Source organism: Castanea sativa, chromosome 6 (genome assembly GCF_040712315.1).
Source record: "Castanea sativa cultivar Marrone di Chiusa Pesio chromosome 6, ASM4071231v1".
NCBI classification, from domain to species: domain Eukaryota; kingdom Viridiplantae; phylum Streptophyta; class Magnoliopsida; order Fagales; family Fagaceae; genus Castanea; species Castanea sativa.
This window is the reverse complement of record NC_134018.1, coordinates 34,210,401-34,282,489: the sequence shown is the minus strand read 5'-3', so window position 1 is coordinate 34,282,489 and position 72,089 is coordinate 34,210,401. Positions and strand designations below refer to the sequence as shown.

At 39.3% G+C, this 72,089-nt stretch overlaps 2 protein-coding genes, 1 long non-coding RNA gene and 1 pseudogene across 9 annotated transcripts in view; 2 read left to right on the top strand and 2 right to left on the bottom strand.

The window, feature by feature from the left end:
• LOC142641313 (uncharacterized) overlaps positions 1-1,336 on the bottom strand; it is a 2,894-nt gene extending 1,558 nt beyond the window's left edge. For both annotated transcript variants that reach the window (XM_075815719.1, XM_075815718.1), the window contains exons 1-2: positions 980-1,336; positions 290-498 (exon numbers count right to left, since the gene is read on the bottom strand). In XM_075815719.1, coding sequence (XP_075671834.1) covers positions 290-498; positions 980-1,271 — 501 coding nt within the window. In that variant the 5' untranslated portion in view covers positions 1,272-1,336. The remainder of the gene's footprint in view (positions 1-289; positions 499-979) is intronic.
• Positions 1,337-16,672: 15,336 nt separating this feature from the next.
• LOC142637935 (G-type lectin S-receptor-like serine/threonine-protein kinase At4g03230) lies at positions 16,673-37,103 on the bottom strand (annotated as a pseudogene).
• Positions 37,104-43,946: 6,843 nt separating this feature from the next.
• Positions 43,947-46,379, top strand: LOC142639003 (uncharacterized). Its single transcript, XR_012845100.1, has 2 exons — positions 43,947-44,060; positions 46,211-46,379. It is a non-coding gene; the product is annotated as an uncharacterized LOC142639003 (long non-coding RNA).
• A 19,134-nt stretch (positions 46,380-65,513) lies between these two features.
• Positions 65,514-68,750, top strand: LOC142641091 (universal stress protein PHOS32-like). Of its 6 annotated transcripts, none has more exons than XM_075815470.1 (3): positions 65,514-66,331; positions 67,739-67,785; positions 68,314-68,750. In XM_075815470.1, the coding sequence occupies exons 1-2, from the start codon at positions 65,680-65,682 to the stop codon at positions 67,744-67,746; spliced, it is 660 nt and encodes a 219-aa protein (XP_075671585.1). In that variant the 5' UTR covers positions 65,514-65,679; the 3' UTR covers positions 67,747-67,785; positions 68,314-68,750. The 6 variants fall into 6 exon arrangements, with proteins under 6 accessions (XP_075671585.1, XP_075671586.1, XP_075671587.1 ...); XM_075815471.1 differs by having other exon boundaries at positions 65,528-66,331; positions 68,276-68,750; XM_075815472.1 differs by having other exon boundaries at positions 65,575-66,331; positions 68,318-68,750.
• The last annotated feature ends 3,339 nt before the right edge of the window (positions 68,751-72,089 follow it).

Below are 72,089 nucleotides of genomic sequence, written 5' to 3'. Positions count from 1 at the left end.
GAACAAATTTCTTCTAGTACTATGATATCTTTCAGAGAAAAGTAGAATGATATTTTATGGAATAGATCTCAATTATGTAAAAATCCTAAACTAGAGAGTACCAGTAATTTATTCTGCACAAGCAATTCACAGCCGCTTGTAACCAAGATATGTTAAAACCAAAGTAATATTCAGAAGGTTTAACGAAGTAGCACTAGTTCTTCAGTTATTTGCCCCTATGAAATGCATAAAACTATATCATACGATCTAAGCAAAACTAAAGAACTCCCAGAGAAATGCGCAAGTGCACCTGTTGAGCAATAATTGCTCGAGATGGAAAAGCGTATGATGGATTGCAGTATGTGTTATCCAAGTAAAGGATGTCGACTACATCATCCTTAAGAGCATTGAGGAGCATGGTCCTTCCTATCTCTGCCCTCTTACTAGTTGTTTCCCAACGGAAATCGCCAGTGTAAAGCAAGCAGCCAAACTCCCCACGAAACAAGAACATAACTGCACCTGTTTGAATAAAGAACTATCAAGCAATTTCTATGGATGATGCAATTTAAATGAATAAGACCTCGCAATGGACAATTGAGGTTCAAAATTAGAACAAGGTCCATGTTTCAAATATATTCTCAGTGGATAAGGTTTTCACTATACAAATCAAAAGATTCAAGCACATCTTCCATTAAAAAAAAACAGTCTATAATAATATCTTCACGAGCACTGTTTAGTATTTACAAACCACAACCAGATTCCACGAACAAATTTAATTAGAATAGGAATGTAATGACATTGATGTAATTAAAACTGTGCTTGCAGGAAAATGAACAGCTTCAACTGGATGCAAGTTACAGTGTCTAATGAATGTATACTTACGGGCACAAATAATATGGAAATGCTGTTTAGCTAAAAATTAAGCTAGAGAAGAATGTTGGATTGAGAAGATGAAGCAAACAAGTGGGGAGCAATGTAAATATAGTATGATATTTATTACCGGGACAATGGTGAGCGTCGATGGGCATGACTTGGAGACTGGAAGAAGAAGCGGAGGAGGGGGAGACGAGAGAGATGGAGTGCCAAGTGCCGACGGCCAGTAGGCGGAGGAGGGAGAGGTTGAAGCCAGGGAATTTGAAGGGGAAGAGCTTGGCGGTGAGTCGGGAGCAGAAGATTGGACCCTTAGCCCAGCTGGAGGATAACCCTTGGGTGTGGTCCGAATGCAGGTGCGTCAAGAAGTACGCCTGGCTGTGCTCCGTCCACCGGTCCACCGATATCAGACCCTTCTCCATTTCCACAGAATCTCTGCGAGAGAGAGAGAGAGAGAGAGAGGTTTCTGTTGTTTTGGTTTTGGGCGGCGAAATTGGCTGTTTTTTGAAATTTAAGCGTTTTTGGATTTTATAAATAGTGGGCGGGATGGGGAATGCGGAATTGAGGAATTGGGATTGGAAGTCTACGTCGTCGTTTACAAGTGAAAGTGTTTTTTTTTTTTTTTTTTTTACCAGGTGAAAAAGCTGCAAGTTTTATTTTATTTTATTTTACTTTTTTTTTTTTATAGAGTTTCCACTTGTAACGTTAGTTGTTTAAGATTTTATAAATAGTAGACGGGATGAGAAATAGGGAATTGAGTAATTGGGATTGGAAGTCTATGACATCGTTTACAAGTGAAAGTGTTTTTTTTTTTTTTTTTTCTTTTTACCAAATGGAAAGGGTGGAAGTTTTATTTTATTTTATTTTATTTTATATTTTTATAGAGTTTCAACCTATATCCGTTTTTAATGATAGTTCTTTATCATCATATCAAGACACCAATCAATTTTTAATATAGGCAGAGATTGAACCACAGATCTCTTATACAACCTTCAGAAACTTTACCAGTTGAGCTAATTAGAACTCACGCTAGAAGTTCTATTTAACTGTTAGCTTAAGTGTGTGTTTGACAAAAATAATTTTTGCCAACTTATTTTATTATTTAACTTATTTTTGCTACTATTTATAGGCCCACTGCACTTTTTAATACTATTCATGGGTTGTACTATACTATTTTAGCTAACTTTTACCTATATCTATAATACTTTTAGCAAAAAAAATTTAATTTCAGCAAAATAAGCGAATCTCAAACAGACCTTAAATATACTTTTATACAGTATTATAGTTCAACTGCTGCTACCTCCTAATACTTTTTAAATGAGATATCAAAAGTTCAAAATCCACCTCTCTCTTTTTTATTTTAGTCTTCAACAAAAAAAAAAAAAAAAAAATCTAGGAGTTTAGTTGTTACTATATTCAAACATGTTATTATTATTATGAACTTATTATATGAAATTTCTACCTTGTGTAACAAAATGCTTATGAGCCGATTCTAAAAAAAGTAATAATAAAAAAATATTATGAGCTATGTCTCACACATTAGGTTTTTATCTTTTTAACAAAACAAAAATAAAACAAAAAAAACGAAATAAAATAAGCATCCATGTCAGCTAAACAATTAATCAAAAATTAAATATTTTAAATAAAATTACTCTCTTGTCTTTTGTTTGGTTTTCCTTCACTTCTCAACAACCAAATAATAGGAAAGGAATTTAATATTATATCATTATACATTCACTCAAATAAATAGAATAAAAAATTAAAAAATCATGACTCAAAATTTTTCCACACTTTGAATGTCAAAATCTTAAAACGATAAAAATAAATATGCCAAATAGTTTTCTTTCATCCTAATTCTTCCCTTTCCTCCACCTTTTTGCAAACCAAACAATAAGAAACAAATTCAGAGTCTTAGACTATAACTAGAGTACAAAATAAAAAATAAAAGACCAAATTATTCCAAGGACATATTTGCTTCGGTGCAGATCATTTTTCATAAAATATTTTCTTCATTTTTCAACATTTTCCCGAATTGGGTAATTTTCTTATTTTCACAATATTCCATTCTATTTAATATGGTTTTTAGAATTCAAAGAATCGATAAAGAGAGAGGTTCAAGGTTTTTAAGGTCAAACAGAGTTTCAACCAAGATCGAACTGCGATTATGTCATAATTACTTTAATAATTAATTAAAACCCAAATATAGATATGAAATTTATAAAATTAGCAAAATTGACTAATGTATCTATATGTGTGAGGAAAATTTAATGACTTTCAAGCATATTTTTACAAATTAAATAAGAAATTTAATAAAATAAAATAATAAAGCATGAAAACATTAAAAGTGTAAGTGCACAATTGCACCTGGACCTAAAGACAACTGTGGACTCAGGCCCAATGAGCCTTAAACAATGAAATTTGTAGAGTGTGGGTGTGAAATCTAGTTTAGAGACACTGGAAACTTAATAAACTGGCTAAGATGTAAAAATACTTGCAAATAATAAATGATTATTGCAAAGGAGCTTCCTCGGACTTAAGCCGAGGAGAATTTCTGTATTATTTCTCTTTCTTTCTTGAAGGTTACAATTCTTAGTTTCTTTTTTTTGGTCCTTTATCGATCTCCCCCTCTTCTTTGGCCTCTACTACCCTTAAATACTTCTTCCCTTGGTGCTTTTATCCACGTGTTGCCCAAATTTTCTTCCCATAGATACTTCTTCTCTTAGTGCTTTAAATAGTAACCAGAAGTTTCAGTTCTACTGTTCAGGGGTCACTTCCCCATTAATGCGGCCAGGGAGGTAGGTGCAGGGTCTTTAATGTGGAGGTGGCAGCCTTTGCCTAAGATATTTCTCTAACTCTGGTGCATCTAGAAGGTTCAAGGATCCCCCAATTAACCAACAGTCTTCCTGGAACTCTGCCTTGATCTTTCTAGCAGATCTCCAAGTCCTCCCGGGTCCATCCGAGGAGAGATTTATCCTCGGACGCATCCTCGGACCTTCGGCGTATGGGCCAATTTGTAATCCTAACGGCCTTTTAATCAAGAACGAATTGGTCCTTCTTGTCAGAGCCCAAAGGCCCAAATGCCTGCTCGGGTCCTTTTACTCCCCACAATAGCCCTTCAAAACTCTATTTTTCAGCATCCGATGAGAAAAATAGGGTTTTGATCCAACGAGAATTTCCCCCGCACGGTTTGTAAGTCACCACGCGTGCGAAGATCGTTTCGTGTTCCAGAAGATGCCATTTGGCGCTTTGAATTTCAAAAACGCGCGCATTTATGACCGTAAGTTACACCTTGTTCCCCATGTTCAACGGTGAGATGAGCATTCAGTGGCCCTTGTCAACCCCCCTGAAAATTTGGGCGGGACGGATGCAATTTCGAGGCCGCTTCCCGCACGTCATAATGCTTTGGAAACATGCACCTTCATTTATTTCTTCAGAGCCTAATCATATTAAAACATCAGTCGTTGCCTTTTCTCTACAGAAACCCGTGGAAACTCGCACAACTTCAAACTCGTAAGTTCCTATTTTTTCTTTACTCCTTTCTCCTCGGATTCTATCCTCGGCTCCCATCTTAACCACTTTCCTTCTTAAAACTCGCTCTTTCGTTTCTTTTTGATGGGTAGATTTAAGTGTTTAGTTGACACCGCCGCTGGGATGGAAGGTTTTAGGGCCAAATACCACATTCCCAGCGACGTAGGTTTAAGATACTGTCCGACGAAGCCGTGGGTGGGTCTAGGAAAATGGGAGAGGTTATCATCCCTATGATTGCCTTCATAGAAGGTGGGATGACCCTCCCTATGAGAAGCGTAACCAGGGAATACCTTCGCAACCACCGGTTGTGCCCTGACCAGTGCGCTCCCAATGTCTTTAGAGTTTTAGGAAGCGTCGACGCTCTAAATGAGCAGATGAGCTTAAACCTTACTTGGCATGACGTCGTCTTTATGTACGAATGCCATAAGCTTACAAGCGTAGGCTATTATATCAAATCCCGATCTAGTGTAGTTAGATTAATCTCCTGTCTGCCCAAGTCCAATAAAGGCATGAAGGACGACTACCTCATCGCCTCAGGCAACTGGCACGACGGCCCCCACTGCCCAGTCGAATGGGGAGATCCAGGTGTGACTCCTTAGGATCTAACTTCCCACCCCATAACTCCATCTAAACATCTTGAAATGTTCATTTACCTTTACAAACTGTTTAATTTTGATTTCTCACATGCCTTACAAATCTGACCATGTTTGTCTGTTTTTAGTGTCTTTTCTTGCAGATAAACAACACGTACGCCTGCGCCTGAGCCACTGCAACGTTGCTGACTTAAATCGAGTGCTACGCTCAGAAGTTTTTGTGAGTGAAGACTTGCAACTTAGAGCGGCTCACTTGATACTAGGGTACGACCCTATATCCTCGAACTTCCAGGAGATCGAGAACGCGATTGTCGCGGGTGACCGGAGGCGTAGGAGAATTAACGTAGCCTGACCACACTTTCTAGCCGACCATGACATTCCTGACGACCCCCACACCATCCTGTACACACTACCCATTGCGGCGATCCCTCTCGCAATGCACTCTCAGGCAACCGTTGTCCCAGAGGAGCAAGTGTCCTCGTCGAACGCATTGGACGAGGAGATAAACCAGTTTCAGCTTGAGGTCGTCCAAAGACCTCAAGGAAGCCAGTTTGTCGTCCTTTCTGACAAGGAAGAAGAGGCCATCGAGACCTCTGGGATTGCCGGCCTAGTGATTGCACGTCCAGACGACAGCTCCATTGAAGAAGATATGGACATGCTTAAGGGCCTTCTCACCGTGAGAGGCGAGAGAGTCTCCAAGAAAGGAGCGAGGGGTTCTCAAGCTCCCCCGTCCTTGCCACCACCCCCTCCTCCAACCGACCCCAAGTCTCCCGCTGAAGAGCCTAAGAAGAAAAGGAAGATGGAGGCCGAGGGGGCTGGTGGCGACAAACAGAAAAAGCTGAAACAGCAGCCACAGCAGGCTCAACAGCAGAAGCTGGACAAGGGCAAAGGGCGCGCCCGTTCAGTTGAAAGTGGGGAAATCCGAGACATGGCCGAGGTGCGCCGAGCACCAGCTATGTGGTCTCCTGAACTAAGACTGGATGGAGCACCAATTCCCCCCCATTCCAACATCAGGGCATTCCAACAAGGCCATGCCCTCCACCTGGCCGATGCGTTGGAGCATCCTCTTCTGTTGCCCAAGGACATGGAAGTCTTCGAAAAGATGAACCAGCCTCAGCTGTTCCTTTCTTTGAAAAGGGACTTAGCTCTAGTAAGTTTCACTTCGTGCTTATAATATAGGGTTATTTGTAAATATTTTACAATGTTTAACCCCCTGACGATTTATTACAGGCCATCCAAGAAGTTTTCGCTGCTGAGAAGTTCGTGGAGGATTCTTGGAAGCGAGCTGGAATGGAACAGGAGATACGGCAAGAGACAGAAAAGTCCCTTTGCCAGGCCCTAGCAGAAAATGGGAAACTCACCTCTCAGCTAGCCGATCTAAAAAGAGAAAAGGACGGTGCCGAAGCCAGCCTAAGAACGATGAGGAACCAAGTGGAGGGGCAACGTAAGCTTCTTCACCAAAAGGATGATGAGCTTTCCCAAGCCCAAAGGGAACGCTCTGACTTGGAGAAGGAGCTTGCGCGGATGAAGGAGGAGGCTCGCACCTTCGGACATTCACTAGAGGCTGTAAAGCAGGCCAGTATCAAAAGGGTGTGGCTGCAACACAGGACCAGCTGACAGAAGCTTTCACGGCCTTATGCCAAGAATACTGTCAGTAGGTCTAGGGGGAGGCTTTGAACGCAGCAGGGGTTCCTCTAGCTTCCGAGCTGAGGAAGCCCGAGAACGTTTGGCTTCCCCTTGACATACAGGAGATAGAAAAGACTCTTGTTGTTGCCTCTCCTACCCTTCCTCCCGTGATGCCAGAACTCATCCCTGATCCTACAGAACCTGAAGGTTCTAATAAAGAGAAGGATGGGTATGGAGGTGCCGAGAAGGACCAAAGCCAGAGTGTGGAGCCCATCATTCCTCCAACACCTACAACAGACAAAGGGAAACAAGTCTTGTCTGCCTTTGAGTTGGAGTTGAAAAGCACCGAGGCTGGCAGTACTTCCCATCAAGACCCCTTCTGAAAGCTTAGGGCCAGACTTAGGGCTTCTCTCCTTCTGTACTTCAAATTTTCCATGTAATGATGTACACCGAGATAATTAATGAAAAATAGCTTTATTTGATTTTCATCTGAGTTGTGTTTATTTTCCCTTGTCATTTTTATGCTTGCCATGAAAGTTCTCATTAGCATATAGCAAAAGTAAGAACGAAGTAAATAAGTCCACTTTCAACATTTAAACAATTACAACTTTAAACAGCCATGCACATACTTGCCTTGCAAAGTAAAACATTCAAGAACCTGACAAAAACTAACTTAGTTTAGATGGTATACAGTGCCTTACTTTGGAAACCCAAATGATAATTAAACTTTGTAACCTGAGACACTAATTTTAGTAAAGTGTAAGGTCCGAGGACCATACCTTACAAAATTTTTGCTTAAGACTTAAAGATGTACAACTTAATATTCAGTTTAACAGATGGTAAGATATCAATTTCCTCAAAATGTGTGGTCCGAGGACCATACTTAACCAAGTTTATGTCTGATATATAAGAACAGTGACTAAAAATGTTAATTTCCCCAAATAAGGTTCTGTTTTACCAAATGATAAGACATCAATTTCCACAAGATTTATGGTCCGAGGACCATACAAAACCAAGTTTCTGTTTGATACTTAAGAATAATATTTTTAAGCCCCTATGTATTCATAACTTTGAACTGCTAATCAACAAAAGCACCTTTTATTAATAATAATACCCTCAAAGGTTATTTACATTCCATGGGCGTTGTACAATTTTTTCATCTAGGTCAGCTAGCCGATACGACCCTATGCCTGCTACAGAAACAATACGGTATGGCCCTTCCCAGTTTGGTCCTAGCTTGCCCCAAGCTGGGTTCTTAGCAGTGCCCACGACCTTTTGTTAGTACAAGATCCCCAAGCGCAAGTGGCCTTAGCTTCACATGGGCATCATACCCCCGTTTAAGTTTTTGTTGATAATAAGCCATTTGGACCATAGCTGCCTCTCGCCGTTCCTCAACTAAATCTAGGCCTTTCTCCAGGAGGCCATTGTTGTTTTCTAGGCTAAAAGAACTCGTCCTTAGGGTGGGGAAACCAGATTTAAGAGGTATCACTGCCTCGGCTCCATAAGTCATAGAGAATGGAGTTTCTCCAGTGGACTTACGCGGCGTAGTTCGATACGTCCATAAAACATGTGGTAATTCTTCTACCCATCTGCCTTTCGCATCGTCCAACCTTTTCTTGAGCCCACTGACTATGACCTTGTTAATGGCCTCGGCTTACCCATTTCCCTGAGGATAAGCTGGAGTGGAGTATCTATTTATGATGCCCATATCACGACAATACTTCCTAAAAGCCTTGCTGTCGAATTGAACGCCATTATCCGAAATAAGTGTGTGTGGTACACCAAATCTGGTAACGATGTTTTTCCAGATAAATTTCTTGGAATCGACGTCCCTAATATTTGCTAAGGGTTCAGCCTCGACCATTTAGTGAAGTAGTCAGTCCCCACGAGCAACCATCTTTTGTTTCCTGCAGCCCTCGGAAATGGCCCCACTATGTCCAATCCCCATTGCGCAAAAGGCCAATGACTGGAGAGAGGATTGAGGACTCCTCCAAGTTGATGAATATTAGGGGCAAACCTCTGGCACTAGTCGCATATTCTCGCATAGTCCTGAGCTTCCCTCTGCATATTGGGCCACCAATATCCCTGAGTCAGGGCTTTGTGGGCTAAGGACCTCCCCCCAGTGTGGCTCCCACAAATCCCTTCATGTAGTTCTTCTAGAAGCGTCTCTGTTGATTCAAGGTGCACATATAACAAGTATGGTCCTGAGAATGATCGTTTATATAGTTTCTGATCCTCGGACAGCCAGAAACACGACGCCTTTCGACGAATCTTATCTGCTTCAGACTTGTCCTGAGGAAGGATGTCGTTTTTCAGAAAAGATATCACCGGGTCAATCCAACTAGGTCCAGGCCTTATCAGATGGATACGGGCTGCATTGACAGTGGTAAGAGTTGGCTCTAGCAAATCCTCTACAAGGATAATCCTGGGCCAACACTAAGCCAAAGATGTTGCTAATGTGGCCAAAGAATCTACATGAGTGTTTCCACTTCTAGAAACATGAGATAAGACGAAAGAATCAAATTTAGCTTGCTGACGTTTGACCTGGGCCAAGTACTCTTGCATTCTTGGATCCCTAGCCTCCATGGTTCTCGTGACCAGGCCGACCACTAACTGAGAATCCGAGAACATATGAACTTCCTTTACACCCATCCTATGTACCATGCTCATGCCCACCAAGATTGCTTCGTACTCGGCCTCATTATTAGTAGCCGAGAACGTCAGTCTCAGAGATTTTTCGAAGACAATTCCCTCAGGGGATATCAGGACGAGTCCGACGCCAGACCCTCTCTAATTAGCCGCCCCATCAACAGACACTTTCCAAGTCGGGGGTGCTGCGCCTATAATCACACCAACTGATTTTTCATCCATGTGTGATTCCTTCAAAGTTTTTTCTAACAATGGTTTGGCAAACTCTGCCACCAAATCCGTAAGGACCTGGCCTTTCACCGAGGTGCGCAGCATATATTTGATATCAAAGGCTCCCAAAATGGTTCCCCATTTAGCCACCCTTCCGGAGTAATCGGCACTGCGTAACACTGACTTGAAGGGCAGTTGGGTCAGAACCACCACGGTGTGGGACTGGAAATAGTGAGGAAGCTTCCGCGTGGCATGAACTACGGCTGGCAATGCTTTCTCCAGAAATAGATAATGCACCTCAGACTCATTCAGGGACTTACTGACGTAGTAAACTGGTCTCTGCACCCCACCTTCATCCCTTATGAGGACCAAGCTGACTGCGTGGATGGCAACTGCCAGATACGCGAACAGGACCTCGTCCACTTCGGGCCGAGACAAAATGGGTGGCCGAGAAAGATATTGCTTAAGCTGTTGGAAGGCTACAACGCAGTCCTCGGTCCATTGAAATCCTTTCCATTTATTCAACAATTAGAAGAAAGGACGGTACCGGTCAACTGACCGAGAGATGAATCTGCTGAGAGTAGCGATCATTTCGGTCAACCTCTGGACCTCTTTTGGATTCTGAGGCGGCTGTAAGTCCTGAATAGCTCTGACCTATGCCGGGTTTACCTCTATCCCTCTATGAGTAATCATATAACCTAGGAACTTTCCAGAACCCACACCAAAAGAACACTTTGAGGCGTTAAGGCGCAGCTTGTACTTCCTAAGCACTTGAAAGGTGTCGTCTAGATCTTTAACATGCGAAGGTATTGTTTTACTCTTCACCACCATATCATCCACGTATACCTCAATGGTCTTCCCAAGTTGCAGTTCGAACATTCTAGTCATCATTCTTTAATAGGTAGCTCCAGCATTCTTCAAACCAAACGGCATGACCTTATAGTGGTAGTTCCCAATTGGAGTGATAAAAGCAGTTTTCTCTTGATCCTCGAGCGCCAATGGAATTTGGTGGTAATCCTGGAAGGCGTCCAAAAAACTCATCCGTAGATGTCCGACTATGGCGTCCACAAGCTGATCGATACGTGGCATCGGGAACGAATCCTTTGGGTAGGCCTTGTTTAAATCCGTGAAGTCCACACATACTCTCCACGTCCCATTCTTCTTTTTGACCACGACCATATGCGCCAACCATTCGGGGTAGAAGACTTCTTTAATAGCCCCAGCCCTCTTGAGCTTGAGCACTTCCTCTTTGACGGCCTCGGAGTGTTCCTTGGAGGAACGCCGAGGTGGTTGCCTTCTCGAAACAATGGCGAGGTTAACATTCAAATGATGACAAATGAAGCTTAGGTCTACGCGCGGAGCCTCATAAGGATCCCACACAAAAACATCAATGTTGTCTTTTAGAAATTCCAACAAATCCATCTTCTCCTGGTGTGGCAAACGTATGCCAACTTGAAAGAATCTTTCAGGGTCATTCGCTATCAAAAACTTCTCCAAATCCTCACAGAGGGCTTCCTCTCCTGTCACTGCACCGGGTGCCTCCGGAGCTGCTAATTGCTATAAGTCTTTGATGATTAGAGCCGAGGACTCGGCTTCTTTCTGATGCAGCACTGCAACCGATATGCATTGTCTGGCCACCGATTGGCTGCCGAGGATCTCTTCAACATATTCCCCCGATGGGAATTTAACCTTAACATGCAAGGTAGAGGAGACAGCACCCAAAGCGTGCAGCCATGGCCTGGCAAGGATGGCTGTATACGGGGAATACGCGTCAACCACAATGAAATCCACCTCAACCGTTTCTGAGCCAGATTGAACGGGCAAACGAATCTGTCCCTTCGGTACAACGGCTTTACCTTCAAAGCTTATAAGTGGCGAGTCATAAGGAGTAAGATCCTCCAGCTTCAACCTTAGCCCTTTGAATAAATCAGGGTACATGATATCTACACCGCTGCCCTGATCAATTATCACCCTTTTTACGTCATAATTCCCTATCCTAAGAGTGACCACGAGAGCATCATCATGGGGTTGGATGGTCCCAACCTTATCCTCCTCTGAAAATTCCAAGACGGGCAAATTCACCTTCAACCTCTTCGGCTTGCAGCCTGCCTCTTCGACTTGAGGATGTGAAACTGCCATCACCCTGGTGGGACATGAGCCGGTCCTGCCAAGTGCAGCAAAGATAATGTTAATTGTTCCCAATGCCGGCCGAGATGGATTATTCTTCTGATTATTTGAGCTGGACTGACTGCCCAGCCTGTTAGGTTGATAAAGGTGCTGCTTCAGTTTTCCTTCACTGACAAGCTACTCCAAGTGGTTCTAGAGGGTCCGATAGTTCTCGGTGGTATGATCCACGTCCTGATGGTACTGACAAAAGAGATTCTGATTCCTCTTCGCAGGGTCCCCCGCCATCTTACTAGGCCACCTGAAGTAGGGCTCTTTACGGACCTTCTCCAGTAGCTGGTGTACTAGTTCTCAGAACACAGTATTTACGGTCTGAGGTGCTGCCGAGCCAGACTGCCCAGTGTAATCTCTCCTCGGCTTGTTGTTATGATATCTGTCCGACCTAAAATCACTTCTCTCCTGCGGGATAACCTTCGCCTTACCCTTTCCTTGCTGTTGGTCTTCCTCTACCCTTTTGTATTCATCAATACGATCCATGAGACGACGTACGCTGCAGACAGGCTTTTTGGTCAGGGACTTCCTCAAGTCGTGATTAGTAAGAAGGCCTACTTTAAAGGTATTAATTGCCACCTCATCAAAGTCCCTATCTATCTCGTTAAACATCTCCCAATACCGATCGGAGTATGCCTTCAACGTTTCACCCTTCATCATGGCCATAGATAACAGTGAGTCCAATGGTCGAGGAACTCTGCTACATGTGATAAACCGCGATGCAAATGTTCTAGTAAGCTCCCTAAACGAACCTACAGACCCCGATTTAAGGCCATTGAACCACCTCATAGTGACGGGTCCCAAGCTAGAGGGGAAGAATTTACACATCAGGGTCTCATTATGAGAATGCACCGCCATCCTCTGGTTAAAGTGACTCACATGCTCCACCGAATCAGTCCGGCCATTGTAGATGGTGAAGGTAGGCTGGATAAACCTCCTAGGGAGCTTCTCCTTCTCAATCCTCCGTGAGAATGGTGATTTAGAGAGCTGGTGCAACGCCCGACTCATAGCATCGTTCCCCAAGCCCCTAGAAGGGAGCTTCTTGTGCCTACGAGCTGGTGGGTCGTCCTCCTCACAAGAGGACATTGCGCTGGGAGGCGACCATGACCTCGAGCTGTAGCTACTTCCTCGGGCCTCCCCTGAAGAAGGATTAGATGAGGATGGTGAACACTTGCGTCTGACGCGGTGCAGTTTCCTTTTAAGATGATTAATCTCCTTCTGCATGGCCTTAGCACCATCCTCGTGGGTGGTACTGCCTCCGCCATGAGTATGGCTCGCTCTAGGGTATTCCATATGAACGCTTCCCTCTCGATCCCTCCGACGCTCAAGACGCTCGAAAAGATCCTCAGGTTGTGATCCTTGAGACTCTGCATGGTGTGAGCCTAAGCCTACCATAGTATTCCAGCTCCTTCAAGACTAGAAATCCCCACAGACGGCGCCAATTGTAACCGCACAATTGCACCTGGACCCAAAGACAACTATGGGCTCAGGCCCAATAAGCCTTAAACAATGAACTTTGTAGAGTGTGGGTGTGAAATCTAGTTTAGAGACACTGAAAACTTAATAAACCGACTAAAATGTAAAAATACTTGCGAATAGTAAATGATTATTGCAAAGGAGCTTCCTCGGACTTAAGCCGAGGACAATTTCTATATTATTTCTCATTCTTTCTTGAAGGTTACAATTCTTAGTTTCTTTTTTTGGTCCTTTATCGATCTTCCCCTCTTCTTTGGCCTCTACTCTCCTTAAATACTTCTTCCCTTGGTGCTTTATCCACGTGTTGCCCAAATCTTCTCCCCCTAGATACTTCTTCTCTTAGTGCTTTAAATAGTAACCAGAAGTTTCAGTTCTACTGTTCAGGGGTCACTTCCCCATTAATGCGGCCAGGGAGGTAGGTGCAGGGTCTTTAATGTGGAGGTGGCAGCCTTTGCCTAAGATATTTCTCTAACACTGGTGCATCTTGAGGGTTCAGGGATCCCCCAATTAACCAACAGTCTTCCTAGAACTCTGCCTTGATCTTTCTAGCGAATCTCCAAGTCCTCTTAGGTCCATCCGAGGAGAGATTTATCCTCGGACGCATCCTCGCACCCTCGGCGTATGGGCCGATTTGTAATTTTAACGGCCTTTTAATCAAGAACGAATTGGTCCTTCTTGTCAGAGCCCAAAGGCCCAAATGCCTGCTCGGGTCCTTTTACTCCCCACAAAAAGCTATGATTAATTTTTGAAGTAAAGTTGAATATCTTTGAAGGATTTTAATTATAATTTTTTTTTATACGTTCCCTTTAAGAGGTGGATAATTTAATTCAGTAAAATAGAATTATGTTAAATTGTTTTCAATATATGTGTATATATATATATATATATATATATATATATATATATATATATATATATATATTGCGTTAAGTTTACTTCAATTTTTTTTTTTTTTTTTTATAATTGTTGAGCATCAACTTGCAAGCTTAGCTTAGTGGTTAGACTTTAGCTCTAACTCTGATATGCTGTGCCTAAGTTATAAACCTGGTAAGCGCACTTTTCTGAATTTTTTTTTTCTTTATTAACAAGCAGGCTTGAACCGTGATTGAACCACCACTAGTTCTACCTGAACCATGCAGTCCAAATTCGATTTAAAGGGTTCACTAGATTTCAAAGAAATTCGATTGTGTATGTTTAAAAAATAGAATTTCAGTCCGATTTTCGATTAACCTGGTTAGACCATCTAGTTCGGTTCGGATCTAACAACCTTGCTATTTAAGCCCCATTTTTGTGCACAAACAGTCAAATTGGAGGGAATTTCAAGATCTTGAATTCAAGAAGATTTTTTTATTTATTCAAGACGAAAATTAATATGATAAAACGATCAAATTTTTTAGTTAAAGCTTGGCTAAATTTGGACAACCCAATGAAAACTAATTGAAAAAAGAAAAAAAAAAAAAAAGGGTTTGACATAATTAAATCAATGAATCCCTTGATTCAAAACTAGTTTTCCACCAAAATTTAGGGATTTGGCAAAATACTATATCAATAGTAATAAGCATCAACATTCCTTTATGGGTCTTATTAATAAATGCCCTAAGGGTACATGTTAAAAATTAATAAATGTTCAATTATGAATTACAATTAATGGTCATGCATACACAAATTCATTGTTGTTATGTGTGTGTGTGTGTGTGTGTTTTTTTTTTATATAAAGATATATATATATATATATATATATATATTATTTTTTAAGTGAATTAAAAAATTATTTATTAAAGCATTAATGCACCTTAACCATTTCCCTTAAGCACACTTTTCTGATTTTTTTTCTTAATTAACATGCAGGCTTGGACCGTGATTGAACCACCACTAATTCTACCTAAACCATGCAGTCCAACCGTGGTTTAAGGGGTTCACAAGATTTGAAAGAAATTTGGTTATGTATGCTTAAAAAACCGGATTTCAATCCAGTTTCCAGTTAACTTGGTCAAAGCATCTAGTCTGGTCCAAGTCTAACAATTTTGCTATTTAAGCCCCATTTTTTGTACAAACAATAAAATTAGAGGGAATTTCAAGATCTTGAATTCAATACGATTTTTTTTTTATTCAAGACGATAATATGATAATACAATCAAAATTTTTAATTAAAGCTTAGCTAAATTTGGACAACCTAATGCAAACTAATTGAAATCAACAAAAAAAATATATGGTTTGACATATTTAAATCAATGAATCCCTTGGTTCAAAACTAGTTTTACACCAAAATTTAGGGATTTAGAAAAATACAATAACAATAGTAATAAGCATCAATATTCCTTTATGGGTCTTGTTAATAAATGCCCAAATGGTACGTGTTAAAAATTAATAAATGTTCAATTATGAATTACAATATACATTTTTCAAAGAATAAAATAAACTTGTAAATCATGCACTGTCATGCATAAACAAATTCATTGGTGTTATGTGTGTTTTTTTTGGATACAAAAAAAAATTTTATATATATATATATATATATATATATATATATATATTACTTTTTAAATTGTATTAAAAAATTATTTAATAAATCATTAATGCACCTAAACTATTGCCCTTAAGTGCACTTTTCTGATTTTTTTTTTTTCTTAATTAACAAGTAAGCTTGGACCGTAATTGAACCGCCACCAGTTCTACCTGAACCATGCGGTCTAACCGCGGTTAAGGGGTTCATGGGATTTCAAAGAATCCGATTCAATATGTTTAAGAAACTGGATTTCAATTTGGTTTTTGGTTAGCCCAGTCGGACTATATGGTCTGGTTAGAGTCTAACAACCTTGCTATTTGAGCCCGATTTTTGTGCACAAACAATCAAATTGGAGGGAATTTCAAGATCTTATATAAATATAGATTTTATTTTTTTTAAGTGTATGAAAAAACTATTTAATAAAGAAATAATGCATCTTAACCATTGCCCTTAGGACATTCATTAACAAAAGTCTTTGTGTATTAAGGGAAAGGTAACTGCCAATCTTGTCGAATTTGAGAAGATTCATGTGGTGCAAGTGCAACTAGTAGTGAGTAATGATCTAGCATATCCTTTGCGCGATGGTCACTTTAAAAGTATAAGTGTTTGTAAGATATTGGGGGTAAGGACCAGAGTTCAAATTTCTAAAAATGAGCATCATACACATATACTTATATTAGACTAAAGTAGAATTCTATCTCAGATATATATAAAAATAAAAAAAATTAAAAAAAAGAAGGCAATGAGTAATAATAATTGCACAATATAATGGATGGCAGCCCCAGAAAGACCATGACCTTTAAATTGTTGTTACTTGTCAGTTTTTAAAAGTAATTTTCGGTTAAGAAAATGACTTTATAAATAGTTATTAATAAAGTTTAAAGTTAGCCACTCATAGTAGGACATAGAATTTTTTTTCAGTGGAGGAGCAAGGATGGGTAATCGTTGGGCAGGATGCGGTAATGATATTTATTAATAATGTGAATACAAGAATCTGTAATTCAGACATCTTCTAAATCATACTGGAAGTTCTTTAAAATAGCAATAGTCCAAACACAATATAAGAAACCTGAAATTTTATCCATTCCAATTCAAAACGCCAGTACAACAAATACTGGAAGGGATTTAAAATAACTTGAAAGAAGTATCCAGCAAAGGAAGATAATTAGGGAAAAAATATTTATATTATCTAATTGTGAATGCACGATTAACTTTGCAGGATTAATCATAAAAAAACAACAAGACTCATGATAACCTTAATCATGGATCATCGTGCTTCTAGACTATTTGTTACTTCATTAATTGATTCTGGTTTATTAGAAGAAGTTGAGCTGGATTGATCTCTCCCAATGAAAAATGCTGGTCGTTTTGGGGTTGGAAGGTTCACAGTTTCACCATCAAGCATCTTAATAACAATTGACAGGGTTGGGCGATCACTTGCGTTAGCTTGTACACATAAGAGACCAATCTTGAGACACTTCACAAACTGATCTGCAATGCAAGTATCCTGTAGGGTCTCGTCCATTAAATCCATCAGCATGTTGTCAGTCCACAATCCCCATGCCTGTGATAATAGACAAACATTGGTATGAAGTAAAAAATTACCAAAGCATAGATAATTAGAAAATTCAACCTACCTACATACATAACCTAGAATGAAGCAAAAAAGTGACACAAACATAGATAGTTATGAAAATTCAAAATACTTACATAACCTAGAAGGCTCATTGCTTGTTCTGACTTATAAAAACCTGTATTTCTCTTTCCACTTATAATCTCAAGTAGAACTACACCGAAACTAAAAACATCGGATTTGATTGAGAAGATTCCATCTATCACATATTCCGGAGACATATAGCCACTACATTGCAACGATTGTATAAATTATAATATTAGCAAGGAAATTAGGTGCATATTGTCTAAACAAGTTAAGCAAATCAAAGATTTTCCATAATATGTAAATAATTGGCTATAATAATCATACTATCTACATGAAACCTACTAAGTTCCAGCTACTTTGCTTGTGATTGCCTCAGTTTGTCTATCACCAACAATTCTCGCCAATCCAAAGTAAGATATTTTGGGGTTCATTTTATGATCTAGAAGAATATTGTTGGTTTTCAAATCTCTATGAACAATCCTTAATCTACAGTCTTGGTGAAGATAAAGAATCCCTCGAGCAATTCCCAGAATGATGTTGAAACGCATCTCCCAGTCCAAACTCATGCTTTGCTTTTGATCTTGCAATTTCCATTTTTTCATTTGAAAGAATAATTTTAGCAACTAAAATAAGAAACAATGTTAACGTAACATGGATGGTAAAATGGTAGGAGTTAGGTTTAGAAGCCAACCAAATATAAAGAAGTCTAAACTTTTGTTAGGCATGTACTCATAAAGTAAAATCTTTTCACTCCCTTCTAGGCAATATCCATGGAGCCTGACAAGGTTTCGATGCTGAAGTTTTGCAATCAATAGCACCTCATTCTTAAATTCTTTTAAACCTTGACCTGAGACTCTTGAAAGCCTCTTTACCACAATTTCTTGACCACTTGGAAGCTTACCCTATGACCAAAATTCCCAATGCACAATTAATATTACCATTTACCAAAACAGGCAGACATGAACATTAATGACCAATAAATATTGCTAGAATTACCTTGTAAACAGGCCCATAGCCTCCTTGTCCAAGCTTGTTTTCATCTGAGAAGTTACCTGTAGCGACTCGTATGCTTTCCAAATCATAAAAAGGTAAATCTAAGCCTTTCTCATCTTCTTCTTTCAACTCACCCAAGTCTATCAATTCTTGGACATGGCTTTCACTGTGTAACATGCGGTGTGCTTGATTTCTTTTATTAATTTGTCTATTTTCTAAATTCAGAAGACATTGACGTATCTTAGTTTGCATGTTAATTACATGGAGGAACGTATTACTGGCTTTATTCTGATTCAAATTAACAAAAAACTCAGCATGGTGCATCATATGCATTTTGCAAAGTGCTTACCCTTTCTCTTGCTCATCTTTCTTTGCCATATGCACATAGAAATACTGGCGCAAAGAACAATCACACTAGTTATTCCACTAATAAGAAGCAATGTCATCCTTTTTTTGGATGGAGGAGAAACTACAAGAAAAAAATAAAGACTAGTCATATTTCAATATATAGAATGTGAACAGAAATCTCTCACTTCATGTTTTGTGAAAGTGAACAAGCTGAAATGATTGAATTAAATGATAATCAGTCGAAATTTAAAAATATTATGTTTTCATCAATTTCTACAATTTTGATGGCTTTCGAGTGGAATTGTAGTGCGCATTTGTATTAGAACTCATTTCCCTCTCCCTTGTATGTGTGTGCTTGTTTCTCAACAAAAAAAAAAAAAAAGATAATTGTTTCACATTGCTTAAGAGAGTGTGTTGTGTGTAGTGTAACTTGCTCCACCCTCCCTTAAAAGTTATCATGACTTTTGAGTGGAGTTGTGATGTGTTTTTGTGTTAGAACCTCTTTCGCTTTCCCTTGTGTGTGTTTGTTTCTAAAAAAAATTTATGTTTATTGTTGTGCTGAATACACACTATAACAATATATGACATGATAATCACATTTACATTTTCTAAAGACAATTTTGTAAATTTTTTGAAAGACCACTCAAATTTCAAAAGTAAGATTAAAAGTGATTAAAACTTAAATAGCCAGTCCTAACATTGTGGTAAATTATCAAATCAACCAATATCATAATTTCCTAAAGAAAAAAAAAAAATTCAGCGAAGCAACATTAGTCTGATTCATTGCTTCTAAATTTCTAATTAAGCAATTTTAATAGGAAATAAGCGCATGAAATAGAATCCTAACCTTTTATACAAGAGTCCAAATTTGATAAGCATGTGATGCAAATAAGAGTTTTACACCCTCCAATACTAACATACCACATCAGCATTTCACAAATGCGTGAATAAGATATACCACACACTTGCTCACCATACCTAATTCTAAAAACGTTGAAATACAGTCATCAAAGCTTCTCTCCGCCTTGTCATTGGTTGCCAGATACGGGCTGGTCGGAGATAGAGACCAGGGTTACGATGTCAATGCTGGCAATGAAGAGGCCAACGAAGTTGACATTAGGGTCGCCACAAAGAAACGTACAATGGATTTCCTTAGTCCGATAAATAGATCATCACGCGTGAATGGTGTTTTTGGCTTTGTTGCTCTTTAGCGCCACAAGCTTCCATTCAAGCAAGCAGCCAAGCACTATGTTGGATTCATTGCTTTGATTATAGACATATGTTGTGAAAATTGGGTGAAATAATCTGACTTTAACACAAGGTTTAAATAAGAGAGAAGAAAATATGACACAAGGAATTTACGCGGTTCGGCAATATGCCTACGTCCACGGGAGGCGACAGAATAAATTTCACTATAACTGTGGAGATTACAATAACAACTTGAAGACACTTTCTCACAACCCAAACATCAAATACACCCTTGGTTCTCTCACAAATAAATAGAGAACACACTATTGTATTTAGACAAATTGCAAGACACTAACTTCCTATGCAATCCGGAGCTTACATGCTCTCTGAACTCATTTGCTCCACCTCTATTTATAGCTACACTTCAGTCAAAATATCACCATCATGAAACTTATCAAGTCAACAAAAATGGCTAGCATTTATTGCCAATGGAGTCACACATTTCAGCTAGCACAAATTGGTTTGCTCAGGTGTAGTTCCTTGATAATTCATGAATGCCGATGAGTCATACATTTCGGCCATAAAGGTGAAGCATGGCATGTCAAGTGTTCCAACAGAAGAGAACAATGCAAGAGTCATTGCAACATTAAATGCAACTTCTTGCATTTCTTCACGTATGAAATACTTCCTGATGGTTTGTTGGCTAATGCATTTAACGATTTGTTGGCTAATGTCAATCCACCAAATTTGACAATTCAAGCCATTCTAACAAATCTCCACCTTGGCTTGAATTGTATCAAGCTTCACAAAATAAACTCTTCAATCGCCTCCACCTTAGCCCCTACGGGCTATCACAAGCCACAAACACTAATCAAGTCCAAGCAATGCTTGAACTTGCTTGTAGGTACCGGCTTCGTCAACATATCAGCTACATTCTCTAAAGTGTCAATCTTCTCATGAATAATTTCACCTGTAGCAGTCAACTCCCTTATCTTGTAGAATCTCACATCAATATGCTTAGTCCTAGCATGATAAACCTGATGCTTTGCCAAGTAAATGGCACTTTGACTGTCACAATGCAACTGAACTCTTCCTTGGTTCAAACCAAGCTCTTTGACTAGCCCTTTTAACCACAGTGCTTCCTTTGTAGCTTCAACTACCGCCATGTACTCAGCTTCTGTAGTAGACATGGCTACTAAGGATTGTAGTGTGGATCTCCAACAAATAGTCCCTCCTGACAGTTTGAACACATAACCTGTTGTAGACCTTCTGTCATCTATATTGCCTGCATAGTCTGAATCCACATATCCTACCACTGAATTATCCCCATGTTGCCTCGCAAACAGAATCCCATATCCTGCATTTTTATTCAGGTATCTGAATATCCACTTCACTGCATTCCAGTGCTCTCTACCTGGATTTGCCATGTATTTACTGACAGTACTCACTGCATGAGCCAAATCCGGCCTAGTGCAAACCATCGCGTACATTAAACACCCAACTGCACTTGCATATGGAACCTTTGACATGTCTTCAATTTCTTTTTCATTCTTCGAGCATTGACTGCTAGATAATTTGAAGTGATTCGCCAATGGGGTGCTTACAGGATTAGCATCTTGCATGTTGAATTTTTCAAGAACTTTTCTGAAATAGTTCTTCTGAGATATCCACAGCTTTCTTGACTCCCTATCCCTGTGAATCTCCATACCCAAAATTTTCTTAGCAATACCCAAGTCTTTCATGTCAAACTCTTTGTGCAACAAAGCTTTTAACTTGTCAACCTCATACATGCTCTTTGCAACAATTAACATGTCGTCAACATTCAGTAACAAGAAAATATAAGATAAATCATCAAGCATCTTAACATATACGCAGCAATCATACTCACAACAGGTACAATGAATCTGAATCATATAGGAATCAAACCTCTTGTACCATTGTCTGGGAGATTGTTTAAGCCCATAGAGTGACTTTGTCAATCTAGAGACAAGATTCTCTGTACCAGGTTTCTTGAACCCCTCTGGTTGTTTCATGAAGATTTCTTCCTCCAAATTCCCATGAAGGAATGCCGTCTTGCTTTGAACCGTTCTCCTTCCTTTTCTGATACTGCTTCCTTCTTTCTGAACACCCACTTGCAACCTATCAGTTTCTTTCCCGTTGGAAATTCTGACAACTCCCAAGTCTTGTTTTTATTCAAGGACTCCATCTCCTCCACCATAGCTTCCATCCACTTGTCCCTTTCAGAGCTATCAATTGCTTCCTGAAAAGTGGAAGGATCCCCGCTACTAATTACTAAGCAATAAGAAGCAAGATCTTCAAAACCGTACCCGACTAGTGGCCTTATGTTGCATTTAGGCCGTTCTGATATCATGTTGTGATCTTCTTGATCACTATTGTGAGGTTCATTCTCTAGCTGAGACTCCACTTCATCTAGCTCCACCTACACCACTGATCTATTGTTGTTATTACTGCTTCCCTTTTCTTGAGACTCTTCTTCCTTTCTAAAGTCTTTTATCATGGACTTCTCGTCAAACACCACATCCCTGCTAATCACCACATTTTGTGCCACTGGATCCCAAAGCTTGTACCCTTTTACACCTTTCTCGAACCCGAGAAAAATACACTTCTTGGATTTTTGAATCAAGCTTTGACCTTTCTTCGATAGGAATATGAACATAGGTTGGACATCCGAATATCCTCATCAACGAGTAATCAACTTCTTTTCCTGTCCATACCTCCTCAGCAACTTTCCCATCAAGTGCAGCTCTAGGCGATCAGTTAAGAATGTAACAAGCCATGCTCACTGCTTCAGCCCAAAAGACTTTAGGAAGCCCAGCATTTAGTCTTATGCATCTAGCTATCTCACCGATTGGCCGGTTAAGTCTCTCAGCCATTCCATTCTGTTGAGGTGTTCTTCGTACTGTAAAGTGTCTCTTGATACCATGCTCTTCACAAAACTTCAAGAACTCCCCATCCTTGTACTCAATGCCATTATCAGATCTTAGGCACTTGATCTTCCTTCCAATCTGATTTTCCACTTCGGCTTTCCACTTCTTGATTTTGCAAATGCCTCAGACTTGTTCTTCAAGAAGAAAAACCAAACCTTTCTGAAATAATCATCGATGAAACTCATAAAATACCGAGCTCCACCTTTAGAGACCACTTGCACTAGCCCCCAAATATCAGAGTGTACATAATCCAATATACCCTCTATTTTGTGCGTGGCTGCTTTGAATCGCATCCTACACTGCTTTCCCATGACACAGTATTTACAGAAATCTAAATTACATGACTTAACTCCAGCCAACAGATTTCTCTTCTGCAATTCCCTCATACCATGCTCACTCGTATGCCCTAGTCGCATATGCCACAAGGGTGTATCATCCTGCTCAGATTCAGTCACTACAGCAGCTCCGCCTACAATGGTATTGCCAAATAGCTTGTAGATATTACCTTCTACTTTTTTCCCCTTCATCACAATCATAGCGCCCTTTGATACCTTCATTAACCCATTCTCAAACTTATAGCAATAGCCACTATAGTCTAGGGTTCCCAATGAAATTAAATTCTTTTTCACCTCTGGAACATGTCGTACCTCTCCTAATGTCCTCACCACATTATCGAACATCTTTATCTTAATTGTTCCTATTCCAACAACTTTGCAAGTAGCATCGTTGCCCATTAGAACAGAACCACAATTAACCGATTTGTAAGGGTCGAACAAATCTCTATAAGGAGTCACGTGGAAAGAACATGTTGAATCCAGAATCCAAGAATCGATTAGCTTGTTGGCACTGGATGAAACAGAAAGCATATCTCCATCTGAATTTGAATCTGCTACCACAACATTTGCAGATCTTGATGACCCTTCCTTGTCTTTGTCCTTGTCTCTTTTCCACTCTGGGAAATCTCGCTTAAAATTCCCCTTCTTTTGGCATTTATAGCACTTCACTGTCTTGCTTTTGGATTTGGATCTGCTATAGCCCCTAGCAGAATTGTGATCTCTGTCTTTCTTCCTTCCACGTTCTTGATTTCCTTTTACCATAAGCCCTTCACCAGAACTTTCACCCGAATTTTGCTTCCGTTGGTAGTGATCCAACAGGGCTCCTGAGATCTCTTCAAATTCCAAAGTCTCTTTCCTCCAAAGCAGGGTTGTAACTAAGTGTTCATAGAATGTCGAGAGAGAGGACAAAAACATCATCGCCTTGTTTTCATCATCGAATTTTATATCGATCCGCAACAAGTCATTGATAATTTTTTTAAACGTGTGGACGTGTTGAGCCAAATCCGTACCCTCTACCATCTTAAGCTCATACAGTTTTCGCTTAAGATTAAGTTTATTTGTGAGGGACTTGGACATATACCGACTCTCCAACTTCAACCATATAGCCGCAGTAGACACCTCATCCATGACATCGTACATAAGCTCGTCTGCCAGACATAGTCGAATTGTACTGACCACCTTCATATCGAGTTCTTCCCATTCGTCATCTGTCATCATCTCTGGTTTCTTTGATTTCCCATACAAAGCCTTCACCAAACCTTGTTGTACCAACAAATCTTTCACCATTCTTTGCCATAAACCGAAGTTACCAGTTCCGTTGAACTTAACTACGTCTATCTTGGCAATAGAAGCGTTGATGTCCATTGAATAAATCAACCTGGAGCTCTGATACCGGTTGTTGTGAAATTTGGGTGAAATAATCTGACTTTAACACAAAGTTTAAATAAGAGAGAAGAAAATATGACACAAAGAATTTACGCGGTTCAACAATATGCCTACGTCCACGGGAGGCGACAAAATAAATTTCACTATAACTGTAGAGATTACAATAACAGCTTGAAGACACTTTCTCACAACCCAAACCCCAAATACACTCTTGGTTCTCTCACAAATAAATAGAGAACACACTATTGTATTTAGACAAATGGCAAGACACTAACTTCCTATGCAATCCGGAGCTTACATGCTCTCTGAACTCATTTGCTCCACCTCTATTTATAGCTACACTTCAGCCAAAATATCACCATCATGAAACTTATCAAGTCAACAAAAATGGCTAGCATTTATTGCCAATGGAGTCACATTTCGGCTAACACAAATTGGTTTGCTCAGGTGTAGTTCCTTGATAATTCATGAATACTAATGAGTCATACATTTCGGCCATTGATGATGCCGAAAAAATCACCAGTAAGTTACAAGCACTCTCCAACTCGAGTCAACACCTGCAAAGAGAAAACAAAGAGACCTAAAAGAGAGCACCGGTGTGGTGCCGGCCAAAAACCCTCTGAAGGTCAAGTTAGAATTTCTTTTCAACCCTAGAGTGCCAGAGTTGAGTCAAATGTGCGTACCTCGAGTTATGGGGTTTTGATGTATTTATAGGGGCATGGAGTTGACTTCCATACCTTGATTGCCAAGTTCTTTCCTTCTGTGATTAAAACTCTTTCCCTTTTTACTCCTCCAAGAATCCCTTTCCTTATAAAATTCCTCCAATCAAAGCTAACGTGTAGTGCAAGAATTCTTCAAATTTATGTTGACGTGAATTACAATCAAGGCCACGTCAGCCCCAATCATATTGCGTGATTGCTCAAACGAGGTAGCTCGGAGAAGGACGGGAGAAATTATACACATGCATTCTGCTCGTCCATCCGTTACGCATCCGTCTTCCTTGGTCGTAAAATCCGTCAACCTATGATAACAGTTTCAACCATACACGGTGGCACCGTCATGTTGGTTTTATCCCCTATCAGATGCCCCCTCATTCCGTGATACCGTCATCTCTTCCTTGCGGTTTCATGGAATGGCGGTTAGAGTTCTTGACGGACAAGCTGAAATGATGTCATAAATGCTTAGGGACACGTGGGGGGATCTCAATGATTGTTTGTTGGGATCGATGCGTCACTTCGTTTACCGCGCTGTTCCTTCTATATATACCACCCACCATATTCACTTTTACACTTTTTAGAAAATTTTCTGCTGTTCAGAGCGCAACTGTCAACCTTTTTCAGAGAGTAACCGTCTCCTTTGGGAAACCAGGAAACAACGTGCTGATAATTTCTCCGTCGTGTTTTTCTTACCGTCTGCTTGTAAGTTATTCTCACAATATTTTGTTACTTACTTTTCTTGTTGGTCCCGTCGTCGGTACAAATCTAGAGCCTTAGGCTTCCTTTACCCATCATATGTAGGTGTCAGATGTCTAGTGAGGCATCAAGTAGTCAGTCTTATGCCCGCGAGGGAGTGGGTTACAAAGAGGTGTTCCCATCAGGTCAAGCAGACCAAGACACCTCCAGCGGGGAGAGGGAACCGTCAGCTAGCTCTCCTTCCCATGAGGAAGATGAAGGGCAGGATAGGGACGGGTCAGAGTATGACTCAACTGACAACCTAGACGGTGTCGACCCACCGGTCCAATCCGTCATAGGCCCTGACGGCTTCAGGGAGTTCGTCCTGCTCCCTTTGTGGACGGTGAATGACTTTGTGTCAACCATCAAGCCAGCGCACTTCAACACGCTGAGGCAAAAGTACCAAATACCCGACACCATATACATCCGTCTACCATTCAAAACAGAAAAATGCTATTACTACGGTCTCGAAGACGTCGGGGTCTACGAGCAAATGCTAAAAGCTGGTCTCCGTTTTCCCCTGAGTGCATTGCATCGTCTTCTCCTCCAATACTTGGGTCTGGCCGTCACCCAGATATCTCCGAATGCATGGAGGGTTTTCCTAAGCGTCGAGGTATTGTACGGTGTGATGTCTAACGGGGCCAGACGGTTAACGATGGAGGAATTTTTCCATTGCTACCGTCCGTCCGAAATTACAAAGTCAAAGGGCATGTACAGCTTTGTGCCGAGGATTCCGGTACTTAGGCTGGTGTCCGAGACCCCGGACTCCAATCGTAACTGGAAGGGTCGTTACTTCTTCCTTCGAGGGGATAACTACATGTGTCGTCCAGGTGATGACAACTACATGCCGGTAGATAAAACGTGGGGGATAATGCCCCCGTCTGGTACGAGTCCGTCTACTTATCAACCGTCACCCATGTTTTATGAGTTTTCTCTTAACACTTTTTTTTTTTTTTTTTTTGCAGCGAGGGACCATCCACCTATCTCAACCGAACAGTTCGGCTTTCTGGAGAAAATTTTTCAAAAGACTAAGTTGTCTGAAAGGACCTGGTCGAAGCTCACCACATTGGATACGTTACACTGGTATTGTGACGGTCCTGAACCTACATCCGTCGCCCGCCAATACGACGCAGGTGTACACAAACATAAGTTCTGGAATCCTTTCATCGATATTCTGGCTTTATGCAGTTCCTTTTTTAACTGTCTTCTTTTGTAGAAATGGACGACGCTAGGGGACGGGCTATCATTAAACAACAAGCGGCAAAAAAGAAGCAAGGGGGCGACGCTTCAAAGATGGATCCGTCACAGACGGCCCCTAAAAGGCCATCTTCTGAGAGATGGGACCGTCACTCCAAAAAGCAGAAACTTGTGACGGGTCTACCTGCCGGTCAGGGGTCCGGCATGGTGAAACCGCCTCCCAAGCTTGGGATTGGCAAGGGTAAGGGCCTGATGACCAACCCGGACCCCGTGAAGGAGAAGCCCCCCGTCCTGCTTCGTGAAGACCCCCAATACGCTCTCCGTCGTACTGGTTCCATCATAACCGATGACGACTATGAAGACCTGGGAAACCATGCCACCGAGGCCATGGGGGAGACATGTCTATTCAACTTAGCTCAGGTTAGCGTCAGTCATATGCACATTCCGTCATTTTAACTCCGTCTCGTTCCTTTCCGTCTTGAGCTTATTTCTATCTGAACTGTGGCAGGGTGTGTTAATGGCCAAGGGCTTGTCAGACCGTTGCCTGGCCCAAGAAAGAGCCCTTGAACGAGTACGTGCTAAGGCAAAGGCGACGGCAGAAGAACTGGATGAGTTCAAATTATGGAGGGTCCGTCATGAGCAGAAGCTGACGCTCTCCGAGCAGGCTCGCGAGAACTTAGAAAAGGAGGTGGAGCTGCTCAGGAAGACGGTGAAAGCTCATGACGACAATATCCGTCAAGCAAAAGTTGATGCCATCAGAGAGTATCGAGACTCCGACGCACTTCTGATGGAGCTTGGTTCTTCCTTTAGCGACGGGTTCGATGACAGCATCCGTCAGGTGAAGGCGTCATTCCCTGACTTAGACTTAGCTCACATAAATATAGATGCCGAGGCCCAAACCCCTGCTCACCCCGTCGACTCTGAAGGGACGGAGGAACTCTTTGGCGAGGTTCCAGGTGATGACGGGGTCGCTAAAGCTGCAGAAGAAACTACCGTCACTGATTCTCAGCAGCCGTTGCCTGAAGGCCTTGAAGAAGCCGTCACAATTCAAGACTAATGTAAATTGTAGTGATAGGGAACAATTTTATTTTCTGTCGTTTGTTTAACTCTTTTGGCTAAGTATTAGATTTTTTATTATTGAACTCTACCGTATCAGTGATACTTCTTGGGTAACCCGTTCATATTTGGACCTGTCGTTTTATACTTTGCATGATCCCTTCAGTATATCTTGGACTATCTGTCCACTTTTGCTTTTTTATTTAGCCTATTCATGTAGCTCTTAGTTGATCCGTCCACTGCATGGACAGAAGGTTTCTGTCCTTCTGTATGATCCGTCCACTGTATTGGCAGAAGGGTCCGTGCGCTTTGTGGATTTAGAATGTTTATCCTCTGGATGATCCGTCCACTTTGTGGACTGGTAGAATTTTCATCCTTTAGATGATCCGTCCATTTTGTGGACTTGTAGAATTTTTCATCCTTTGGATGATCCGTCCACTTTGTGGACTTGTAGAATTTTCATCCTTTGGATGATCCGTCCACTTTGTGGACTAGTAGAATTTTCATCCTTTGGATGATCCGTCCATTTTGTGGACTTGTAGAATTTTTCATCCTATGGATGATCCGTCCACTTTGTGGACTTGTAGAATCTCCATCCTTTGGATGATCCGTCCACTTTGTGGACTAGTAGAATCTTCATCATTTTGGATGATTCGTCCAATTTGTGGACTTGTAGAATCTTCATCCTTTGGTTGATCCGTCCACTCTGTGGACTTGAAGAATTTTCATCATTTGGATGATCCGTCCACTTTGTGGACTAGTAGAATTTTTATCAGCACGCATTTTATATTTTCTAAATAAAAATTCCTCTCATTATATCAGTTCAACAAACCAAATTGTTCATGGAAAAGAAAGCTTGGGTTCTAATAAGTAAAAAATATGACTGTTTTAAAATTAAACTGAAAATAAGGCGGTAGATATTGTCTTATGACTGCTGCACTACTGGTAGTACTTCTTCAGGTGCTCCGTGTTCCAGGGATGGCCCAATTTCCTTCCGTCTAATGTCTCCAAGTAGTACGTTCCTTTCATATGCCATGAGATAATTCTGTACGAGCCTTCCCAATTAGGACCCAGCTTTCCCAGGGATGCATCCTTCGTAGCACCAAGCACTTTTCGTAATACCAGATCTCCCACCTTGAAGTCCCGATGTCGGACCTTGGAGTTATAGTGTTTTGCCATCATGTCTTGGTACCGCGCCAGTCTCTGTGTTGCTGCTGCCCTGACCTCATCTACAAGGTCAAGCTCTAGACGCAACGCTTCATTATTCTTGCTCTCGTCATAGCTTTCCACGCGGTAGCTCGTTAATCCCACTTCTGCCGGTATGAGGGCCTCAGCACCATACGCCAATCGAAACGGTGTCTCTCCTGTTGGCGTTCTTGCCATTGTCCTGTACGCCCATAGTACACTTGGTAGTTCGTCCGGCCATATGTCTTTTGCCCCCTCGAGCCGGATCTTGATAATCTTCAACAAGGACCGGTTCGTGACTTCAACTTGTCCGTTGGCCTGAGGGTGGGCGGGTGACGAGTAGTGATTCTTGATTCCCAGCTGAGAACAAAAGTCTTGGAATGCATCGTTGTCGAATTGCTTCTCATTGTCTGAAACGAGCACTCTTGGGATCCCATATCGGCAAATTATACTTCTCCATACAAAGCTGCGAATGTTTTTCTCCATGATGGTAGCAAGAGCTTCTGCTTCCACCCACTTGGTAAAGTAGTCAATACCAACCACCAAGAACTTCAGTTGTCTTGCCGCTATTGGAAATGGACCCATGATGTCCAATCCCCATTGTGCGAACGGCCACGAAGCCGTCATGGGTATGAGTTCCTCCGTTGGCCATCTAATGAGATTGCCAAACCGTTGACACTTATTGCAGGCTCTAACGTACATATGGGCATCCTTTTGCATTGTCAGCCAGTAGTATCCTGTTCGAAGTAGCTTGTGCACTAGAGACCTTGATCCCAAGTGGTTTCCACAAATTCCTTCATGAACTTCTCTCATCACGTAGTCTGCTTTCTTACGACCAAGGCATCTTAGATATGGTCGGGAGAATCCTCTTTTGTAGAGGACGTCTTTAATCAAGATGAATCGGGCAGCCTTAACCTTCAATTTCCTTGCATCTTCTTTGCTATCTGGCAGCTTGCCGTCCTTGAGGTACATCACAATTGGAGCCGTCCAATCGTCTTTAGTGCTTACTTCCTGCATTCAAACGTTATCTAATAGCGATGAATGTTGGACGAAGGACAATACCTGTTCTAAGGCAATCATAGGTTCGGCCGAAGTAGCCTTTGCGAGTCGATCCGCCTCTTGGTTCTCTTCTCTTGGGATCTGAACTATCGTGAGTTGGAGGTCACTCGTTCGACCCTTCACTTCCTCGAGGTACCTTCTCATTCGTTCATTCCTACAATCATAGCTCCCATTAACTTGACTGGCTACGATTTGAGAATCAGAGTAGACTACCGCTTTCCTAGCCCCAGCCGCTATTGCAAGCTCCAATCCTACCGCCAGGGCCTCATACTCTGCTTCGTTATTTGTAGTAGGGAACTCCAAACGGATCATGCATTCAATCTTATCTCCTTCCGGGGTGTGGAGTACAACCCCGATTCCTCCTGCATGCTTGTTGGATGACCCGTCCATGTGAATTCTCCATGCAGGCGTCTCTTCTGCCCCCTTCTCCTCAATTGCAGTGAATTCCACAATGAAGTCTGCCAGTATCTGTCCTTTCACAGCCGTTTGTGGCTGGTATTGGGTATCGTATTCACTCAGCTCGATAGCCCACAGAGCCATCCGTCCTGCAGTTTCAGGATTGCTCATCGCTCTCCGCAAGGGCTGATCCGTCAGGACTTTTATGGTATGTGCTTGAAAATAGGTTTTGAGTTTTCGAGCTGCAGTCACAAGGGCGAAAGCCAGTTTCTCCATTCGTGGGTATCTTTCTTCTGCTCCTCTCAGCGCTCGACTGATAAAATACACGGGCTTTTGTATCTTCCCTTCCTCTCTGATTAGAGCTGCATTTACCGCTGCTGATGAGACGGCAAGGTATAAGAATAATTCCTCCTCTGGCATGGACGGACTAAGCAATGGCGGGGCAGAAAGATATGTCTTCAACTCTTCAAATGCCCTTTGGCATTCGTCCGTCGATTCGAAAGATCTCCTTAGTGTTCTGAAGAAAGGGAGACACTTGTCCGTTGCTCTTGATACGAACCTGTTTAAGGCTGCTATCTTCCTTGTCAAGCTTTGCACTTCCTTCACCGTCCTTGGAGGAGACAGTTCCATAATCGCTTTGACTTTCTCTGGGTTGACTTCAATGCCTCGCTAGGACACCATAAATCCTAAGAATTTTCCAGCGGTTACTCCGAATGCGCATTTGCTTGGATTCAGCTTCATTTTATACGTCCGAAGAGTGTTGAAAGTCTCCTGGAGGTCCCTCAGATGATCAGACACCTTTGCGTTTTTCACCAGCATATCATCTACGTAAACTTGGACGTTCCTGCCAATTTGGTGCGCGAACATTTTGTTCATCAATCGTTGATACGTGGCCCCTGCGTTCTTGAGCCCGAACGGCATCACCTTGTAGCAAAAAAGCCCTTCGCTCGTCACAAATGATGTTTTCTCTTGATCTGTTTTATCCAATTTAATTTGGTTATACCCTGAGAAGGCGTCCATGAAGCTCAACAATTCATGTCTTGCGGTGGAGTCTACTAAGGTGTCAATGCGCAGGAGTGGATAACTGTCTTTAGGGCATGCTCTATTCAGATCCGTGAAGTCAACACACATTCTCCACTTCCCGTTTGATTTCTTAACCAGTACCACATTGGCCAGCCAATCAGGGTAGTATACCTCCCTTATGAAGTTTGCTTCTCGTAGCTTCTGCACTTCCTCTGCCACGGCTCGATCCCGTTCGGGGGCAAACACACGTTTCTTTTGTCGAACTGGAGAGAAAAAAGGTGATACGTTCAATTTGTGAACTATGATTGTTGGATCTATTCCCGGCATGTCGTCATGGCTCCATGCAAACACGTCTTGGTTTTCTTTGAGGAATAATAGGAGCGCATGTCGAACCGTTTGGTCGACTGAGGTTCCGATCCTGGTGGTCCGGTCGGGCCTTGAATCATCCAGTCGTACCTCCTCTAATTCCTCCACGGGTTCTGCTACTGTTTATCTGTTCCTCGATGTTCATTGCTTGTACATGGTCATCCATCTTCATCATGGCAACGTAACACTCCCGTGCAGCCACCTGATTTCTGCGCAGTTCTCTAACTCCGTATTCGGTGGGAAACTTGATCATCAAATGGTAGGTAGAAGTGACGGCCTTCCATGCATTGAGAGTGGGTCGTCTGAGTATGGCATTATATGCTGAGGAGCAATCAACCACGAGAAAGGAAACATCCTTGATTATTTGCTACAGGTAGTCTCCTACAATTACCGCCAACGTGACGGATCTTAAAGGATAGACCCGAGTTCCTCCAAAGCCAACTAGGGGCGAGCATGCCGGGATCAGGCGCTCTTTAGCAATCCCCATCTACTGGAACGCGGGGTAGTAAAGGATATCTGCTGAGCTCCCGTTGTCCACCAAAACTCGGTGGATGTTGAAGTCCCCTGCCTATATGCTAACCACGAGAGCGTCGTCATGGGGGTGGTGAAGGCGTCGGGCCTCCTCTTCCGAAAACTCGATGCGGGAGCTGTTCCGTCGTGTTCCTTCTGGTGAGGAGCCCGTCGACTGGATGCTTTGTATCGTCCGTAAATAGGTCTTTCTGGCCTTTTTAGACGACCCTGCTGGAGTACTGCCCCCTATTATCATCCGTATGTCTGCTACCGGTGGTCTGGGACGTTCGTTTTCCCGTCGGGGATATTGTTCATGGTTTTGATCCGTTCTCTCCTTCCTGACGAACCTCTGCAACCTACCCTGCCTAATGAAGGCTTCGATTTCCTGTTTCAAGTCATAGCAGTCCGCCGTGTCGTGACCATGATCGCCATGAAAGCGGCAGTACTTGTCTCTTGGCCTCTTATTAGGATCTCCCTTTAGTTTGCCAGGGAACGTCAAAGTTCCTTTGTCCTTAATCTGCATCAACACTTGGTCAATTGGGGCAGTGAGGGGGTGAAGTTTGTAAACCTTCCTGTAGGCGGCTTGGGTCGCCGATCCTCCCGTCGTTCTACGGTTCTTGCCCTTTTGTGCCCCTTGTCTGATTGCATATCTTCCAGCCTTTCCCTCTTTTTGGGCTTGTCTTCTCTAGAGAGTAAGGCGTCCTCTGCGTTCATATACTTTGTTGCCCTATAATACACGTCGAACATAGTCTTTGGGTCATTCTTGTATAAAGAGAACAGGAACTTACCCTTCCGTAGCCCGTTCGTGAATGCTGCCACGAGTATCTTGTCATCGGCCTCGTCTATCTGGAGGGATTCTCTGTTGAATCGGTCGAGGTATGATCTCAAGGTCTCGCCTTCTCGCTGCCTGATGTTCAACAAACATGCAGTGGATTTCTTATGCCAGTGACTCCCAATGAAGTGGGATACAAACTGCATGCCTAGTTCCTTAAAAGTGCTAATGGAGTTAGGCGCTAGCCTACTGTACCAGTCCCTTGCAGGTCCTTTCAACGTAGTGAGGAAAGCCCTGCACATGACTTCGTCTGGTACGCCCTGAAGATGCATCAGGGTCTTGAAAGATTCCAAGTGATCCAAAGGGTCCTTGGATCCGTCATAGTTCTCAATGTTTGGCATGCGAAATTTTGGAGGAAGGGGGCACGAAGTCACGAGCGTTGTGAATGGCGAATCTGTTCGGTGGACTAGGTCGTCCAAGTTGCTAGATATTCGTCCCCTCAAGGCGCTCATCATCACGTCCATACGTTCCCTCATCTGCTGCATCTCAGCTGCGATGTGAGGTGGTAGGGAGTCCGAGACAGACGACAGGTTTGTCTCCGGCCGCTCCGGTCTAGTTGGTGCAGTGCTACCTTCAGGCCCGACAACGTTCCTCCCCTCCGAGCTCGCGACTTCCTAGTCTTCCTCTGGTGCACTTTGATGTGCATTCCTTTGTCGCAGTTGCTCTTCTAAATCATGATTCTGCTTAGTGAGGCACTCAACAACCGCAGCAAGTGTTTGGACTTGCCTTTCAAGCGTTGTAGCATGCGGCTCTTCGCCTTGATCGTTGATTGTCGCCATCGATCTGGTGAGTACCATGCAACTTTTTGTCTTAGGAATAGAGTAAAGGCTAAATAGTCTTTCCCACAGAGGGCGCCAACTGATAATGCCGAAAAAATCACCAGTAAGTTGCAAGCACTCTCCAACTCGAGTCAACACCTGCAAAGAGAAAACAAAGAGACCTAAAAGAGAGCACCGGTGTGGTGCCGGCCAAAAACCCTCCGAAGGTCAAGTTAGAATTTATTTTCAACCCTAAAGTGCCAGAGTTGAGTCAAATGTGCGTACCTCGAGTTATGGGGTTTTGATGTATTTATAGGGGCATGGAGTTGACTTTCATACCTTGATTGCCAAGTTCTTTCCTTCTGTGATTAAAACTCTTTCCCTTTTTACTCCTCCAAGAATCCCTTTCCTTATAAAATTCCTCCAATCAAAGCTAACGTGTAGTGCAAGAATTCTTCAAATTTATGTTGACATGAATTACAATCAAGGCCACGTCAGCCCCAATCATATCGCGTGATTGCTCAGACGAGGTAGCTCAGAGAAGGACGGGAGAAATTATGCACATGCATTCTGCTTGTCCGTCCGTTACGCATCCGTCTTCCTTGGTCGTATAATCCGTCAACCTATGATAACAGTTTCAACCATATGCGGTGGCACCATCATGTTGGTTTTATCCCCTATCAGCCATAAAGGTGAAGCATGGCATGTCAAGTGTTCCAACAGAAGAGAACAATGCAAGACTTCTATCAAAGAAGTCAATATATTCGGCCATGAGTCATTGCAACATTAAATGCAACTTCTTGCATTTCTTCACGCATGAAATACTTCCTGATGGTTTGTTGGCTAATGCATTTAATGATTTGTTGGCTAATGTCAATCCACCAAATTTGACAATTCAAGCCATTCTAACAACATACAACTAGTTTTTCTAATTATGATTGTTAGCTCTCGGACAAGAGGGAATTTCTCGCCTTTCTTCAATGTTTATGAAACTGGGTATTATGATTTATGGAGGAATTATTGTGTGTGATAGCATGTATTCACTAACTTATAAATTGCTGATGCATTATCATGGTATTGGAAGTTGTAAACAACAGGTTTTAGACAAGTCTTTATAGAGAGCTCATGGTGCTAAGGCACCTCCTTACACCATTTTATAGGAAAAGTCCACTTACTGGTTACTGCAAACTTGAATAAGAATAATAATGAGGATAAATAATGAAAGGAAAGGAAATCAGTAAAAACATCCTAATTCAGAATTCAAATTTCAAAATCGAATTAGACTCCTATCATCTAAAAATAAGGAAAATAAAACAGAGCAAATCAATTATAGAACTGGGTAACTCAAGAACTGCTATCCCTACAACTGAAAGTCTCAAACTAAAACCATAGCTATAGTAATTGCCTTACTGGATAACTCGGATGCTGCAAGTTTGAGATGCAGAGTTCCTCCATTAGTGTCAGAGCTTGTGAGTTGTTGCAGATTTAAGAGATCTCCAATCCAAATTGAACAATGGTGGCCATAAGCATAAGCAGTGCAAGAGCAGTTATTCAAGCAGGTTGATTCACATTCTGATGAATTTCCAACTGCCACAGTTTGTGGATGATCAGGCAATTTCATGTTGGGCATTTCCCAAAACTCGTCCCTCTTACCATTAGCAAGACTATCATTCCCACACTGCAAACTGGTTTTTCTTGCACACCCAGCTGAAAAATCTGACAAATTCCAATTGTTGCTGGAGGTAGCCTGAAAACCCTTCAAGCAACTACAAAAAGGCAAGGATTGCTGGTTGCATATACCAAAGGTCCACAAAAAGCATAAACCTCATATTGTGTCCTTGGTTGAGACCAAAGTAAATTCCACTGCTTGGTACTTTCCAACCATGAAAGTTGCTGAATCTGCCCCGATATATCCATCACAAATCCAGATATAATTTTAGGATCATAAAGCGAATAGGTGAAATAGCTCTCATTTTCATTTGAAACATAACTGAAGTTGTAAATATAATTTGCACTCATATCAGGAACCCAACTGAAAATTCTTCCATCCCAAGGTCCACTGTTCCAGTATGGTACAGACTTATTCCATCGAATAATAAAGGAACTGGTATTTTGCTGTAGCTCAAGAGCGAAGGGTCCTGGTGCAGGATCCTCAGAATTCTTCCATGAAATAATATGCATGCTTTGTTTGGTTTTATTGTTGTATGCTAACTTATTACTAGGAAGCCATGTATGGGTTGGATTATCAAAACTCTGCCACAAAAGTTTTGATGAATTAGCAGACCCATCTCTCAGCACAAAATTTCCATCATCTTGAAGCACAGCTTCTAGAGGACCAGAGCTCGTAGAGCTCAAATTTGTTGACCAAATTGGAATTTGAGACTCATTGAACAGAACTAAATTACCATCTGAGATTCTCAATAAACAAGAAATTCTATCAGAGACTGGCGTCTCTCTGTTTGCCACCCAAACTATGGTTCTGCGAGAGTTTTTCTTGTACCACATGCCTATATAGTAGTTAGAACGAGAAGAGTTACCTGGTGTGAAGAAACCGAGCTCAAAGTTCCAACCGTTAGAGATAATAGTTTGGTCACCAGAGAGAGGTTGGTCTGCAGAGATGGTGTCAACTCCAAGGGAAGGGTGATTGTTGAGAGATAGGCAGATGAAGAGAAAAGAAAGTATCATAGGCCATGGATTCTTCTTGTAATCCATGACTGCACAAAATTTTGCAGAGAAGCTATGCTAGATATTTCGAGGGACACAAAATTTTTACTTAACTTGAAAGAGAGAACAAATGAATGGATCTCTAGTTTTTATAACACGTCACTACAAAATGGTGGAACCCAGGACTCAAAAACTTGTTTGAATTTTCATAACTTTGTTTCCAATTTTTGTTTCTATTACTCAATTCTCTAATTTTAGAGTTATGAGTTATGAAAACTGAAAACATATTTTAGGTGTTTTTAATTTTCAAAACTCAGTTTTCAACGGCATTTTAGTAATTAAATACACATGGAGGTACCTACAAATCAAGAGTAGCGGCAACTTTTGACCTTTTTTTTTTCTTCTAGACTTTTCTTTCTTCTCCACTGTTCTTTCATTGTTCTTTCTTCTTTTCTTTTCTTTTCTTCCTTTTCACTCTTGTCAATTCGTTCTTTCTTCCTTTCTTTTTTTTTTTTTCTTTTTTTTGTTCTTCATCACATAATATTTTTGGTCTTTCGCTCAGTTCTTTTTTTTTTTCTTCTTCTTTTTTGACTAGTCTCCGTTGGCTGGGTTTTTTTTTTTTTTTTTCTTTTCTTTCTTCTCTGCTTTTCTTTCTTCTTTCTCTATTCTTCAGTTTGTTCAATCTTTCTTCTTCTTTTTTTTCTTCCTTTTCGCCTTCAAGCCTAGAATGTACGGCATCAACAAAAACCCAATGAAGAAAGTCACTAATCCACAAAGCATTAGAGCCAACAAAATCCCCAACATCAAAGACACAAACCCCATCGGCATTATCTGCGCAACCACCACCTCCGTTGAAGACCGTCTCGACGCCGACGCCAACGTCGTGGCACAATCAACCACCAAGACAACCACAAAGCACAACCTTAACTCACCTGCAACCACAGTAACCGATCTACCAACCCACATATCAACCACTGATCTGCCATCGCAGCACCCATAGCATCAACCCAGATGCAACCCAAAAGGGCCAAAACACAATCTGATCTCTGATCTGCCACCGCAAATCAAGCACCGAACCAATCTCAACGCAATTTGATCTCCAATCCACGAGTCGTTGGTGCCGATGGTGGTCTGGTGTTGATTTTTTTCTTGTTTTTTTCTATGGGTTTGGTGGTTGTGGTGGGAAAGAGAAAGAAACATTGGGCAAGAGGCAGAGAGAAGAGAGATGAGAGGTAGAGAAAGATGAGAGAGAGAGAGAGAAAAGGAAATGACATTGGGTCAGACAGTGGGTCCCACAAACAGTAGTAAAAAATTTGAGTGATGTAAAGTGAAAACAAAAACCAAACGGGTAGTATTAGAAAATTGGGGTATTTTAAGTGATGAATGATGAATAATGAGTGATGAGTAACGAAAATTGAGTGACGAGTGATGAAAAAAAAAAAACCAAACAGCCCCTGATGGTCGCCAAGCGATGTTAGTGGAAGTTAAAAGCGGTTGTTATCTATAATGAAGTCAACCAACCATTTTGAACTGACCACCATGCCCTTCATTCTTAGTTTGAAGATTAAGCTAGAGAAGAATGTTGGTTTGAGAAGATGAAGCAAACAATTGGGGAGCAATGTAAATACGGTATGATATTTATTACCGGGACAATGGTGAGCGTCGATGGGCATGACTTGAAGAGTGGAAGAAGAAGTGGAGAAGGGGGAGACGAGAGAGATGGAGTGCCAAGTGCCGATGGCCAGTAGACAGAGGAAGGAGAGGTTGAAGCTAGGGAATTTGAAGGGGAAGAGCTTGGCGGTGAGTCAGGAGCAGAAGATTGGACCCTTATCCCAGCTGAAGGATAACCCTTGGGTGTGGTCTGAATGCAGGTGCGTCAAGAAGTACGCCTGGCTGTGCTCCGTCCACTAGTCCATCGATATCAGACCCTTCTCCATTTCCACAAAATCTCCGAGAGAGAGAGAGAGAGGGGTTTCGTTTGTTTTGGTTTTGGCCCTTTGGGCGGCGAAATTGGTTGTTTTTTTAATTTTAAGCGTTTTTGGATTTTATAAATAGGGGCGGGATGGGGAATTGGGAATGGAAGTCTACGACGTTGTTTACAAGTGGAAACTCTATCTCTTTTTCTTTTTTTGTTCTTTTTTTTTTGTTTTTTTCTTTTGGAGTGTTGTTGTGACTCAGTGGAAATTATAGTTTAATTGTTAGAGCACTATAGGGGCTGTAAAAAAAAAAAAACGTTTGCTATTTTAGCAACCAAGACCCAAAAATAAAGTTACATTTGAGTATGGGAATGCAAAATTTTTAGGCATCCGTGAACCGTAAAAGTGTTTATATTTACAATCCATTGTTCATTAGATGCAAACAAAAATAATATATTTTATTCCTTTTCTCTCTCTCTCTCTCTCTCTCTCTCTCTCTCTCTCTCTCTCTCTCTCTCTGTTCTTTGCGTACTCTCTCCCTTCTCCCTTCTCTCTTATCCCTCAACCCCTTTCACTCTCTGAATCTATTTTCTCTCTTAGCTCGTTTTCCTTGTAAATCATAGTTTGCTCACTGTAATAGAAATAGATAGTTGTGGTGGCTGTTTGGTGGGTTCGAGTCGGATTTGGGTGGTGTTTAGTTGGTGTTTGGGTCAGCGTGGTAATTGGGTAGCGTTTGGGTGGAGATTAGGTCAGAGTTTGGGTGGTTTGATTTAGGTCTGTTGATTGTGATTTGTTCAGATAGGTTTGGTGGAAGGTACTTGCTAGGTTTGTTTGGTGGTGGGTTTCAGTGCTTGCTACGTTGAAGATGATGATGATGATGAGGAAGAGTTGGTGAGAACATAAGGGTTTGGCGAGAACAAAAGAGTTGGTGTTCGTTGACTTATTTGTTGAGGACTAGCTTGCTATTGTTGCATTTTTTGGTTTTGTTGTGGTATTACCATGGTTGATGGTGAGCCCGCCTACAAAGGTGAGACCACAACCTGTATTGGTGAGGTGGTTTCTTGTTGCTGCTATATCTGTTGTTATTTTTATATTATTTTATTGTGAAATTATATTATTTTAATGAATTGTATGTAAAAATAAAAAATGGGATATTAGGTGTATTGTAAAGTAAGTGGGTATAATAAATAAAGTAGGTTTTTAAATGGGAAAATAGCAATCGATTCCCATCCCTGGATGCTAGTGCTCTTAGCTTAAATGTACTTTTAGTTCTACATTGTTTATAGATAGTTCAATTAGTTGCCACCTCTTTATATTTTCATATGAGACATTAAAAAGGTTCAAAATTCTCAACTCTTGTTGTTTTAGTCTTCAACATAAAAATAATTTTTCAGTTTAGTTGTTACTCTATTCAAACATATTTTAATGTTATTAGTGTTACCATCCTATTGATATAACTTTTCTAATGTGTCTAACAAAATACTCATGAATTATGTTTCACACATTAGTTTTTTTTTTTGAAACATAATAAAACAAAATAGATTAAATAAGTAGGAAGCACCAATGTCATAGGTGACGACTACAACTTCACTCAATATATTTTTATTGGATGTGAATTTTAACAAATTCTCTATTGGATTTTTTTTTTTTTTTTATACCCTCCATACTTACAAAATTTCTAAAAAATACAAAATCAATGATTTTGTCATCAGTCAAATGGTTAAATTTAAAAATGTTGTAGTCTCAAACTATGCATAGAAAATAAGTTTATAAATCAAATAAAAATAACATTTTGACACAAAATTTGATATGCGTGTTAATAGCATAAAGAACATGCAATCAATGCTTAAATTTTCAAAATATATAGTCATATATTTTTTTAGTGGGAATTGTAAACAAACTTTATATTATTTTAAATAAAATTACTCTTTTTTTGGTTTTCCAACTTTCCTTTTCTTTCTTGACAACCAAACCAAATGGTAAGAAGCAATTTAATATTATATCATTACATATTCACTTTGATTGTCATCATAGAACAATAAAAATAAATGTTCCAAATAATTTTCTTCTTCTTCCTATATTTCCTCCATTTTTTTTGATAACCAAACGGGAAAGAAATAGTTTACAATCAAATTAGAACATGTTCACACTATAATTAGAGGAAAAAAATAAATAAATAAAAGACCATGAATTTTCCAAGGACCTGCTTGTTTCAGCGTAGACCATGAAGCTCTTTTTTTTTTGGGGTGTAGTCTTTTGATTTTCTATTCATCACTGTTTGAGATTTAAGTGTATGTTTAATCATATTATGCATTTGAGGTGAAAATAAAAACCAAATTAAACATAGTGAGAATAGGGTGCAAGGGAAATCAAAAATTAAAAAGAAAAAGGTAAGTCTTGATAAAGCGCAAAAAAAAAAATTGAAAACATGAGTGATTAAAGGAATATAGGAGAGTTGGGGCAATTCAATTTTTTAAATATTAAGTTTGAAAACCAACATGGAGTTGTCCTATTTTGTAGGTTACGTTTTAGGTGGGAGCTAAAATTTAGGAGTTTTTAAATTAGCAATTTTACATATATAACCATATTATTTAAGTTTTACGAAATGATAAATTTGAGAGTATTTTAGGCATCAAAATTGATGATCCCAAACAAGAGAAACCTCTTAAATAATAATATAGATATTTTTCTCATTTTTCAACGTTTGGAAATTTAAACATAAACATGTACGTTTAAACATATATTTCAAACTTATGAATAAAATAATTAATATTTATGTTCACTCTACCCATATAATTAACATTGTTGTTTTCTAAATTTTTATTGAAGAGTGATATATATTTTTTATATAGCATGTATTCAAATTCAATAGGAATAAATATGAAGAATTGACGCTTGTAAAAAAGCACTTAAGACTTGCAGAGTTTAAAAGAGTTTTATTTCCTGTCAAACCATTAAACATGTAAGAAGTTTATATGTGTGTGTGTATATATTTTGACCAAAGAATCAAGCGTGAAAGTATGTTGATTAAAGTTATATCTATGTAGTAAAATTACAAATAAATTGAAGTGATTGGTAAGCAATATCAATGTAGTGCATACATTTCTCTTGAAAATATGCGATTCGCTTATTAAAAATACTTTCTAATGGATAATAATTTATCTTTAATGATTTTTTTAGCTTTGACTACTTTGTGTAAAAGAAAAATACAAATATTCATATTTTTAGGAGAAATACGATTCATTAAAGAGTAATATCACTTGATGATTGGAAACGCTAATTTTTTTGTACAATTACGATAATAATATAAACTAAAACCATTCATATTTCTTATTATTTTTTAAAAGTTACCAGTAATAAATTAAAAAACACTACAACAAAATGTATTTTTAGTGACGAATTTTAGTGAGGAAAATTTTTTCCTCACAAAAAAGTACTATATAGCGACGAAATATAAATTTCGTCGCTATTTATAAAAAAAATAGTAATATTTAGCGATGAAAATTAGATTTCGTCGCTATATGTTGTGCTGAACCAAGGCGCCATGCGAAAAGTGTTGGCGCCAAACAAAATTCATCTACAGCGACGAAATAATTCGTCGCTAAAAGTTTAAGTTTTTTGCGACGAAAAATTTCGTCGCTAAAGGTGTTAGTAAGAACACCATTAGTGACGAAAACCATTTCGTCGCTAAATGTGACAAATAGTGACGAAAATAAGTCGTCGCTAAAAATAAAATCATAAATATATGTTGTGCTGAACCAAGCGCCAAGTGAAAAAATGTTGGCTCCAGACTTAATTCATCTACAGTGACGAAATAATTCGTCGCTAAAAGTTTAAGTTTTTTGTGACGAATATTTTCGTCGCTAAAGGTGTTAGTAGAACACTATTAGTGATGAAAACCATTTCGTCGCTGAATGTGACAAATAGTGACGAAAATAAGTCGTCGCTAAAAATAAAATCATAAATATCAGTACATTATCAGCGACGAATCCGAGTTCGTCGCTAAAGGTAGCCAATAGCGACGAATTCGAGTTCGTCGCTAAAAGTTTGATACTAATATGGGCTTCAGCCCCTTTTTTTTTTTGTTTCACTTTTCTCTTTTTCTGGTTTTTTTTCTCTCTTTCCTCACTCTCCCTCGCAGCCGCCGACCCTTGGTCTCCCTTCGCACACCGGCCGACCTTTCACCTTCCTCACACCGGCGACCCTTCGCCTTTCCGATCTGAGCACGCTGCCGCCTCTTCCCTTATCTCGCCGCCGATCTGAGCACACCACAGCCTTTCCCTCATCTCCCAAACCCAAACCCAGCCAACTCTTCGACTCTCCATCTCTCACTCACAGGTTAGATCTCTCTCTCTCACTCTGCTTTCTTTCTTCTTCTTTTTTCTTTGGTTGATCGTGATTTTGCTTGTGTTTTTTTTTTTTTTTTTTTTGGTTTAGATTGTCTGAGATTACAGATCGGAGAGTTTGAGGTCGCTGGGATTTACTTTTACCGATGAATGAGGTATTTTAAAAAAAAAAAAAATTTGGTACCTGTTTGGCTGTAGAGAAAATGAAGGAAAATAATGAGAAAAATATTAACTTCCATGGTTTTTTTTTTTTTAAATTTTAATTTTTATTAAAATAAACACCTTTGACTAAGCTAAGGAAAACAGTTCAGGTACAGCTCACGTTGTTGTCTTTTTCATTAATTTTTAAAAAAAAATGTGTGTATGGCCCTAAATGATTTGCTTGTCTGTGTGGTCCTATCAATCCAACTGTGGCAGCAACTAATCACATCATGAACATTATAATATTAGATGATTTGCTTTTTCATTATAATATTATAATATTAGATTTCTTTAGATTCCCCAAATTCTCAATCTAATACCTGTTTGTAGTGGTACAAGCCGTAAAGGAGAGCAACAGACTTTTTAGAGAACTTAGAGGTGAGACTCTGATTCTTTTTGTTTCGGACTCAGGTGATAGAATATGAAATTTTTTTTTAATTATTTAAAATTAAACAATTACTGGGATGTGGGCTGGGGTTTTGTTTTTGTTTATGTTGTTTTTTATTTTGGTAAGTCGTAGCTATCTGTGACTCTCTATGTGTCTCTCTCTAAGATTGGATCCCTTCGACACCGGCGACTATGGTCTTGCCCACACCGACACTGGAGACGGCATCATCACCGACTCACATTGTAAGTCACTTCTCTCTATCTGTCTTGACTCTCAATTATTTTTAAAATTTTTGTTTGGTTTTTTGATAAAGGAATAGAAGGGTTTATTTATTTAAAATAGTCAGTGTTTTTTGGGTTTGCAATTGTTTGGTTTGATTTAAATATATAAAAATATTTTTTAGGGGTTTGTTTGGAATTGGGATGATGATAAAAATGTTTAATCCTGAATTAATTTGAGATGTCATGAGCCCAACAAGGCATAAGACATCCTAAGCTATGAGATGCAGAGCATTTGTCCTCACTAATGGTTGGCGTGTTAAGTTAAACTTCACTTTTTACCTTTAGGATTATAGGAATTAGGATTTTGCGTTTTAGTTTCTGCTTACTGTTTTAAGTTCCTTTGTAATTTCAAGCTATTTAATTTATGTGCCTTTAATCATAATAATATTTTTCCTCAGGTTGTTAGTTCATAACTTCGACCTCTCTCTACTATGCTTTTTTGTTTTTGTTTTTGTTTTTTTTTTAATCCAATCCTCTTTTTTCTATGGGTTTGTTCTGAAATTGCCACATGTTTATTTTGGGATTTTTTTTGGAATATTTATTGTTGGGTTTTGATACATCTGATAGTTATAAACGTATGGGGCTTTTGATTACCTTTATTTTGGGGTTTAATTCTCTATAAATAATCGTACGCGTTTACATGTGATAAATTGCAAATTTTAATGACCCCCAAGCATTAATATTTGGGAATCAAGCCAAGATGAAGCTTAAAAAAAAAAAAAAAAAAAATCTTGTTTTGTAATTATCTTCACATTTCCTTTGATTTGCATAACAAGTTTTGTTGGAACAACGAGTGTCTAATGACACATTAGATTTGTGTTATTTTGGCTACTTGAGGCAACCATTGGTGATAGGACTTGTGCCCTGCTTTTCCTTGTGTCTAATGGAAGACTCAAGCTTTCTCTTGTTTGGGCTCAAAAAATTGAGAAATCCAATAAATAGTTGTCTCCCACTTGGCACCCAAAACAACAAGGAATAAGAATCATCTAAGCATATCCCTCAATCAATAGTTTTCAAGAAGATAAAGTTACTATGTTTTCCTCAAACATGACACCGCCTAACATGGATGATTTCAAGACAAGCTGACACTAAAGATTATAGTATAACACAGTTGAAATTTTCGATTGCTTTAATTTAATGCAATTGTTGAAATCACACAAGAAACTAATATTGGCATGATTTCATCCTAGATCCTGGTTGATTGCAGGAGAGTCAATGATAAGTTATGTTCACACAACTCTTATTAAGTTCCAAGTAAATTTGATGATGGGTATAGATGGATCCACAATAGATACATCTTAATACATTGCTGATGTGATGCAAATAAGAATATCATGTGTGTTAGTGCATATGTTATTGGATTTGACACTTCTAAATCAGCTGTAAATCTTGATTTAGCATTTACTCATTTAAATTTGTGGATCGAAATCAATCCTTCAATTGATCCAATATTCTAATTTAGTAGATCCACCTAATGTAATACAACAATAAGCATAACAGAGTATTTCAAAGGCATAAAATGTTTGAGAATGCTTTTATAGTCAAGTTGTGTTAAATCGTCACTTCTTTTCCAATATAATAAATTTGAAAAAAAAAAAAAAAAGCTGGTCCAACATTCTTTCACATTGGAATGGGAAGTTTTCATTATTGCATAGAAAGTTTTAATATTTGAAGGGGGAAGTTGCCCCCTCCCCCAACCAATAATGATTTGTAATTGGATCTTGCATGGTCTTGCTTTCAAATGCAATCTTGCCTATAGCTTTCTTAATTGGCAATTAGTTGTGAACTTTTGAGTATCATAGTATCACTGACTTTCCTTTTGTTGTTCAGTGGCTGAACTAAAACATTGTCCTCTTTTTTTCTTTTTTTTTCCTGGCTGAACTAGCATGTATAATTACCCAGCAACATTTTTTTGTTGTATTATTTGAAACTAATTGTATTATATTACACTTGTGAATCTATATTTGCTTTCTACAATTTATACATTAGGAGTTGTGATTTTAATTCATTGGTGTAGCTACTCTTGATGCATTGTTAGAACTGTTTCTTATAACATAGTTAATGTTTTTACTTTACGATTTTAATGTAGTATTGTTTTTATATTTGTGCAGATTTCTTATTGGTGGCTTTTAGGGGATTTACTTTTGGCATTATTTGAAGATATATGAGGACATCTTTCATTGGTTCTAATTATATTATGCTACATTTTTTGTATTGTTATAAAGCATCTTGAGTTATTGTATCTATTGCAAACAATTATTCTATGGAAGGAGTTTGAATTGGATACTTGTTTTATTTTTTACTTGTGGAATATATGGATCGATTATTTATAAATGTGCTGTTTAAATAAATGTGTTATTCAAATGTGAGGTTTTTATAATGTAATGACAGGTTACATATTAATATCAAAGCCATGAAAAAAAATAAAAACAGAAAATAAGTTTTAGCGACGAATTTTTTCTTCACAAATATAGCAACAAAAAATTGTTTTAGTGACGAAATATTTCGTCGCTAAATGTAGCAAAATTTTGTAAGCAATGGTTTTAGTGACGAAAATTTTCGTCACTATATGTGCTTGGATTTTCTTAAAAATAGTTTTAGTGACAAATTTTTTCGTCACTATATGTACTCGAAAATAGTTTTAGTGACGAAAATTTTCGTCACTAAATATGATTTAATAAACTGAAGTGTTTTTAGTGACGAAATATTTTCGTCACTGAATAGTGTTTTTAGCAAGGAAAACATTTAGCGACGAAACGTTTTCGTCGCTAAAAGTTTTTTCTTTTTAAAACAAATCGGACTTTTAGTGACGAAATTTATCGTCGCTAGGACTTTTAGCGACGGGGTTTCAGCGACGAAATGAGTTTCGTCGCTAAAATTCCGATTTCGTCACTAAAGGTTCTTAGTGACGAAAAATTAGACTTTTAGTGACGAATTTTTTCCTCACTGAAAATACATTTTGTTGTAGTGAAACATGAAGAAGATTTGTAGTGCTAACTATGGAAGATAGCGAGTACGTATATTTCATGTGGTATTTAGAATGCTTGTTGAATGCCTTCGAATGAGGAAATTAAACGTGTAGAAATAAAAATATAAATTATTTTTAGGAGGAGATATATGATTCGTTAAAAAACAATTGTAAAATGATAACTTTTTTCAGTACAATTACAATAATAATACAAATTGAAAGTATTCATATTTTATATTATTTCAAAGGCACTCAAGAGAGGATTTAGTAAGAATTGTAAGTTTTTATGATTTGTATGGTGGTTAGAATGCTTGTATGACACGCTCCATAATAAGGTAATTAAATGTGTCATTAGTAAGATAGAGTTAACTGTAGTTTAAAATAAAAACTAAACTAATTAAAGTAAGATTTTTTTAAAAGTATATTTTATAAGGAAGTCACATTCTGTAAAGATATAAACTACTCTATTATCTTTATACGGTACAATATATTTTTAAAAACAAAATTGCATAGCATAGTAAAATGAAAAAAGAAAAAAAGAGCACATGTGGAATTAACCTAAAAAAATGTTAATCTCTTTTACATATTTAAAATAAAGTTTATGTTTTAGTACATGTTTATGTTTAAAAATATTGTTTAAATTCAATTATCAAGATTAACAAATATCAAATGCAAGTTAACACTCTTATGATTTGATGTTGCCAATAAAAATTGTATGATGCAGGTGGAATTTGATGTTACTCATAAAAGTTTATGATGTAGCTGGAAAAATTTATAAGAATCTAATATTATCATTAGTTTAACTGTTAGCTTAATTTTCATGCAATCATCCTAATCAAAATAGATCATCATAATTGATACGTTGTACTCTTATTAAGTACACTCAATTATTAATATTCTAACTTTTTCTTATCCTTGAATTTAAAAAGATAAAATAAAAAGGAAGTATCCAGCTAGGCTTGGGGTTTGCCCGTGGGCAGGAAAAAAAAAATCCATAAATGTAACTAAACAATTAGGGATTAGGGAGTGTACTATGCTTTTACTATTAACTTTTTTTTTTTTTTTTCTAAATACTATTACTTTTTGAGAGCAGTCCAGTACATGAAGTCAATAAGAAATAAATAGAAGAAAGGAACCTCCCCAGCTTAGGGTTGCAGATAGGATTTGTTGCTTGAGGCCAAAATTTTAATAAAATAATTATATATATATATATATATATATATATATATATATATATATATAATGCATAAAAATATACATACAAGTTTGCTTAAATGTTAGTGAAAAATACCATATTTTTTAAGAAAGGAACAAACCTACATGATAGGAAGATTATTGATTCAATTTATATTTTGAACTTATTAATTTGATGCATTTTAAATTTTATTTAGATATCATTATTTCAAAAAAGATGGTGCAATGTCACAATTTGCACCCAGCCCCATAGTGTGAAGGGGATGAGCCCAAAAAGCCCAATACAATAAAATTTATAGAGAGTGGGCTAGAAATCTAAGTTCTAGTGATGTTAGATAACTAAAAAATGATGGGCTCAATCACAAAATTACACACAGGGAACTGTTTATATGAAAGAATTTTATCCTCGAACACAAGCCAATGATGATTTGTATTAACTCTTTCAAAGATGGATTACAACTAAAGATGATGATGCATACAGTCTTTTTCTCTTTGTTTTTCCTCCCCCCTTCCCTGAAAGTCCCTTCTTCCTTTTATATCATCTTTCTTATTCTCCTCACCCTCCACGTAAGGGTTCAATTGCTGGTTTCGATACTTGTCCCATCTCTCTCCCTTGAAGTCTTTGGAGGCAAGTATAAGACTCAAACTCTGATGCTTAGGTATCACTTCTCCATCAGTGCGGCCAGAGAAGCAATTGCAGTGCATTCAATGCGAGGCGGTAGTAACAGCTTTATCTTAGATATTTCACTGCCCTTCTTCTTATCTTCCATATTTACCATGCTTACCCTTACCTATAAGGTCTTCTAGAATATTGCATGCGGATGTTAACTAGCCCTTCTCCTACCTCGGCTTCACATAGCCGAGGACATAATCTTCCTCGGACTATCTTTTTGGATATACTTATTCAGGTATCACCTACCTACCTTTTAGTATTACTTTGTGAGTTGTCATTCGTATGTCCTCGGACCATTCAGTGTCCTCAAATTGGGCCTTTAGCCCATCAAATACTCTTGGGTCAACCCTACATATATTCCTGAGCCCATTGACCCTACAGATGACATAAAGCTAAATAGAAAATTGTCATACAAAACTGAGAATTTTAAAGACTTAGAACCATACAATGCTCAATAGATATGATTTTTTGACTAAAAAAGAATGAAAATTATACATTTATATTGTGTATAATTTAAACTTAATAGTTTTATTCTTATTTATGATATCACATTCTACTAACTATATAAAAAGTACCAATAGCCTCTGTGGGGGGTAAAGGCTATTGAATAAGCGTTTGGGCTTTGGGTCTGATCGGTTGGTACCAGTTTATTTTTATCAGGGGAGCTTCTAAGCCCATAAGTCAGTCTACACTTAAGAGGTCCGAGGAGTTGTCCGAGGAGGAATGTCTCCTCGGACAAGCTCGGCAATGACCCTAGGACTTGCTAAAGGGGTTAAAGGCAAGATTCTAGAAAAACTGATGGGTAAAAGGGCGATCCAAACACCCTTTAGAAGAAAAGACGTGTGACAAATATCTGAGGAAAAAGCTGCTACCACCACATTAAAGACCCTGCATCTACCTCCCTAGCCGCATTAATGGGGAAATAACTTCTGAACAGTACAGCTCAGCCTTCTTGCTATTGTTTAGAGACTTTAAGAAGGTGGTGGATGGGACAAGTATCTAAGGAAAACATTTGTATGACACGTGGATGAACCAGTGAGGAAGAAGAAGTATATAAGGAGACGCGAGAGGAAAGAGAGGGGATCGACACTTTCTGCTGAGAAACACAAGAGCTAAGTATTGTAAACTTTGGTATAGAAAGAGAGTATTTATAAGACTCATCCTCGGCTTACTTCCGAGGAGGTCCCTTTGTCATATTCATTTGTCATTTGCACAGTTTGTGGCATTCTAGCCTGTTAACCAACTTCCAACATCCCGAACCTAGATTTCAGACTCATTCTCTATAAATTTTATTGTATAAGGCTCATTGGGCCTAAGTCCAACATTTGTTTTTGGGTCTGGGTACAATTGTGTGCTTACAATTGGTGCCATCTGTGGGGATCTAGTGTTGAAGGAGTTGGAACATCATGGCAGGACGGATCCAGTGGAACATGTGAGTCATTTTAATCAGAGGATGGTAGTACATTCTCACAATGAAACCTTGATGTGCAAAGTCTTTCCTTCTAGCCTGGGACCTGTTGCTATAAGGTGGTTCAATGGACTAAAGTCGGGGTCTGTCGGTTCGTTCAGGGAACTTACTAGGGCGTTCGCATCTTGGTTCATTACATGCAGCAAGTTTCCTCAACCGTTGGACTCACTGTTATCTATAGCCATGAGGGAAGGTGAGACATTGAAAGCATACTCTGACAGGTATTGGGAGATGTTCGACGAGATAGATGGAGATTTTGACGAGGTGGCAATTAATACTTTTAAGGTGGGTCTTCCCATCGATCATGATTTGAGGAAATCTTTGACCAAAAAGCCCGTACGAAGTGTACGTCGCCTTATGGACCGTATTGACGAGTACAAAAGGGTTGAGGAAGATCAACAGCAAGGTAAGGGTAAGGCGAAGGTTATCCCGCACGAGAGAAGGGATTTCAGGTCGGACAGGTACCATAATAATAAGTCGAGGAAAAATTACACTGGGCAGACTTGCTCAGCCACTCCTCAAGCAGTTAATATTGTATTCCGAGAACCAGTGCACCAATTACTGGAGAAAGTCCGTTAGGAACCCTACTTAAATGGCCCAGTAAGATGGCGGAGGACCCTACGAAACGGGATCAGAATCTTTTTTGCCAGTACCATCAAGATGTGAGTCATACTACCGAGAATTGTCGGACCCTCTGGAACCATCTGGAACAGCTGGTTAGCGAGGGGAAGTTGAAGCAACATATGTACCAACCTAACGGGCAAGGCAACCAGTCAGGCTCAAATAATCAAAAGAATAACTCGTCTCGGCCACCCTTGGGAATGATTAGTGTCATCTTCGCTGCACCTAGCAGGGCCGGTTCCTGTCCTACTAGGGTGATGGCAGTATCACACTCCCACGCCGAGGAGTCGGGCTCGAAGCCGAAGAGAATTAGAGGGAATGTGCCTATCTTAGGGTTCTTGGACGAGGACAAGGTCGGGACCATCCAACCCCATGATGATGCCCTGATGGTCACTTTGAGGATAGGGAATTACAACGTCAAAAGGGTGATGATCGATCAAGGTAGCGGCGCGGATATTATGTACCCTGACTTATTCAAGGGGCTAAGTTTAAGACTGGAGAATCTCACTCCTTATGACTCCCCACTGATAAGCTTTGAAGGGAAGGCTGTCATACCAAAGGGACAAATTCGATTGCCTGTACAGTCTGGCTCAGATATGGTCGAAGTGGATTTTATTGTGGTTGACGCATATTCCCCATACACGGCCATCCTTGCCAGGCCTTGGCTGCACGCTTTGGGTGTTGTCTCCTCGACTTTGCATGTTAAAGTAAAATTCCCTTCGGAAGGACTCATCGAAGAAATTCAGGGCAGCCAATCAGTGGCAAGGCAATTTATATCAACTGCAATACTGCATTAAGCCAAATCAGAGTCCTCGGCCCTGGTTGTGAAGGACTTATAGCAATTAACAACTCTGGATGCGCCCGATGTGGTGACAGTAGAGGAATTCATGTGTGAAGATTTAGAGAGGTTTCTAATAGCCGATGATCCCGAGAGGTTTTTTCAAGTGGGAATATGGTTACCACACCAGGAGAAAATGGAATTTGTCAAGTTTTTTAAAGACAATGTCAATGTCTTTGCTTGGGATACCTATGAGGCTCTAGGGGTTGACCCAAGCTTCATCTGTCATCGTCTGAATGTTAACCCTATCGTTGTTCCTAGAAGGCAATCACCTCGGCGATCCTCCAAGGAGCATTCTGAGGCTGTCAAAGAAGAAGTGCTCAAGCTCAAAAGGGCTGGTGCCATTAAGGAAGTTTTCTGCCCAGAATGGTTGGCGTATATAGTCGTGGTGAAGAAGAAGAATGGGAAATGGAGAGTATACGTGGACTTTACAGACCTAAACAAAGCCTGCCCAAAGGACTTGTTCTCGATGCCATGCATTGATCAACTTGTGGATGTTACGGTCGGACATCCTTGGATAAGCTTCTTAGATACCTTCCAGGGTTATCACCAAATACCATTGGCGGCGGATGATCAGGAGAAGACTGCTTTCATCACTCCAACAGGGAACTATCACTATAAAGTGATGTCGTTCGGGTTGAAAAACGTCGGGGCTACTTACCAAAGGATGATGACCAGAATGTTTGAATCGCAATCAAGAAAGTCCATTGAGGTATATGTGGATGATATGGTAGTAAAGAGTAAGGCAGTGTCTATGCATGTAAAGGATCTCGATGACACCTTTCAAATACTTAGGAAGTATAAGCTGCGCCTTAATGCCTTGAAGTGTTCATTCGGGGTGGGCTCTGGAAAGTTTCTAGGCTACATGGTGACTCATAGAGGGATAGAGGTGAATCCGACACAACTTAGAGCCATCCAAGGCTTACAATCACCTCGAAATCCAAAGGAAGTTCAGAAGTTGACCGGGATGACCGCTGCTCTCAGCAAGTTTATCTCTCGGTCAGTTGATAGGTGTAGACCTTTTTTTCAACTATTGAATAAATGGAAGGGATTCTAGTGGACCGAGGAGTGTGCTTTAGCTTTCCAGCAACTTAAGGAGTATCTCTCCAAGCCACCCATCATGTCTCGGCCGAAGGTTGATGAAATCCTGTTTGCATACCTAGCTGTGACCGTCCATGCAGTCAGCCTGGTCTTTATAAGGGACGACGGCGGGGTACAGAGACCGGTCTATTATGTCAGCAAATCTTTGAATGAAACTGAAGTGCGTTATTTGCCTTTAGAGAAGGCAATTCTGGCTATAGTCCATGCCACACGGAAGCTTCCTCACTATTTTCAGTCTCACACCGTAGTGGTTTTGACCTAACTGCCTCTCACGTCAGTATTACAAAGTGCTAACTATTCAGGAAGGGTAGCCAAGTGGGGAACTATTCTGGGAGCTTTTGATATCAAATACATGGCACACACCTTGATGAAGGGCCAAGTCCTCGCAGATCTGGTGGCAGAGTACACCGAACCATCATTAGAAGAAACTATGAAGGAATCACACATGGATGAAAAATCAATTGGCGTGATCACAAGCAAAGGACCACCAATTTGGAATGTGTATGTTGATGGGGCAGCCAACCAAAGGGGGTCCCCTAAAGGAATTTTTGTTGAAAAATCATCGAGATTGGCGTCCTCGGCCACTAATAACAAGTCCGAGTACGAAGCGGTCTTGGTTGGTATGAATATGGTACGAAAAATAGGGGGAAAGCAGGTTCATATGTTCTCGGACTCTCAGTTAGTTGTGGGCCAAGTGGCAGGGACCATAGAGGCTAGGGATCCAAGAATGCAAGAGTACCTGACCCAGGTCAAGTGTTTACAATCCGAGTTCGATTCTTTTATCCTTTCTCACGTTTCTAGAAGTGGAAACACACATGCAGACTCGTTCGCCACCTTGGCAACATCCTCAGCTCAGTGTTTGCCTAGGCTTATCCTCGTTGAAGACTTGCTAGAACCAACTCTGATCACTGCAAGTGCCTTCCGTATCCATCTGATAAGGCCTGGACCTAGTTGGATCAACCCTGTGGTGTCTTTTCTAAAAAGCAATATTCTTCCTGAAGACAAGTCTGAAGTAGATAAGATCCATCGAAAGGCGCCTCGTTTCTGGCTGTCCGATGATCATAAATTGTATAAACGCTCATTCTCCGGACCATACTAGTTGTGTGTGCATCCTGAGGCAACGGAGACACTTTTGGAAGAATTGCATGAGGGAATTTGTTGGAACCATATTGGGGGAAGGTCCTTAGCCCATAGGGCTCTGACTTAGGAATATTGGTGGCCCAACATACAGAGGGAAGCTCAAGACTCCGCGAGAAAGTGTGACCAATGCCAAAGGTTCGCTCCCAACATTCATCAGCCTGGGGGAGTCCTTAATCCTTTATCCAGTCCTTGGTCATTCGCTCAGTGGGGATTGGATATAGTTGGGCCTTTTCTGAGGGCTATGGGAAACAAAAGGTGGCTACTTGTGGGGACCGACTACTTCACCAAGTGGGTCAAAGCTGAGCCCTTAGCAAATATTAGGGATATCGACTCCAAGAAATCTATCTGGAAGAATATTATCACAAAATTTGGAGTACCCTACACACTTATTTTAGGCAATGGCGTTCAATTTGATAATAGAGCTTTAGGAAGTATTGTAGTGACATGGGCATCACAAATAGGTACTCCACCCCAGCTTACCCTTAGGGAAACGGGCAGGCCGAGGCCTTTAACAAGGTCATAGTCAGTGGACTCAAAAAGAGGCTGGATAATGCAAAGGGTAGATGGGTAGAGGAGCTACCACATGTTTTATGGACGTATCGAACTACGCCGCGCAGATCCACTAGAGAAACACCATTCTCTATGACCTATGGGGCCGAGGCGGTGATACCTTTGGAATCTAGTTTCCCCACGTTGAGGACAAGTGCTTTTAGTCCAGAAAATAATGATGGTCTCCTGGAGAAAAGCTTGGATCTGGTTGAGGAGCAGCGAGAGGCCGCGATGGTCCAAATGGCTTATTATCAGCAGAATCTTAAACGAGGGTACGACGCCCACGTAAAACTAAGGCCCCTAGCGCCAGGGGATCTGGTATTGAGAAAAGTTGTGGGTGCTGCCAAAAACCCAACATGGGGGGAAGCTAGGACCAAATTGGGAAGGGCCCTATCGAATCATCTCTGTAGCGGGGGTAGGATCATATCGATTAGCTGATCTAGATGAAAAAATTGTACAGTGCCCTTGGAATGTAAACAACCTATGAATGTATTATTATTAATAAAAAGTACTTTTATTGTTTGTTGTTCAAATTATCAATATGTACTCGCGTTCGTCTCTCACAGTTATCAAGTATCAAACAGAAACTTGGTCATGCATGGTCCTCGGACCACATACCTTGTGAAAATTGATACCTTATCAAGTATCAAACAAAAACTTGGTCATGCATAGTCCTCGAACCACATACCTTGTGGAAATTGATATCTTATCAAGTATCAAACAAAAACTTGGTCATGCATGGTCCTCGGACCACATACCTTGTGGAAATTGATATCTTATCAAGTATCAAACAGAAACTTGGTCATGTATAGTCCTTGGACCACATACTTTGTGGAAATTGATACTTTATCATGTGTTAAACATAACCTTAGTTATGTCGGGTCCACAGACCTTCTACTTTGGAAAAATTAACATTTCAAGTTACAATTTCTAAGTATCAAACAGAAACTTGGTTATGCATGATCCTCGGACCACATGTCTTGTGGAAATTGATACTTTATCATGTGTTAAACAGAATTTTAGTTATGTCGGGTCCATAGACCTTCTACTTTGGAGAAATTAACATTTCAAGTTACAATTTCTAAGTATTAGATAAAAACTTCGACATACATGGTCCTCGGACCACATGCCTTGTTAAAATTGGCATTCTATTTGTTCTAGAAAGGAAGTTTGGTTGTGTCGGGTCTTTGAACCCTTTACTTTGAAAACATTAGCAAAAAATCATATCACATTAGTGCTAAGGAGTTGATGAAACACTTAGATTGCTTTATACCCCAAGTTAAATTCTAAGTTAAGTTTTTGATTGTATGTTGTTATTTCACATATGTTTTGTTCGTGAGTCACGATTTGCAAAGTAAGCTAAGTATGTGTGCTTCTATTTAAAGTCACCACAAAGTAAAATGTTGCAAGTAGTGTTAATTGTTCCATTCATTCATTTTTGTGTTGATGAGCATTGTTATACTAATAAATTGGAAGGTAAGTGAAAATCAAACCAAACAGTTTGTCATTAGTTTCTGTCAATGTACATTCAAACCAAAAATTTAAAAATTGTTTACATGACAAAAAGAGAAGCCCTAACTAGCCTAAGCCCTAACTAGCCTAAGCCCTAAGCCTTAGAAGGGGGGTTCTGCTCGGAAGTGCTGGCAGCTTCTATGCTTTTTAGCCCCGTTTCAAAAGAGGACTGGACTTGTTTGCCCTTGTCAGTGGCCACTGGTGGAGGGACATTAGGCTCGGCGCTTTGGCTCGTAGCCTTCTCGGCATCTTCACTCTGTTCCTTCTCTTTATTGGAACTCGTAGGTTCTGTAGGAGCAGGAATGGCTTTAGGATCGTAGGAGGGAGCATCGAAGGTGCTGTCTTAGGGGAAGTGGCGACAAGAGGAAGTTCTTCTATCTCCTGGATGTCTAGGGGAAGCAAAATGTTCTCGAGCTTCCTCTGCTCGGAAGTTGAGGGAATCCCTGCTACATTTAAGGCTTCCTCCCAAACTTGCTGGCAATACTCTCAGCACAGCCCAGCGAACTCCTCTGTTAGCTGGTTTTCTGTCGCCGCTACCCCTTCCTCGTAAGCAATCTTTTTTGCGGCCTCCATGGAGTTCTTGAGAGTGAGGGCCTCGTCCTTCATCCTCGCAAGCTCCTTCTTCAGGTTAGAATTTTCCTGTTGAGTTTGGGATAAGTCTTCGTTCTTTTGACGAAGAAGCTTGCGTTGCCCCTCCACCTGAGTCCTCATTGTCTTTAGGCTGGCCTCGGTGCCGTCCTTTTTCCCTCTTCAGCTCTGCCAACTAAGTGGTTAGCTTCTCGTTTTTGCAAGAGCTTGACCTAAGGCCTTCTCGATCTCTTGCCTTAGCTCCAATTCGAGTCCAGCTTTCTTCTGAGAATCTTCCACCCACTTCTCGGCTGCAAAGACTTCCTGGATGGCCTGTAGTGAAATGTCAAAATAAATATATCATTAGTGGCACGACTCTAAAGGATATGAAGAGCATTTTCCTTCATTAAGGTATAAGAAAAGTGAGGGAGTGAAGGTGTTCACCAGTGCCAAGTCCCTTTTTAGCGAAAGGAATAGATGTGGCTGGCTCATTTTCTCTAGGGCCTCCATGTCCTTGGGCAGCAGGAAGGGACGTTCCAAGGCGTCAGATAGGTGATGGGCGTGGCCTTGTTGGAACACCCTAATGCTAGATTGGCAAGAGATTGGTGCCCCGTCTAGCTTAAGCTCGAGAGACCAATTAGCCGGTGCACGGCGCACCTCAGCAAGGTCCCTGTTCTCCCCGCTTTCTACTGAAGAGGCACAACCCTTGCCTTTATTGGTTTTTGGTTGTTGTTGTTGTGGTTGTTGCTGCTTCAGCTTCTTCTACCTCTCCTCATCGGCCTTCTCGGCCTCACCCTTCCTCTTCTTTTTAGGCTCTGTGACGGGAGGTTTAGGATCGGAGGGAAGGGGTGGAGGCAGGGACGGAGGGGCTTGCGACCCACTTGCGCCCTTTTAAGAGACTCTCGCACCCCTTTTATGCATCAATTGCTTTAAAGCGTCCATCTCTTCTTCTTCTTTGGAGCTTGAGTCAGGCTGGGCAATTGCCAAACCTTGTATCCTCGAGGTCTCGGCGGGCTCGTGTTCCTCATTCGAGAGAATGACGAACGGATTTCCTTGAGGCCTTTTGACGTCCTCGAGTTTGAATTGGTCTATCTCCTCGTCCAATGAATGTAGCGAGGACGATTGCTCTTCTCGGACAGCGGTTATCTGTGAGTGCGCCAAGAGGGGAATTGCTCTAATCGGGCGTGTGTACAGAATGGTAGTGGGATCATCGAGAAGATCATGGTTGGAAAGGAAGCCTGGTCTTGCCACGTCTATCCTTCTACGTCGCTTATCTCCCGCGATGATTGCGTTTTCAATCTCCTGGAAGTCCACTAATATAAGATCGTATTATAATATCAGGTGTGCAGCTCTCACTTGTAAATCTTCACTCACGAAGACTTTAGAGCGAAGGACGCGGTTCAGGTCGGCAACGTTGCAGAAGCTGAAACGTGGGCGTACATGTTGTTTATCTGTAAAGAAAAACATCCGAGAAGAAGAACATAGTCAGACTAGTGATAAACATCAAGACAAAAAGGAATAACGTGCAATAAAAATTAAAAAGTGGTAAAGGCAGCAGGATTGAATCATGGGTTAGTAAGTTTAACTCCTAAGGAGTCACACCTGGTTCTCCCCATTCGACTAGGCAGTGAGGACCGTCATGCCAATTTCCTAAGGCGATGAGGTAGTCATCCTTCATACCTTTGTTGGATTTAGGCAGACAGGAAATCAGCCTAACTATGCTAGACCACGATTTAATGTAATATCCTACATTTTTTAGTTTGTGGCACTCGTACATAAAGGCAACGTCGTGCCATGTGAGGTTTAGGCCCATTTGCTCGTTCAGAGCATCGACACTACCTAAGACCCTAAACACGTTTGGTGCGCATTAGTCTGTGCATAACCTATGGTTACAAAGGTATTCACTGGTCACATTTCTCATGGGGAAAGTCATCCCCCCTTCTATGAAAGCAATCATGGGGATGATGACTTCTCCCTCTCTTCTAGCATTGCCTACGGCTTCTACTGGGCAATACCTTAGACCTACGTCATTAAGAATCTGATATTTGGCCCTAAAACCTTCCATACCAGCATTGGTATCAATGAAGCACTTAAACCTACCCATTTGGGAGAAGCGAAAGTGAGAGTTTGAGAGAGAAAAGAAGTTAGATGGTGGCCGAGGACAGAAGCCGAGAAGGAATGAGTAAAGAAAGTAAGAACTTACGAGATTTGGGTATGCAATTCTTCACGAGCTTCTGGAGAGAAAAGGTAATGATTGAAACTTAGATACGATTGATTTCTGAAGAAATGAATGAAGGCGCAGGTTTCCAGGCGTTTCGACGTGCGAGAGGCGGCCTCGAAATTAAAAATGTCCCGCTCAAATTTTTAGAGCTAATCTGGGCCGTTGGATGCGCATCCCACCGTCGAACGTGGGGAACAGGATGTAACTTATGTCAGAGGCGTTTTCAGGGAACGAAAGGACTCATACACGCGTGACGGTTTATAAAGCGTGCGAGAGGTATTCTGGTCAGATCAAAACTCTATTTCTCTCCTCGGATGGGAGGGTCAAAATAAAGTTTTGAGGGGCTATTGTAGGGGGTAAAGGCTATTGAATAAGCGTTTGGGTTTTGGGCCTGATCGGTTCATACCAGTTTATTTTTATCAAGGGGGCTTCTAAGCCCACAAGTCAGTCTACACTTAAGAGGTCCAAGGAGTTGTCCGAGGAGGAATGTCTCCTCGGACAAGCTCGACAATGACCCTGGGACTTGCTAAAGGGGTTAGAGGCAAGATTCTAGAAAAACTGATGGGTAAGAGGGCGATCTAAACACCATTTAGAAGCAAAGACGTGTGAGAAATATCTAAGAAAAAAGCTGCTACCACCACATTAAAGACCCTACATCTACCTCCCTGACCGCATTAATGACGAAATAACTTTTGAACAGTACAGCTCAGCCTTCTTACTATTGTTTAGAGACTTTAAGAAGGTGGTGGATGGGACAAGTATCTAAGGAAAGATTTGTATGACACGTGGATGAACTAGTGAGGAAGAAGAAGTATATAAGGAGACGCAAGAGGAGAGAGAGGGGATCGACACTTTCTGCTAAGAAACACAAGAGCTAGTATTGTAAATTTTGGTACAGAAAGAGAGTATTTATACGACTCATCCTCGGCTTACTTCCGAGGAGGTCCCTTTGTCATATTCATTTGTCATTTGCACAGTTTGTGGCATTCTAGCCTGTTAACCAACTTCCAACATCCCGAACCTAGATTTCAGACTCATTCTCTACAAATTTTATTGTATAAGGCTCATTGGGCTTGAGCCCAACATTTGTTTTTGGGTCCGGGTACAATTGTGTGCTTACAACCTCAATTTACACTAATTTTTGGTTTATTCAATTAGGTGAGGCAAAACTCACCATTTTGCTTGAGCTGGCCTTTTTTGAACATTTTCTTTTCATAGTATGCCAATGTTTTAGTTTGTGCTCTTTTTGTTTTTTTATTTTAAATATTTATATGTGTGGACACAATATTGCTATAGTACACTGACTCAAAATATTCTTACAATATTTTCACAATTATTGAGGTGTTAATTTCTTATTACTCAAAATAAAATAACAAAATATTAGACTAGGATCAACCACAATTGAAAATAAATGTATTGTAAAAATATTATAACATCTTGTTGTTGTCACAATATTTTTACAATTGCTGAGATCTCATTTCCATATAAATCAAAATAAGATATAAAAAAAATGCTAAGTTTACAACATTTTCATGATAATTTCACAACAAATTCTAAGTAGCAAAATATTATTGATGGTTAAAAAAGTGATATCAATAATGGACCCGGTTTAAAACCAATAACAATTTTTCATCAAAAATTTGTTGTGAAAATGTTGTGGAGATAACATTTCTCTAAAATAAAATAATAAAATATCATATTGGGTCCTACGATAGCTAAAAATAAAGGTATTGTGAAAATATTATGACATTTTGTTGTATTCCTTGACTTCTTTTTTATTTTTTAGTCAATTTGGGTGAGTCAAAATTCATTATTTCACACAATTTTCTTAAACTGGTTTTTTTTTAATACACCATTTAAAGTGGTGGTTTCAATTTAAATCCAGTAGCAATTTAACACTTAAGATTTGCTGTGAAATTATTGTGGACATAAAAAATAAAATATCAGACCGAGACCTATCACAACTGAAAATAAAAGATATTGTGAAAATGTTGTAATATTTTGTTGTGTTCCTAGGCTTCTTTTTCGGTTTAGTAGAATTTGGTAAGCCAAAATTCACTGTTTCAGGCACAATTTTCTTCAATTGTCTTTTTGTTTGTTTTTTAAATACACAATTTAAAACTAATAACAATTTACCACCTAAAATTTGTTGTGAAAATATTATGGACATAGCATTACTATTAAATAAAATATTAGACTAGAACACACCATAGCTAAAAATAAAGGTATTGTAAAAATATCATGAAATTTTGTTAGGTTGCTAGACTTTTTTTTCTTTCTTTTTTTGATTAGTTATTGTTTTATGCACAGTTTTTCTAGGCTGACTTTATTTTTAGCACGTTGTTTAATGTAAAAAAAAACACACACACACATGGTTTTACACACACACACACACAAGAGAGGCAAAAAAGCACTTTCACCCTTTATATTTGGGGTAGTTTTATTCCTTCCCTAAACTAAGGTTGAAAATTTCCCTTCTTTATATTTTGTAAAGCAGCTAATACCCCAACTGTTACACTCTTAGATAAACCCTAATGAAATCTTATGATTTCTAAAATATTCTGTCATGTAAATGTCTAAAATACACCCCATTGAATTTTAATGCCCAATTTTCTTTTTTTGTGTATTTTGAATTTTATGTGGTAGCCATGCCTGGAAAGTGAGAATGGTGATATATGGTGTTCTATTTGTTACCTAGAAAACACTAATTTATTAAATTAAAATCTTCTATACTTATAATTTTGTCTAATGGAAACTTTGATGGCATATGTCTTTTGTTATCTTGTTCTTTTTTAATTTATTTTCTTGCTTAAAAGGGTTTTTCATATTAAAAATTAAGTAAGTTCAACATCATAGTTATGCTCATAAAATAAGAAAATAAAGAGAGAAGTATGCATGGATAACAAAATCTTCATTGTAAATAATTGCAAGTATCTCATTTGATTAAGAGTTTCCATTGTAGCATATATTATCATCCATTGTGAAATTTTATATATTGTTACAATATCTTATCAAAATTGATTTGTTTATAGTTGAAAATAATGATATTTATTATCATTCTTAGTATAAAAAAAAAAAAAAGTAGATATTATATTTAGCAAATAGATTCTAAAAAATTGTCATAGTAAATAGATATTCATATGTTAAAAAACTATTTTAAATTTAAGTATAGAACTTTGTACTTTTTTCAAAAAAATTACATCTTAATTTTCTCACCAAAAGGGTGACATGTGCAACCCAAACTAGTGTTTTTTTAAAAGTTGCAACTTGCAAAGTCATTGAATATTAAAATTTATTAAAAAAAAATTAACACATTTTTTTTTCTTTTGGTAAAAAGCTCATATAATTTTGGGGGCAAAGCTAAGAATATAAATCCTATAATTAATTTTTATATAAAAGAAAATTTCAAAATTTTGGGTGGATGGCTCTGCCAAGCTTTGTCTATTAAATTTACATTCTTCACACACCCTTCCTAATCAAAACAGCTCATCTTAATGTCAAGAGTGCCACTCCGTGATGACGACCCTGACGGTCACCCAGCCGAGCATTTTGTCCAGAGCTTTCTCAAAATAATGTGTGAAATAATAGGTTTTGTACTCATCTAAAACAAAATGACAATTCACCATGTCACACACATGAAATAGCGATATGTGCGGACCAAAGCATGAAATCGTCCAGCCGCCGGTCCAGGTATTTTTTCCCTTGCTTAGGAACAGTGCTTATGTCCCATGGTCACTAAAAACTAAAAATAAAAAGAGACTATGAGTTTGATAAGTGACCTGAATATGGACACAACTACGTACATTTGCAGGATGCAGCTATGCCCAGCTAAATAATAGATCATACTTTTATAGCCCCTTGGAGACCAGTCACCGCCAGATACCATCCACCATCATGACTCAAAATAAATACAAAAATAGACTACACTGTTTTGGCTTGCTTTGGAGTTTCTTCATATTTTGCTTTCTCTTTGATCACTTTCTGATTAATGGTCTCCTTCAAAGTTAGCAAACTCAAACTTACTTACACTTGTCCATACAAATTAATTATTTCAAAATTCTTTTTTCTTTTTCTTTAGATTTTTAAATTTTTATCAGTTATAATATAGATTTTTTTTCCCAATGAATAAGGTATAATATATATATATATATATATATATTTGCTAATATAAGGTATAATATTGTTAAACGAAGGGAAAACATTAATTATTATCCATAGTACAATGCGATGGCCAGACAGCGAGGTATAAAAACCTCATGGCCAGACAGTACGATGCAATGGTGAAGCCCAAGCGATTTAACATTAGAGATCTCGTCCTAAAAAGAGTCTTTTTAGCAATCAGAAATCTGGTCCACGGAAAACTAAGGCCTAATTGGGAAGGATCCTACAGGGTTATCAATTACAAAATGTAGGAATCATACTACTTAGAAGCCTTTAATGGACGAAAATTGGAGCACCCCTGAAATATTGAGCACCTGAGAAGGTACTATCAGTGAAGGACATCCTAGACGAGAACCACCATGGACGAGCATCACCTTGGACGTCCTCCAGCTAAGATTTCTTATGTTGTTGTTTCTATCTACTTATGTTTTTTATCAGTATTTTATGTTTCCCAGCATTTCAATTCCCTAAAGTGCAACAACTTCTAGCATATGCACCTTCTACCTAATAAACTTTTTTTTTTTTCTAAAAATTAGTGCATTCTTTATTTAAATATAGTAAGCACCATTTTTTCCCCTAAAACTAGCACACAATAAACCTAGCCGTTTACTTATTTTCAAATCTTAAATTTTAGTTTCTTAAAAATTCATTCCTATGTAACCTCACTAATAAAAATAAAAGATAAATTTAAATTTAAATTAAACAATTACATTAAACTCAAAAAAAAAAAAAAGAGTTTCATCACCCGTGCATAGCGCGTGTGATGAGGCTAGTTGTTGTTATTATTATTATTATTATTATTATTATTATTATTATTATTATTATTATTATTATTACTATCTATCTATCTATCTATCTATCTATCTAAATATATATATATATATATATAACCGAAACTTATGAAACTGTTACAATTTTTCACGTCAACATAATATTTAAATAAAATTATCATTTTATTTAAATAAAATTATTTTTATTTAGTCCAAACTTAATAAACACTGCAACTCTATCTCTTTAACAAATCCAACTTAAACTCAAACTCTTCATTTTTTTTAAACAAAAATATTTTTGTTTAATCCAAACTTATCATGGAGTAAAACTCTATTTCTTTAATAAGTCCAACTTAAACTCAAACTCAAACTCAAACGTTGATTTATTATTATTATTATTATTATTATTATTATTATTATTATTATCTCTCTACTTCACTAAAGTGATAATTTTATGATAGAGTGCAAACTTATAATTATGGATTATTCTTTTGAATGTAACCCAATCTTTTCTTATATTTTTCTATTTTTTAGTTATATATATTTTGTTTTGTTTCAATAATTTCTAAGTAGTGAATAATTTGATTCTTTAATTTTTTTGGTCTTTCAGAAGTTTTAAAATCTAAATTTTTGAGTTATTTTTTGCAGTATCTGAAATTGTCTGACAAATTTGTTGTAAGCTATGGCTTCTTCATTAAATTATAACACAAATTGAAATCATACAAGAGCAAATCATGTAATGGTGTAGTTTCTTAATTAATTTAAGATTTTATAAAATTATTTTAGTTTACCACACAAATAGATAAGTTTCGCACGGATTAGCGACTAATTATTATTATTATTATTGTGATTTTTTGTGCTATAACTTTGATTGATAATTTACTTGTGAGATTTGTGTGGAACTCATAACATCTTAGTGTAATAAATCCATTAATTCTGCCGCATAAATCCTGCGTAGAAAAAGCAAGTATGCCACATCAAGATAACAACAAATCTATGTAAAACCTAAAAGAACTAAATCAAATTAAGCATTACTTCATGAATAAAATTGAAATATTACACTTTTTTTTATAGTTTAAATTAGTTTTATTTTTTCTTTTCTATTTTTTTTAAATAAAACTTTTTAAAAATTTCAGTTGTTCCGTACAATTAAATTATTATCTCTATCTTTTGAAAATTAGGTGGAAGTACACTGATGAAATGATTAAAAAATTCTAACTTTGCTTATGATGCTTGAGTTAAAAGAGAATTAAAAAGAAGCATCAAGTTGGGGTTGGGCGGACCAAGGCAGCAGAGTACAGTTATACTATTATTAACGTCTGAGATCAACCCAGGGGGTTGGCTGAGTTGGTAGAGCTCTCAGTCTCAAAGTGCTTAGACGCTCGCCAGGTGTCTTCCTGGTTCGAGTCTTCTTCACTGCACTTTGAAAAGAATTTCGTGGCTTACCCCTTCGTAGGGCTCTCCCGGCACGAACAGTGATTAGTCTCTGGTTGAAAGCCTTGAGGATACACTGTGGGCAACCAAAAAAAAAAAAAAAAAAACGTCTGAGATCAGTAAAGAAACTACTAGGAAGTAGGAACCAACTATTACTATTAAGTAATCAGCTGTAGGAAAGAAAGAAAGAAAGAAAGAAAGAAAGAAAATTAATTAATTTAATTTTTAAACCTCCCTCAGCTTCTCTACTTGTATAAATTTCACATTCCCGTTCCACCTCTCACTCTTCACTTTCTTTCTTCACACACAACACAACCTTTCCCACCGGTCAAAACTCACAAAAACACCACCTCCGTGACCGTGATGACGTCCCTAACGGTGACCCACCCACACCGCAAGATCGCGATCGCCGTCGACCTAAGCGACGAGAGTGCGTACGCCGTCAAATGGGCCGTGGAGAACTACCTCCGCCCCAGCGACCACGTGATCCTCCTCCACGTCCGCCCCACCTGCGTCCTCTACGGCGCCGACTGGGGCTGCTCCTCCATTCCTCCCCTGAACCAGAATCCCGATTCTGCCCTCGACACCGAGTCCCAGCAGCGCAAGCTCGAGGACGAGCTGGACAATTTCACGACTTCTAAGGCCAACTCCCTGGCTCAGCCCTTGGTCCAGGCTCAAATCCCCTTCAAAATCCACATCGTGAAGGACCACGACATGAAGGAGCGGCTCTGCCTCGAGGTCGAGAGGCTCGGCCTCAGCACAGTTATCATGGGCAGCCGTGGCTTCGGCGCGTCCTCCAAACGCTCCACCAAGGCGCGTCTCGGCAGCGTCAGCGATTACTGTGTACATCACTGTGTCTGCCCTGTTGTTGTGGTTCGTTATCCCGATGACAATAACTCTTCCGCTGACGTGGCAGACAAGAACATCATCCTTGGTGACGAGGTTGAACTCCACCCTGTTCCTGAGGCTGAGGAGGAAGACAACGACCACGACGCCTCGGACGACCATCCCAAAGGTATCGGATTTTTTTTTTTTTTTTAATTATTATTACTTTTCTAAAATTACAGTTTTAAGTCGCATTTTTTCGCATTTCATCGCGCGGTAATTAGATTAAAATTACTGTTTCACTGACGGGTTTTTGAGGTTTAAGGAGAAATTGGTAGTTTACCATGGGTTAAGGTTTAGTTGGGCAAGTGCCAACGGTTTTTATATGGCGGTGGTTATAAGTTATATTTTGGATATAGTCGATACTTACAACGGGGGAGGGGGATTTAATCTGCTTCTGTTGGAAACACGAGGATGTGTTTGTTGGGCTACAAGCTATTGGCGTGTAGTAATAAGTTGAACTGACTGTGTATAATAATATTGGGTTTAGTGTGGTGTGGTTGAATCCTAATGGTTTTATGGGGGTGATTTGTGTGATTGAATGATTATACTACAATAACAACAAAGCTTTTAGTTCCAAATTTGTTGGGGTCGGCTATGCAGTCTTATCAAATTAGTTAAGGTCAGTTATATATATATTTTTTTTTTCCTCCATTTTATTCTATATGAAGTCATACTCTCAATTATTTCTTTAACTGGTAATAAATCGAATTTATCGTTACCAAAGGTTGAGTGTTGGTTTTGGTTATTATTGCCATTGATTAATAAGCTACACTTTGATTTGTAAAGAAGTTGATTTGAGCCTTTGAGGATGTTGAAGTGTAATAGTTATGACTTATGAGTGGTAGGATAAGATGGGATGGGATGGGCTTGGAAGTATCTATTCATGGGGATGGGGTGGTGCAAACCTCAAGGATGCTTATTTTTGGACAAGATGAGAGAAAGTTAGCAGTTTCAACACAGATGGCTTTACAAAAGATGTCAGATGAGCCAACTGTTATACTCTTCATTTTTAGTTTCTCTACTGTGGTGACTTAAATTTTTCTTGATTGTTTCTATTTTTGGGAGCTTTCCGCCAACAGCCCTGGTCATTTATTGTGCTTCCGCATACCTCGATCATCAAACATAAGAAAGTTTCTCTTTTCCCCTCTTATGATCATTTCTGATTGTGACAAAAGTTGCATCAAGAAGATGAGTTGCTAATAATTCGTTGTCCAATTCTGTTATTCTGTAAAATTATATTATAAATTAAATAATTGGGGTATACTGGAACTTTGTTTATGATCCAAATAGAATAGTTTCATGATTTGAACTGAAGGTGGACTTGACTTCACCAACACCTTTGGTATCACTGGTGGAGTCATTATTGATGTTGTCTCATTTTAATTACCGCCAATCTACTATTAAAGGGTGACAAATTATAATGTGACAAAATAATTTGTCTCAATTGTAAAGGATTGAAGATTAAAATACTACTTTTTAAAGATTTTTAACTAATTTTTTGACTAACTATTGCTATTCTTGCATGTGTCAGCAGATGCTTAATGTATGTCCAGTGCAGTGGAAATTTCCTTCTGGGCTCAGGTGATGCATAATTGAATTTTTTCTGTTAATAATTTATGCTAACATATCCTTGTTCATCCACCTTTTAAACAACCGTTGTTTGAAGTTACACTGTCATTATGAGATACACTGACTCGCTTGAAGAACATTTTATGCTCTCTCTCCTTTTATTTTTCCTTGGGGGGGGGGGGGGGGGGGGAGGGGGAGGTTGTTAGAAATAAGAGGATTATTCTCCCCTAGTTTTTCATCTATGTGGAATTCTTTCCAACGATAAATCATTCAGAACTTCAACATGCTCCAACTTTAAAACCTTAGACACAAGGTTTTGGTAGTCCTTTGTCCTTGCAGATTGAACAAGTTTTTGGCCTGAGTTAGATTTTCACTGTGGTTTTGTTATATGCTTCAAATCAAATGCTCTATTTATATGCCATTCAATGCATAAGCTTGTCAATTTCTGAATTGCAGTATTAGTTATACATCAATTGATTTATGATTCACTGGTGAATAGCAGATACTGATTTACTATAGGGCATTGGATTTATGTTGTAGAAAGTGATGAGCGCAACTGGAAAATGTGGAGGCTGCAAATTAGTGAAGAAATTTTAAGAATGTAATGGGGTTTGCTTCTTGGTGGACATATTTCTGTGTAAAAAGGATGCTGGTGGTGTTGCATTTTGGTCACTGTCTGTATGTTCTTGTTAGTTTCCTTCCCTCTTTATGAAGTGCATGGTATACATTTACGGGTGAGCTTCTCTGGAGCGTACATCTCTCCCACAATATTTGTATAGGAACCAGCTCTTATGCTGGTCAATATTCATTTACAGCTTTTTACTGTGTGTTGTGAATCGGATTTTCTTACAAATTAGTTTCCTCTTTACACTAACTATTTACTTGGCACCATAGAAGAAGTGTTGTCTGGCTTTGTAACACAAAAAAGCTGTTCAGCGGTATTTCATGGTAATGGTAATGTTTTATGTTTACTAGCATAGCCACTTGACAAGAATTCTTTTTACGTTTCTGGTACCTTAGACACAAGTCTTGATGTTATTGGACAATTTTTAGTTTAGGCTTTTTCAAAGAAGGAAGTTGGGCTTGGTGCTTCGTTGAATGGGCTTCAAAGTACCATTCTGCCGCTGCCAGTTTGTGCACAAACATTGAGTCCAAAGTCCAAGGGAAGACGCTGCAAAGTGAGCTTATCCTTTGCTTTTGCTATAGAATGAACTTTTCTCCAGTTTTTTGTCACAGGATAGACTTTTTTGCTGTGCAGTAAAACTTTTTGCACTTTTCTACAACATGAATGACTACTTTTCATTTTTTACTGCAGGAATATTTTTTTACTGCAGGAATACTTTTCTACTTCTTGCACATAAACAAATCTAAAACCCAAAGAAAATACCAATCAAGCAAATGTTAGTTTGCATGGGTTAGCATATTCTCAAATATATACATACATATATTCGGAAATACACATATGGATTCACATATTCATACATAAAATCTAATTTTGCAAAACATGAGAAACAATGTATGTGTATATACTTACGGTAGGATAATGATTAGTGTGTGTCAAAAGTAAAATACGTAATAATAAAGAAAGAAGAAAGTTTTAGCAAAAAAGGTTTAGTTAGTATAATAGCTAACACGGCAAATATAATAAAAAAGGTGTTATAGCATAATACTAATACTGCAAGTAAAAATACCACAGTAGGACAACTGATGCAGCAAACGTGATAAAAACGTGCTACAGCAGAATAACTAAATACAACAAATATAAGTTCTAACGAATGAAACTAAATATATTTTCGATCGAAATCAAATATTGAGTCTTTTTAAAGAATGAGTAAACCAAAAAGAAATTTAAACCCCAACTTGAACAACTTTGTCATAGGCTTTTGCCATCAAAGTTGTGTATTTTGGAGAATAGGCTTAAATGGCTACTGACTACTACTTTTAGGAGACTTCAAAGAGTGGGTTTGCCAAGAAGAAGGGAAAAGATGATCTATTGATGCATACTCTTATTCCTGCCATGTTTTCTCTCTTCTTTTTACCACTTTCTTTCTTTCTCTCTCTCCTTTCTTTTGACTCTTAGTTTCTTACTACTTTCTTGCCGCGGGTTGTTCCCCATTTTGGTCTTTCCTTTTCTTGGGTCCCTTTCTCTAGGTGCCTCTCTCTCGCTTTAAGTTCCCTCCTTAGGTGCTTACAACTCTCTTATCATGGGTTCCCCCCTTCGGTGCTCCTCCTTTTACCCCTAGGGCTTCACCAACTGTTTTTGGTTTGTTGTGGGCATTCCTTTAGGATTGCCCACCAACCTAATGATTGCCCGGCCACTACCTCTGCTCAGAATACATTTGCTGCACCATTACTCATTTTGTGACAAAATTTCATTTTGTTTGTTCTTGCTACTATTTCTTTTGGGTAAGATACCATCCCAGTAGGATATATTTCCAAAAGAAGTCACGACTGGAAACCAAATATAGACCCATTTTTTCCTCCACCATCAAACCACACCCTCTGAATTCTCTTGACCGTGGGTCCACTTCCCTTGTATCGGCTGGGTACAGATTGGTGATGCTCTGGCCCTTGTGTGCTTGCTCCACTATTTTCTGTTTTTGTCTTCTTTCGTTCTCACGCTGTTTTTGCCATAGCAGATTAGTTTTGTTTCGTTCTGTTGCATGTTTTTGTCTTATTTCTTCATGTGTTTCCTGCTGTGTTTGTCATTTCCTTTGTTTTAGCTTTTCTTTCCTTCACGCAATTTTTGTTGCTGACACTTCCTGCTGTTCCTTGTTTCTTTTCATCGTGCTTCGTCATATTAATTTTCACACCTATCTTTTCATACAAAAGGATTTGGGCCTTTATGGGCCAAATAATATTGACTGGATCAAAAGGGTTTTGGGTCCAATTTGTCTTTATCTGCCGAAGCCATTTTACTGGAGAACTGTATTCTACGGCAAAGCAATATTCGGCTGCAGATTTGTATTTTGCTGCAAATTGCTTTCCCTTGCATTTGTTTCTTTGGACCTCTCTTGCTCTTTGGTCTTCTTGGCGGGCCTTTGGGCCTTGCTTTTCATTGGACTTTCCTCCATATGGGCTTTTTGGGTGCGGATTCAAAAAATGGGCATCAACAGCACTCAAAACACTTGTATTTATCTGGAAAAAAAAAAATCAAATGCATACATACATTTACATTTAGGATATTGTATGTGATTGTTTCATTGCGTAAACCATGCTTTCATGCTGGTACTTGTGGTGCTTGGCTGCTTGCTTCTAGAGCATGGCACACTAAATCCAAATCCTAGTCCTATGTTTGGATATATCAAAGCTACCTAGCTAGGTCCCACTCTCTAATTGGCAACTAGCAACTGCGTCAACCAAGCTCGGCTAATTTCTAACAAATTTTTTTTAAAAGGTAATAAGACATATATTGAATGAAATAAACATCATGTTCACAATGATGAACACTCTAAACATGAAAAAAAAAATTACATATAACACGAGCTAAAACTAATGGAATGCAAAAAAGCAAGAACGGAAAGACATTGCATAAATCCCCAAATACGAGCCTATTGAAACAAAGTACCAAGTGAAAGAGATTTTAAGAGATCAAAATGTCGCTCCTTATCTTCAAAGGTATGGGTATTATGTTTTTGCCAAACTAACCCCATTAGACATGTAGGAACCATATTCCAAATGGTTGATAGATGCTTTTTAAACCAATCCCTCCATGCATAAAGAAGAGAGCTAACGTCTTTGGCATCACCTATTGGATCCCAAACACCTTAAAATTTTCGCTCCATAAAACATGAGCAAACTTACAGTGGAGTAAAAGATAGTTCAAAGATTTCTCATCACAACGACACAAGCAACATCAATTTACTAGAGAATGCCCTCTCTTAACAAGATTTATCAATGGTGACCATCCTATCCCTAGTTACTATCCATAGAAAGAAAAACCCTTTTAGGCACCTTTACACACCAAATACTCTTCCAAGGAAAGTCATCAGTAAGAGGACCAGACAAAAAAATTATAATAAGATCGCACATTAAACACACTAGTTTGAGTCAACTTCCAAGTTAGGTTATTATCCTCCTCACCCCTTGGCATATGGAAATGAAAAAGCTCAAAAAAAGAACATACATCCTTCAATTGTCAATCATAAAAATCTTGGTGCAACTGTAAATTCAAACTCCTTCTAATGCAAAAACTACCAAATTAGAAATCTGAGCTTCTTTAGAAAGAGAACAAGTAAACAAATTTGGAAACAGATCCGTAAGAGGAGTATGTCCACTCCAAGGATCATACTAGAACCAAATACAATGACCCTCCC

What these genes read in the sequence shown, in the direction of transcription:
- LOC142641091 (XM_075815467.1), top strand. Translation starts at nt 65,680, where the DNA reads ATGACGTCCCTAACGGTGACCCACCCACACCGCAAGATCGCGATCGCC.